Here is a 72089-nt window from a genome sequence, read left to right on the forward strand (position 1 = left end):
ACTGAGTAAGCCAAATGCCATCTCAGGCCTCTTCAATCCATTTAAAGCCACCCCGTCCCCCTACAACTCACTCTTGCAGCTTTCTGCTTTCTCCCATTGTGACGCTTTTTCATTTTTCTCTTTCTCATCTTTCCTATATGTCTTTTGCTTGCAGTAAATGTTTGAGGTAGTAGAATAAGTGCAGACCCTCAAAAAAAAAAATATATATATATATATTTTTAAAATAGGTGCAAATGCTCAGCACCAAAACCAGCAAGTACAAATTAAGCGTGGCCTCCACCCTCCAAAATAAGTGCAGACCCTCAAAAATATATGCAAATGCTCAGCACCAGAACCAACAAGTACAAATTAAGCATTGCCTCCACTCTGCAAAATAAGTGCAAATCCTCAGCACCAGAACCAACAAGTACAAATTAAGCATTGTCTCCACCTTCCAAAATAAGTGCAAATATTCAGCAGCAGAACCAACAAATACAAATTAAGCATTGCCTCCACCCTCCAGAATAAGTGCAGACTCTCAAAAATAAGTGCAAATGTTCAGCATCAGAACCAACAAGTACAATTTAAGCAATGCCTCCCAATGCAGACCAAAAAATAGGTGTAAATGCTGAGCACATGAACCAACAAGCACAAATTGAACATTGTACCCCCCACATCTCGCCGCAGGCCTCCTCCAACATACATTAATATCATTTTAACAAGTGTTTGTAAAGGTAGGCTTTACCTAGCCGCTCAACTATCCACATATAGTTCTGTTCTTTGCAGTCTGCATCTTAACCCTCAGAGCTACTTTACAAGTCATCAGCACAACCTCTAAACAAAACTCAGGCTTGAACGTTAATTACAGGCTGTACCTTAACATTATAAATGCATCCTAAAGACAATTTATAGTATGTGTTTTTACACTGTTAGCTTCATAAGTTTTTGCTAAACACAGCGATCCCTGAGACCTGCACCACCCTGTCCACAATACCACCAACCCTAAAGTAGACACTGCTAATAAACTTTTTAAAACATACAGAGTTTGATAATCCTATTTTATAAAAACAACAGAGTAATACAATTTTGTTGGCCTAAACTACATAACTAAGGATTACAACATTATTTTTTTTTAATCATCATGTATATTGGTCTATAAATTTAGACACTTCTATTTTTACCGCAACCATTGTTTTTACGCCTTTAAACATACTGTACACCTCTACATATTAAACAACTATTTTCAACACATTATAAATGTATGTCTCAAAATAACCTGTACAAACACATATGCATTTTACTCTGCTAGGTATAGTTAAAAAGGTTGGGGCTAACATCTACGTTAAACCACAATAGAACATACACAGGCACCACATAGTTACAGACCTTAAGTAGAAGAGGTTTAGCATCACCAGTCTGTGCTGTGCCCTTCATATTTTTCTCCTTGAGGTGTTTTGGAAGCCCAAGCTCTCTGTAAACTTCCAGTATACAGTTCAGAAAAAGAGCCCTGTGAATGCTGGTGGTGTTTTTATATGGCCCACACTGTGTTGATTATGCATAGGTTTTTGCGGGGGCTGGGCTTAGAAATAGACATCTGTTGTAGGGGCGGATATTGCTTGTCTTAGGTCTCTTTCAGAACTTTTTTCAATTGCCTGGTCACTTTATACACTGCCATCTGTTGAACACCTTTGAACCATCGCCAAGGAAAACTTAGGGCTACATCTGTTTTAGGTTTACACTGTCTGTCTTCTGTAAACAAACAAGCTATTCATATCCGGTGGTTGATGTTCAAGGCGTCGCACATCCGATATAAGTAAAAAATACAAAGAAAAATAGTCATGTGGAGGGTGCCGGCCTGGTACGTGAACCCAACCACCACGGGTTTCAGGGTGCACAAAAACAAAAAGTGGTCCTAAGAGGGCCACCTATGTCCTGCGCTGTACTAGACAAAGTGAATAGGTAGAAAGCGACCAGGGCACTCCAAAATTCATAGAACCGGGATATGTAGAATGACAAAAAGATTTATTAGTAAACCTTCATGGTAAAGCCTTCCATGAACTTAAGGTCAATACATGAAATATTCAGGTAACAGCCTGTTCATATAATACAATTAATGTCCATAGAAAGTGACCAATACATGTATATTCGGTAACAGCCAACACGTGTTTCGTCCTCAATGGACTTCTTCAAGGCTGGAAACAAAGAACAAATTGGAGCTCTTAAACAAAATAAAATCTACTGCCAATCGGTAGTTAGCATTTATGGGTGAAGCCCTTTGTTTTAATTAGAACAAAGTAAAAGATGAGCGTTAGGTATAGGTCAAGTGTAGAGACCCATTGTAAGTAATGCGCAATAGAATAGAGAAAACCCATTGATTTATGATGTGTTAAGTCTAAAGAAGTAATCTATTAGATAATATAGGTGGTGCGTAACAGTGAGGAAGCCCAGACTTGACAATTTGTGAATACTAGAGATATTAACACCCATTAATAGAACCAAGAGGTGTGTTGTGGGGGGTGTAGGTTTTTTATCCCCTCTCTTTCCAGAAGGAAAGGGGATTGTGATAAGATTAATATTACATGCACACGCATGATATAACATGGCGCCAGACGGCATATACAGCATATAATGTTACCTCATGGACTAAGATGTATACGGGAATCACGATGTTAATGTTAGGGTTCCAAGTGGACATTCTGGAATGGTAGAAAAAGCCCAGAACAAAGATACATTACTAATGTGCAGGGCTCATGTATGTCCATTGAAAAAAGAGGAATGTTGGAGACAAAGATAAGACCTACCAGGGAGATCGAAGGGTTCTCCATCTCAGTAAACAAAGTCCATTTATAGTCCCGAGACGGATGTTGTTAATATGCGAATAGTGCGTATGCAGAAAGAGTGTATCTCCGATAAGAGGAACACTCTAATTGTGTTTTTTTTTTTTTGGTGAGAGCAGTCTGTAAAAATATAAAGCAAGGGACAAAAGGGGGAAATCATATCAACTGGAAACGTTGCCAAAAACCGTGAGTACCAGCTTTAAAATCTAGTACATAAGAAACTAGTTAACTAAAAAGTGAGCAGGGGCGTAGAACAGATGATATACACAAAATTTTATCAGTGATACTCGCTTTCAATTAATACAGCGGTAACACGCCACTCCCTGGACATAAAAGAAGGTTCTCCCCCTGCTGACCGACCAAAGTATAAACTAATTCCAGTATGTTGTGCCAGGGCATGTAGTAAGGGGGGAGTGGATCCCATATTTCTAGAGCAGTCAAAAAATATATATAGTCAATATCCACTCGAGAAAAAGAATGTAAACGCGCTTACCAGTGTTTCCCCAAATCCGGGAAGAAAAGCACAACCGGTAAGTGTGCGCGTAGCAGGCAGCGCGTGTTAACGCTGCCGTGTCCTGTCCGACAGCAAAGCATTAGAGGAGTGCCGGCGTATGTATGCGCGTGCTCCAAAAGGTAAAAACAGAAAAAGGGACTAACGTCTAGTCCGCTTCGGCAGATGGGGATGACGGCTCCATGGTTGGAGCACTTTATCGACGCCATGTTAGAGGGAAAGTGAAGCGGAAAACAAAGTAAAAATTGCCGCAGTAGTAAAGTAAAGCGACCATGGAACACAGATAAGTTAGAAAGCATGCGAGTGCGTAACAAATTAGTAACATACGCGGAAAATAAAGTGGTGCTGAAATGGAGACCAAAATCCCCCGATTAAATGTACCCTTACTCCTTACTTATGTCCCTTGCTTTATATTTTTACAGACTGCTCTCACCAAAAAAAAAAACACAATTAGAGTGTTCCTCTTATCGGAGATACACTCTTTCTGCATACGCACTATTCGCATATTAACAACATCCGTCTCGGGACTATAAATGGACTTTGTTTACTGAGATGGAGAACCCTTCGATCTCCCTGGTAGGTCTTATCTTTGTCTCCAACATTCCTCTTTTTTCAATGGACATACATGAGCCCTGCACATTAGCAATGTATCTTTGTTCTGGGCTTTTTCTACCATTCCAGAATGTCCACTTGGAACCCTAACATTAACATCGTGATTCCCGTATACATCTTAGTCCATGAGGTAACATTATATGCTGTATATGCCGTCTGGCGCCATGTTATATCACGCGTGTGCATGTAATATTAATCTTATCACAATCCCCTTTCCTTCTGGAAAGAGAGGGTATAAAAAACCTACACCCCCCACAACACACCTCTTGGTTCTATTAATGGGTGTTAATATCTCTAGTATTCACAAATTGTCAAGTCTGGGCTTCCTCACTGTTACGCACCACCTATATTATCTAATAGATTACTTCTTTAGACTTAACACATCATAAATCAATGGGTTTTCTCTATTCTATTGCGCATTACTTACAATGGGTCTCTACACTTGACCTATACCTAACGCTCATCTTTTACTTTGTTCTAATTAAAACAAAGGGCTTCACCCATAAATGCTAACTACCGATTGGCAGTAGATTTTATTTTGTTTAAGAGCTCCAATTTGTTCTTTGTTTCCAGCCTTGAAGAAGTCCATTGAGGACGAAACACGTGTTGGCTGTTACCGAATATACATGTATTGGTCACTTTCTATGGACATTAATTGTATTATATGAACAGGCTGTTACCTGAATATTTCATGTATTGACCTTAAGTTCATGGAAGGCTTTACCATGAAGGTTTACTAATAAATCTTTTTGTCATTCTACATATCCCGGTTCTATGAATTTTGGAGTGCCCTGGTCGCTTTCTACCTATTCACTGTCTGTCTTCTGTTTATTTCAAAACGTTTTTAAATTGCCTGGTCACTTTATACTATACCGTCTGCTAAACACCTTTGAACCATGGCCTGGGAACTCTTAGGGCTACATCTGTTTTAGGTTTGCAGTGTCTGCCTTCTGTCTATTTCAAAACATTTTTAAATTGCCTAGTCACTTTACACTATGACATCTGCTAAACACCTTTGAACCGATGTCTGGGAACTCTTAGGGCTACATCTGTTTTAGGCTTGCAGTGCATGTGTTCTGTTCATTTCAAAACTTTTTATTTGCCTAGTCACCTTATACTCTGACATATGCTGAGCACCTTTGAATCCACGTCTGGGAGCTCTTAGGGCTACATCTGTTTTAGGCTTGCATTTCTAAATTGATTGGCTGGCTCTTATAGAATCAATATTTGCTCAGCCCCTCTTTTTGGATTAGCCAGCAGTGTGGAGGTTTGGCCTGCACTCCCAATGCTCTGCCCTGTGAGGAGGCTCCCAAGCAGCCACTTGGTCCTGAATGTCTGACATGTCCAGACCTGTCCTCTCAGGCTCTGAAACAGGTTGCACACCAGCAAGGCCCTCATCTTACACAGCCCATGGACCTAGACACAGGGGCTAGGACCATGGCACATGGCTAACATGTGACCCCCTGATATCACAACCCACGTGACACACCTAAACCTATGTCAGGGCCTACGTCACCACGGGGCGTGTTACCTGTCAAAAGCTTGATGGAAGGTATCCCCTTATACTACTGCTGACCCTTATTGTGGCAACACTTTTGATGCTTAAGGGTTAGGCATGCAGGTATTCTTAAAAATGCTCTGAATACAATACGTTGCCAAGTTTCCTAATATCTACGTTATCTGCTTACGCCATTGCTACAATTTTACTGAGTTATGCATTTATTTTGCACTTAACTTGGCTACAAATTCGTCCTTTTAAAAATAACTGTGGATTTTTATGCCTGTCTGCATTTGTGGCAAAACACTGGCCAGCATTTACAACAACATTAAATAAATGTGACTTACAGCCTCTGAGTTGTTACATGCTTGACATGCATTAGCTCTAGGTAAGTTGAGAGCGATACTATGTCATAATTTGTGATAAGTTGTTTCATACCTGTGAAGGCTACCCAGCCATGAAGGATCTGCCGCCGGATCATGTTTACATAATGCTTGTAAAAATCTAACACTACTTTCAGAGGTTCACTGGCATTTTTGTCTTCAAGGAGAAAAATATACAGAGAGATTTGAATTTGATGATAAGGGTTGGGATGATGATGGTTAGAGGAGTATAATGTTTTTGCGGACTGTTGAGGCAGAGGTTTGAGGTTCTGTGATCAAGGGGTGGGTATTTCCTTTTGGTAATGGGGTGTTGTATGTTGGGTTTTGGGGAGTGAGGGTATCAATGGTCATACTTATGGCCTCATTACGAGTTTGGCAGTCCCACCATGGGACCGCCAAACTCACGGGGAGGACGCCACCGCCATGGCGATGACATCCCCACTGTGCGTATTACAATGTTCCCACCAGGCTGACCAACGGGAACATTGTAATAGGAGTTCCCATTGTAATATGAGTTTCCATTGTAATACGAGTTGTAATCAGCCATGGCTGATTACAAGCCTGACCACCATCATGCAGTCGGAAACTGTGACCCTGACGGGGACGGCGGTCTTTAGGCGGGTCCGCCCGCCTGAGTCAGTATTCGGCGGTCGGACTGCCTAGAGTGCGGCGGTCCGACTGTCAACGCAAGTGTGGCGGTCCTTTGACTGCCACACTCGTGATGAGGCCCTTAGTTTTGCATTGTTCAATATGGAGGGGTTAATGCTGGGAGATGGGTGAGAGTCTGGGGGCTGAGAATGAGACGAGTAGTTTATAATGAGATCAGGTTTACGATTAGAGAAGGTGAAGCAAGTGAATGTTTGCAGAGAAAAGAGGGTTGTGTGAGTTGGATTGTTGATATCAAGGTTGAAGTCACCTACATTGATGATGCTGGTTTTTGGTGGTAGGCTACTTAAGATGTTGTCAGATGGTGTGAAGTTTGTCGAAGAAAGATTCATTGATGGCAGTAGAGTGGTAGATAATCACAATGTGGGCATTAAAGGGGATAATGGCCGTGAAGTATTATAATTCCCGAGTAGATGTTGAAGGATTAATGAGGGGAAAGCCATAGTCATTATAGACTTAGGCCCATATTTATACTTTTTTAGCGCTGCGTTTGCGTAATTTTTTTACGCAAAAGCGGCTCAAACTTACAAAATACAATTGTATTTTGTAAGTTTGTGCCGCTTCTGCGTCAAAACGTGGCGCAAATGCGGCACTCTAAAAGTATAAATACGGGCCTTAGTGAGGAGCATGTCGACCCTTCTATCGTGGCTTGTGATGTGTGAGAGAAAGTGGCAGCTTGTGTGACTGAGATATGAGCAGAGGGTGAGATGGATTCTATGATTTCATATGCAGTGGGAAGGGGTGAGTAGAATGGTGATCTAACAGATGTGTGTGAATGAGGGGAATTGGATGCAACATAAAGTTAGGAGCTCTATGAAATAAATGTCACTTCTTCTGTGCTGCATGGAGAATAGTTTTGATGGGTGCTTGGTGGATTTTGGGAGATAGCCTACAAGCCAGATACTAGAAAAAATTGTTAACATCCAACTACTGCACAACCTAGAGGAGCATCGGCTCTAGTGTGCAGCTAGGTAAAGCTTTGACCTGGATAATGGGGTACAGGTGGCTCTCCTGGACATACTTGACTCTATTCGCAAAATAGTGGATGAGAGACTGCATTAAGGATACCACAGACTCTCCCACTGTGTGCCACGGAGCACACTAATATCCGTGCGGTGGCACACATTGGGACAGTGTGTCATATCAGAAAAAAATGTGCCGTTCTTTGGTCTGGTATGGAGACGTTCCCATTAGACAATTAAAAGCAACTGCAGCCAATCTACTTGGCCAGTCTCTTGACCACACTTATAAAATTAGTAAACTGGGTTAAAATCAGATAGCGAGCTTGAAATGAAGGTTCCAGTCAGCAGTTATTCATGTTATTTTCATCCAGTTGTCTTCACTCTGGAAGATAATTCACTTCATCACCCACATTACCAGAAGGATGTAGTTGGACAAGGTTGTGCTTTGTCAACAGACTGTTTTGCTGGGATGTCCTTATATCTCATGGAGAAGTTGCAGCTGGGTAACAATGTAGCTTTGGGTCTCTGTAGATTTGACCATACCTTACATGAACGTAAATCCATACACTTGCTCAAAGTGGAAAATTACATCAAGTCTAAAATTTAGGGCCTGATTACAACCTTTGCGGAGGGGATTACTCCATCACAAACGTGACAGATATCCCGTCCCCCCACATTACAAGTTCGATAGGATATAATGGAAATTGTAAAACGCTGGGGGGGATATCCGGCCTGTTTGTGATGGAGAAATCCCCTCCGCAAAGGTCATAATCAGGCCCATAGTGTCTGCTACACAACAGCTTATATTGCAATGGGACAGACCACATGGCTCCCAGAATGTGTCCTCTGATCATTACCAGACTATTATCTTCAGAGGGAACAAACTTACCGTCCACTATGAGATGTTAGAGGCAGATAATGGGGGCAGGAGATTTTCCTGTGGCAATAAATAAGAATATACACTCTTATGCAACTATCAGTTCTATCACCAAGAAACACAACATTTGGTGTGCACTATAAAAATTTAGAACTTCTTTAGAAGGATGGCGGTCTTGAGACTGCCAGCCTGGCGGTGGTGGTCGGACAGCTGCACTCCGGCGGGCCTACCACCAAATTATGACCCTGGCAGTCAGTCAGGGGACCGCCGCCACCACCAGGAACATGATTCCTGGTGGGGTGGTGGCAGTCGAAGTCATGGTAAGCCACATGATCACGAGTTCACTTTCCACCAGCCTTTTCATGGCGGGGACCTTGCCATGAAAAAGCTGGTGGTAAGCCAGTGCTGGGGCCACAGCCCCACGCTCACGGCCATATCATGAGCAGTGCAGGGGCCCTCTTGCCCAGCACCCTCAGAATGCTCAATGTCTGCTACTGCAGACAGAATGCTCCTGGCACCCTCTGTGCGATGACATTGGCCTCTGCTCCATTAGGAGCTGAGGCCAATGCCACTGCACAGTTTCCACTGATTTCAGAAGTTTCAGCCGGTCAGCCCAGTGGAAACCTCGTGATCGGCCCGGGGGGGGGGAGGAGGAAGACCGCCAGCTTTGCAGTGGTCTCCTCTCCACAAGGCTGGCCAGCTGACGGTCGGCCTGCCAACTTCATAATGATGTCCTTAGTCCACCATCTCGGGTTTACAAATTGCCCTTATTGAAATCCCCGTTCCTCAAAGAGACATGTTCTCCAATACAAAAATAAAATGGCACAAAGTGAAATGGGTATGGGATTACAGTCGCCTTCTGAAGCTAGCAGCTGCTACATTCACCCTGGAAATCTTCTCTCAGGGCAGCTTTCAGTTTGAAAAATAAACTTTCAACATAATTAAGGATCTGGTATTTTTTAACCACAGCAGTGGCTTCCAAATGACAGCTTCATCTGTTTTGCAAATCTCTCACCACTTACAGAAAGAGGCAGATTAACGAGGCCTGTCTGCAATCAATTGCAAATTGCCAGGCCCTGCATAAACGTGACTATGCAAGCTTCAGATGTCTTCACATTTAAGGAAAATGCCTGTCTCCTTAGTAATTAACCTCTTGAATGGTTTGCGATAGCAGGAACAGTCGTAAACTATTGATATATTTCCTTGCTATTTGTAAGGAGGAAAGTCCCTTTCTGCATTTGCCTTACAATTTGCCATGAGTCACTTTTTTGGCATTGAGAGGCATAGACAATTGCAACTTGGAATCTCATTTTTGTACAAAGCCTTACAATTTCTCCTAGTTAGTTAATACATGAATTTCAGGCAGCACACAATCAGTGATTGCCTCTTTCTGTTTCCGAGCTGTGCTATTTTCAGTTCATATTTTAACTCAGGTGATTTCAGTGCTGTGTGTAGGCCTCAGGAGTCGGAGGTTGAGGGGGGGTAGGGGTCACATCTTAAAAGTTACATGAATAGGTTGGATAAGACATATCTGCTCTGGAAGACTTGTAAAATAAAACACACCAGCAACAGACCAGGTAAATCTAAGACCGCTGCACTCTATATATGCACAGGCCAGCTCCCTACAGTGGGACCTCCAAGGTGTAGCAAGACTCGCCCCACCTTAACGCTCTCTGTGTGATTGACGGCATTAGGCAGGCACACGAAAAGCCAGTGCTGCCAATCACAGAGAGATTTTGAATACATTCTGCTCACCCCTAAATTTAGAGGGGCATTGGAGGAACTGAGCAATGTGAGGCACAGCACACTATGTTCTCCAGGATTGGGAATTTAGACAAAATATTGATTTAAAAATATCATGAGACAGAAATAATGGAAATTAAATATCGGGACACACCAATATCGTGATGCAGAAATATGGTTGACAAGAATTTGTTTTTTTGAGGTTAGTAATATCATTGAAATAATACTGATTCTCTAAAATATAGTTTTTACAAATATAGGCCCTCATTCTGACCTTGGCGGGCGGCGGAGGCCGCCCGCCAAAGTCCCGCCGTCAGGTTACCGTTCCGCGGTCGAAAGACCGCGGCGGTAATTCTGACTTTCCCGCTGGGCTGGCGGGCGGTCGCCTTCAGACCGCCAGCCAGCCCAGCGGGAAAGAGGCTTCCACGATGAAGCCGGCTCGGAATCGAGCCGGCGGAGTGGAAGCCGTGCGACGGGTGCAGTTGCACCCGTCGCGTATTTCACTGTCTGCGCAGCAGACAGTGAAATACATGTAGGGGCCCTCTTACGGGGGCCCCTGCAATGCCCATGCCAGTGGCCTGGGCACTGCAGGGGCCCCCAGGGGCCCCGCGACCCCCCCTACCGCCATCCGGATCTCGGCGGTCCGACCGCCGGGATCTGGATGGCGGTAGGGGGGGTCGGAATCCCCGCGGCGGTGCAGCAAGCTGCGCCGCCGCGGAGGATTCAATGGGGCCGCGGTACACTGGCGGGACCCCGCCAGTGGTGCCGGTCCGACCGCGGCTTTACCGCCGCGGTCGGAATCCCCATTGGAGCACCGCCGGCCTGTCGGCGGTGCTCCCGCGGTCCTCCGCCCTGGCGGTCAAAGACCGCCAGGGTCAGAATGACCCCCATAGTGGTTAAAACATTGTTTTTAAATATTTGAATGTGTTTTAGTTGATACATTAATTTTATGCATTACTATTGTTAAGACAAATGTTATTAATTGTTTTTAAAATGCAGTTTGTAATTTTAGGTGATTTTGAAATTTTCTTTTCATTTTTTTAAAGTAATTTGTAGCGTCATACCTGGTTATTGGGTTTGTAGGAGGATAGGGTGGGAAGGTAATTAGGTAGTAAATAATTAAGAACTGTTTAATATATTTTATTTAATGATATGGTTGATGTTTATTATGTGATTTATGTAATATTTATTTTCATTATATGTTGTTTGCAGGCTTTGCAGGACAGTAGGGTGGGAAATTAATTAAGTAACATTTAATGAACAATTGATTTTCTTTTGTTTAAAAATATCTTTATTAAAAAACATTGGTTTAGATATAGTAACAAAGCGTGAACGTCTTGGACGCAGCGAAGCCACAATAATCCAATACCTTTAATACACAACAGTCCCCCAATTTCCAAGCACAATAGGCAAGTATATGCAAAGTGACCAGGGGGCCGAGAAGCCTAGAAGTAGCAGAGGCGTATTAGAGTATTAATAATAAAGTGTCCCACCCTCCTACCCCGGAACTGTGTGTGGAAGGGGGTGAGGAGAACACAACAACAAACGAAAATGCGCACAGTGTGAAAATCATGACATATTAAGCATTAAGCAATTTTCTACTAGCACGCACTGTTCCTGGAGAGGGCAAAAAGAGGAGTCAGAGTGGGGAGGGGTGGGTGGTGATGTCTGTGGTCCCAGACAAGAAGGTGAGTGACAATCAAAGAGTTGTAAGGGTTTGAGTCTGGGTGGTGTGAAGCAGGTGTATTCCAACCAGGATAGGTAGTGTATAAATTATTGCCAGATGTGGGTGAATTCCCCCTCGGTGTGGGTTAATTTGTGTGACAGCGGTTCCATAGTGAAGATCTGCCATAGACGCATAAACCATAGGGTCGTGGGCAGGGTAGCAGGTTGTTTCCAGTGTAACACAATAAGCTGTTTGGCCGCTCCTAACATTTGGGCAATAAAATGTTGTTCCATATGTGTCATCGCCTACAGTGTATGAGGTTGGATGCCAAGTAGAAAAGTGATTAATTAATCTGGAATCAGGTAACCTAGTGTTCCCTTAATATGGCTAAGGATTTATTTCCAGAAAGTGGTGATGCCAGGGCATGATCAAAAGATTTGGATGAAATCCCTGTAAGCTAAAGAGCAGCACCAACATATGGGAGAGGTTGAGGGAAAGATTGTGTGTAGTTGGGTCGGGGTAAGGTACCAGCATGTCATGACCTTATAGGCCATTTCTCTTTCTGGTATGCTCTTCAAGAGTTTGGGGATAGGCACTCCCAGTGTTTTAAGGGCAGCTTGTTCCCTAGGTCTGAATGCCATTGGGATTGGTAGGTGTGAGGTTGTGTGGGGGTGGAGGGTTGGAGGACCTGATATGTGCGTGAGATAAGTCCACGTGATCCATAGAAGGTTCAGACGAGTGCCTTGAAAGCTATCAAACTCACCAATACAGTTACTCATGCCTCCATTCACTCACCCATACAACCTCTCCCACACTCTCACTCACCCATACACCCTCTCATGCACCCACTCATTCACCCATACAGCTACTTATGCACTCTATTACTCACCCAGTCACTCAGTCGTACAGCTACTCATGCACTCACTCACCTATACGCCCTCTCATGCACTCACTCACTCAACCATAAATCACTTATGCACCCTCTCACTTACCCATGCAGCCACTCATGCACTCACTCACCCACACAGCCACTCACACACTCACCCTTACACCTACTCACGCACCTACTGACTCACCTATACGACCACTCATGCACCCTCTCACTCACCCCTAGACCCACTCATGCACCCACTCACTCACCCATACAAGGACTCATGCACCCTCCCACTCACTGATACAATCTCTCATGCACCCCCTCACTCACCAATACAATCACTCATGCACCCTATCACTCACCCATACAGTCACTCATGCACACACTCAGCCATACAACCGCTCATGCACTCACTCACCCATGCAGCCACTCATCCATGCAACCATACACCCACTCACACACTCACTCACCCATACACCCACTCATGTACCCTCTGACTCACCCATACAACCACTCATGTACCCACTCACCCATACAGCCATTCACATACCCTATCATTCACCCATACGTCCACTCATACACCCACTCACTCACCCATACAGCTATTCACACACCCTGTCACTCACCCATACAGCCAGTAATGCACCTAGTCGCCCACCCATATAGACACTCATGCACTCAATCACACATTCACCTTCTCATGCACTCACTGACCTACCCATACAGTCACACACACACCCTCTCACTCACCCATACAGACACGTATGCACCCACTCACTCACCCATACAACCACTCATGCGCCCTCTTACCCATACAGCCATTCATGCACCCATTCACTCACCCATACAGTTACTCATGGAGGGAAGTTAAGTAATAATTACCAATTTATTGATTTTTTATTTAATTGATGTTTAATTATGTAAAGTATGGAATACAGATTTATTTTACTTATATTTTATTTACCGAATGCCTGGTTTTTAGGGGTATAAGGTAGCCATTAAAAGGCTGATGGAAAGTGAAGTCATGATCAGCACTGCAGTGCGGAACTCGGCACCGCTGTGGCTGAGCATGACTTCAACTACCGCCAATCCATCGATATCCGCGATCCTGGTGTTGGTGGCGGTCTACTGGCGGTCTGACCACTAGGATCATAATCTCTTACCCTACAACTACAACCCGCGCACCCGCCATGCACAGTTTTTTCCTAAACATTTTTACTGCAAATATTACGTTGATATTATCAAGCACGTTATCAAAGATGTCATGGGTGCTTTAATTTGTGGGGTAATTAGCAGTACATGGCGAGGGTGCAAGTTATAGTTACCTTAGGGCACGAGTTATAGTTACTTGAGGTAACTTTAACTATAACTGCTGAATTTCTATGGTTTTGTACGCTTGAAATGTAAGCCCAGTTATAATGTACTTCTAACCTTTTTCAGTGAATTTCTATGTTTTATGTTTTTTTAAAATCTATTTCCTAACTATAACGTCCCTGTAACCTTTGTGTTTTTTCCGTGAATTTCTATGTTTTTTTTTTTACGTATAGTAATTCTCATTACTATACGTTAATCCAACCACCGCCATGCACGGCGTTCGGCTGTTCATGGTGCTGGTTGGCCACAGGGGAGGCTAACCCCATAAGCACCCAAATTTGCACTGTGCACAGCCTTCACCCGTGCGCAAGGGATGTTGCCCGCAAGACCTGGCCTGGAGCCAGACCCTGCAGCCAACTCCCCCTAACCACTCAATTCCATGCTGTACACAGGCCTTTGGCCGTGCGCGATGCGAGTTTCCCGCAGTCTCTCTGGGTGTGAGAATAGATGTGAGAAGGTGTACCTAGGGTGAGAGTGGCTGTCTGTTTGGGTGTGAGAGTGCGTACATCAATGTTTTAGTGGGTGCATCAGTGTGTGTGCGGGTCTGTGAGTGGGTGCATGAAGGTGTGAGTGGGTCTGTGAGTGGGTACATGAGTGTCTGAGTGAGTGTGAGTGGGTGCATAAGTGTTTGACTGGGAGAAAATGATTGCTGGAGAAAAAGAGAGAAAGTGAGAGGGTTTTTTAGGCTTTAATATCTTATAGAGTTAGAAAGAGATATTTGTGTTCAATTTAAAATAAAAAATGAGTCAAGGTGGGCTCGAACCCCCAAAGCTAAGTGTGAAGATCTGGGGCTTCCACACTGAGCTATGGGGATTGGGTTTTTTTCTTAAGGCATTTATGGGCTTTCTGGGACCCGGGGAGCCCTCAAGGGCTCTCCAGCAGTCCCTATTTATTTCTTTACATTTTTTTAATACATTTTTTTTTTTTAAATCCCCTTATGGGCTACCTTAAACTGCAGGGAAAGTCTTAGGACCCCGGGGAGGTGGTGATCGCCAGGGCAGTGCAGGTGGCCGGGCGGCCCCCGCATATCATAACAGCCCTGAGGAGGTGGCAGTCCTCAGGGTAGTGGGGTTGGCACGTAGAAAGGGGGGCATGCGGCCCCCCGCATAAACAATATAAGCCCCGGGGAGGTGGCAGTCCCTGGGGCAGTGGGAGGGGGCCAGGAGGACCCCACCCAATATTAGTAAAAAAAATGCCCCCTGGATTTGGCTCACCCAAGGGCTTTATAATAAGAAAAAATGCCAGAGACCACACTTCGTTTTTTTATTTTTCATTTGAGGGCAGATCCGCCATGAATCCGAATGTAAAATAAATTAAAAAATACTTTTGAGCCCTGGAGTGGTCCCCACCAGAGCTAAGGGGTCAGGGTGTTCGTACCCTGGCCCCTTTTGCATTTTTAATAATTTTTTCTGAGCCTCAGCTTTTGCCTAGTCCAAGATGGCTAACACAACTTCTGTTGTTGAAGTGTTGTCAGCCAATCAGATTTCTGCACGAGATCAGGAGTGGTCGCAAATCCTTCACATCTCTATATATACAAATTGAGATTTTCCTAAATTTCTCAAAAACTGCTGAACGGATTTACACCAAATAACAAAAAGGGCTCTTTCTGGACCAAGAGCTACCTTTCTGACAAATTTGGTGTGCACTATCGCTGTTCAATTTTTCCAATGGGAATTAACATTGGAAAAGCTCTAAATGTCTCCCCCCCTTTTATCTCAGCCCCCGCTTGAGTGATCACCCCGAAATATTCCAGACAGCAGCTCACGTGACTGTCAATTTTTTTGGGTACAGATATAGGCAAGCAAAACAGCTTTTTCTATAGAAACTAGGTCCTAACTATAACTACCTAGTGACAACTGCCACTATATATATATTTTATATATATTTATACTAGATATATCCTAGATAATATATATATTTTTTATATATATACATACATATAAACCATAGAAATTCAACAGTTATAGTTATATTTATCTTCTGAATATATAACTTGTGCCCTAATGTAACTTTAGCTCATACCCTAGCCGTGTACAGTTTTGTTATCACTAATATTATTGGAAATGTTGTAGTTATATTATAAATAAATGATGTCATACAAGATGTTATTACTGATATAATGTGTGGAGTAAGTAGCAGTGCACCGCAGGGGTGCGAGTTATACTTACATTAGAGTACGTGTTATATTTTCCTAAGATAAGTATAACTATAACTGTTGAATTTCTATGGTTTTGTGCATTTAATATTTGAACCTAACTATAGAGTCCTGTAATCTTTGTTTTTTTCAGTGAATTTCTACGTTTTTAAAAAAATTCTATTTCCTAACAATAACGTCTGTGTCACCTTTGTTTTTTTCGTGAATTTCTATGTTTTTTTAATGCTAAGTAATATTAACGTACTTTATGTCAATCCAAACGCCGACACGGATGAGCGAAAGCTGTGAGCGGCGAGTGTTGGCTACACGGCCTGCAGCCAGCCCCCGTAGGCAGCCAACCCTGCACCATGCACAGCATTCGGCGGTGCAGGGGGAGTTGATTGCAGGGTCTGGGCTGTTGCCAGGGCCTGCAGCCACCCCCCCATATGCACCCAACCCCGCATTATTAAAAGGGGAAAGGGTCAGTGTAGACATGCTCCCCGGGCTGATTTTGGGCGCGGGGGGCCTATCCCCCAGAGCCAGCCAATTTGTGAATGGGAAGGGAGCCATGGTCTCCCTCAACAGAATGATTTTGGCCCCCTGAGACCCCATCCCCGGGGCAATTTGTGAAAGGGGAGTGGGGCTGCATAAGCCCCCTTGCTAGGCCGATTTTGGATCTGGTGACCCCATCCCGGCCAATTCATGAATGGGGAGGGGGCGGTGTGGTCCCTCTTCCTGGGTTGAATTTGGCTCAAGGGACCCCATCTCCAGGGGCGCAGCCAATCCAAAATAGAAAAAGAGGAGGGGGCCATGTGCCCCCACCCCGGGCCGATTTTGGCTCCAAGGACCTCATCCCCTGGAGCCCAGCCAATTATTGGAAGGGGAGGGGGCTGCATGGCCCACCTTCCATGGGCTGATTTTGGCCCCGGGGATCCCATCCTCCAGGGCCTGGCCACTTCTTGATGGGTATCCCAGCCCCACTCAAGGCACCTAGCATTCAAGTTTGTTGTCCCTGGGGTGAGCCTCAATTACCCCGCGTTCCCATCTCAGAAAGCAGCAAGAAATGCTAGTACACTCTGATCAAGTGGGCTTTATCCTCAGCCGAACTACAGAGCTTAATGTCGGTCGACTCCTGACAGATCTGGAAGACACTACCCACGACAGGGCTGAGGCAGCGGTCTTTACTGCTGACCTAGAAAACGGGATTCCTATATGGTGTCATGACTAGAATGTGCTTAGGTGAAGGTTTTCCAGTGTGCGTCCGACTGCTATACATGAATCCCACGGCCAGAGTACATACATGGCAAACCATCTCGGGGAGCTACAGCATGGAGTGAGGGGTGCGGCAAGTCCTGCCTATGGTCACCCCTGTTGTTTGCCCTGGCAATAGAACCAGTGGACAGCAGTGGCAAGGGATGGGACCAGTTATCAAGGACTCCAGATAGGCAATCACCATCACCACGTACCCTTATAGGCAGATGACACTGTGATATTTCTCCAGAAAGGGAGAGGGAGCCAGGGGCATTATACATGCATTCTGCACCTTGTCGGGCCTGCAGGTTAATTGGCAAAAATCTCACATATTCCCCCAAGGGCCAATGGTGACCCGCTGGGGGAACTGGGGGAACTACAATGGGAACTCCACTGCCTATCATTTCTGGGGACAAAATTTACCATGACAGGCAAGACATATTTGATGGAAATGTGGGCCAAGCTATCAGATCATTTAGGTCCTGCACAGAGTTCTGGCGAAAGCTCCCACTTTGAATTGCAGGAAGAGTAGCCATACTTAAGATAATAGTTCTCCCAAGGCTACGATATTTCTTCTCAGCACTGCCAGTATGGGTCTCTAGGACTATGTTCAGAGAACTAGACACCCTGAAAACGACCTTTCTATGTGGATCAAGTGGGAGGAGGATGGCCCTTTCTAAGCTGCAGCGCCTTTTGGCTGACGGTGGCCTAGGTTTACCGAAGTTCGAATCCTACTATCAGCTCCAATAGTACACCCAGTGGCTTGTGGGCAGACAGACCCAGACAGGACTGTAGGGCCCTTTGACCATATGTTAACGATTGATGGGAGTATTCCTGGGGGGTGGGGTGACCCTTAGAGGAAGATACAACATAATTCAGAGTTATGTTATGCTGCTTGGTCCAATGCCTGCAAAAATTGCAAACATGCATCCCATATTACCCCAAACTACCAATGACCATGTTGAAAACATTACCCCATGGTGGCAGTTGGGAGGGGATGACTGAATGGCTGACAGTTGGGGCGACGAAGGTGGGTGACTTGTTCAGGACAGGCAAGCTCCTACCATTTGAGGATTTCCACTCAAAGTTTGGCCTTCCGCATGACCACTTTCTACTTCATAGGGCTGTGGAATTTTGTAAACAATGAACGACCAACCTAACAGAACCATAGTCTGACATCACCTGTCAATACTTGGCACTATTGGCTGGCACAGTCAAAGTGGTAACATGCCTGTATAGGGCAATGTGGGAGATGTGATTTGTCCCCTAAGCTCCCTGAATTCACAGTTGGAGGGGGATTTGGGGACTCCCATACCTGATAAAGACTGGGCCAAAGGTATCCCAAAATGCCCGATTTAAACTGATTAACTACTTTATCCTGCATAGGGTATATCTCACCCAGGGGCTAATCAACAGATACTTCCATGCTGTAGATGTGGCCTGCTTGCGCTGCTGGGAGGTTGGAGTAGAATTAAACACATGCTGTGGGACTGTCCCCAACTAATGGCTTCCTGGGAGGAGGTACAACAGTGGTAGTTGACATCCTCACACCCCTAAAACACCTCTAAAACAAAGGTCACCAGCAGATTCCAGAACCTTGCATTTGTTCTGGTAAAGAGGGAAATTACGCAACACTGGAAGACACCAGGAGGACCCCGCATAGTGGCCTTGTCTATGTAACTTGAAAGATGGACTAGCTATGAAGACAAGGGGCTCGTCAGGGAAGTCAGGAGGGGACTGCGTCTATTGGAAGTGGTGGACTGCTTAAAAGAACCAGAGGCACAGTGCCAGAGATCGTCACCAGGGATATCACCGGTCTCAACCATCTAATAGTACTGAGAAAGTATACAAAAAAGGGCAGATGTATACCCTGCGCCACCTACTCATACTCCACCCTGCACATCCCTACACTCCGACACGTTCAATAATCCACTGCTCTGTTTCATGAATAGACACAGTGACCAGACATTAGAAAGTTTATTTGGATACATTGCGGGAAAGACTCATAGGAAATGGGGTGGGGGTGTTGAATTAAGTTGGAGAATATTGAACTGTTTTTTTGTAATGCATGTTTTTGGCTTGTGTGAAACATCACAAGCGTTTGATTTCAACTATGACATATAGTGTAATGATAACAAAACCTTCAATAAAATCTGTTTAAAAAAAAAAAAACTACTGAAACCCCTCCTTTTTCCAAACCACTTACATTACACTAACTTTTTTAATTCCTCCCCTTGGCATAATAAAAATTTCCAAATAAACAATAGAACTCTATTTTGGAAAACATGGAAAGGTAAAGGTATTACTTTGATTAACCAACAAATGGTTAAGGATACACCTATCCCTTTTTCTATAGCTCAGACTCTTTTCTGCCTGCCACAATCTTTCTTTCATAAACATACACCACTAGTCCAACAGGTTCAACATTCCATGACATTATTGCACAAAGACAGCAATCCAATTACGTATGAAAATAATGTAGTTACCCTACTACAACATAATTCCTAACATTCTCTCATCTATAAACCCCTTGTCTTTTTTCTACTGTTAGAAACTAATCTAACCTAGAGTTACAATGGGAAAATGACTTACAAGCAAATTGGTCTGTTGAGATAAGATTTAGTCTAAATTACATAAAGTTTCTAGAGCTGCAAACGTTACGCAAACAATGGGGGTCATTTTGACCCTGGTGGTACGAGACCGCCAGGGCTAAAATGACGGAAGCACCGCCAACAGGGTGGCGGTGCTTCCTGGGGTATTACGACCGCGGCGGAAGGGCTGCGGTCGCACCACCGGGGCCGGCGGTATTCCGCCACATTTGCCCCGGCGGTGATAATCCGGCTGGGCAGCGCTGCTAGCAGCTAGCAGCGCTGCCCAGGGGATTACGAGTCCCCGACCGCCAGCCTTTTTCTGGCGGTTTGAACTGCCAGGAAAAGGCTGGTGGTACGGGGAGCCGTGGGGCTGCAACACCGCCGGCTCCATTTGGAGCCGGCTCCTATGTTGCAGCCGAGATCCCCGCTGGGCCGGCGGGCGGAAACCAGGTTACCGCCCGCCGGCCCAGCGGGGATCTCCTAATGACCGCGGCGGGGGTGCGCCCGCATTGGCGGCCGCACGGCGGTCAGATCTTGGCGGGCGGCTGTAGCCGCCCGCCAAGGTCATAATGAGAGCCAATGTATTTTATATACAACAGATTATTTATCATCCGTATGTTATTATATAAAATTAAAGCTGTTCCGCAAGGTTATTGTTGATGCTGTAATGCACCTCACTGTAATCTATTGCACATGCTGTTTCTATGTCCTCATGTTCAGACTTTCTGGTTGCAAGTTTGGACTCAAATTACTAGAAATTTTTATTGTTAGCATTCCATATTCTGCACATAATATATTCCTTGGAAGCCTCTCCCTTGTTTAGGGTCACCTCCCGTACTCACCTTGTCTTGTCTGTTGGTTATTTTATTTGCTGTAGCTTTCAAATAAATAACTTCAAATTGGAAAAACAGCACGTATGTTTCTTATAAGACATAGTGGTACGCAGTTTGTTTTAATCATAGATTGCATAGAACCTATGAACATTCTATTACATTAGCCATCAAGAGAGAACCTATTTGGTCACCTTTAACACTGTTCCTTGATACCTCAAGTTACTATAGCAAATCAATAGATAATGTTGCTGAAGAAGTCTCAAAACTTCCCTGAATTGCATATCGGTTTTACTTATAATTAACTTATAACTGTTTAGTTTATATTTCTTATCATTAGTGCTCACAATCTTTAACATTATGAAATGTTCTCTTTGTGTTAACAATATTATTCCATCAATTTCTCTCTCCTTCTTCTTTTCCTTTCCACCACATAATGTTTTATCGAAATACTAGCGTGTGTACTCTTCTTACAGTTTATTTCTTACTGATATTTATACATTTAAATGTGGATATAATCATTTATATTGATGCACTACAGTGTACTTATTAATGTGTATCTTTTTACTTTGTTATTACTTGTGTGATTATTTAAATAAAATATATTTAAAATGCAGGGCTCAGCACTGGACCTGAATTCACTTTAACAAGGTGTATAGACAAAATTATAAAATCTGGAAATAGAAATCCAGCACATAGTATCTGTTCACCCAATTCTTATTGATGTATTTATTTACTTATGATGTTTTCTATAGTGTAGTTAGACTGCTGCAAAAGAACCGAGGTGAAAACAGGAATGTTGAACACAATCACATAATTGAGTCAAATACAAGTGAATATACAAGTTCTATCCAGGGTCAGAACAAAATGAAAGTAGATTGCAATACATGATGAATAAAGGCAAAAGTAAGATCACTCAATGGTAAAAGTCTTCTACAAAAGCAGAAAGTGGTATAAAAGGCTGGGAAACAAGGATCTGAAGAAAATCTAAGTCACCATCCACTTCTCAGACACATACAAAATGTCTGAGGAACCGGAAGGTTTAAAGTTCCTTTTTGAAAGCTGAAAGACTGGGGTGGTCCAGAGATCTGGTAGAAATAAATTCCAGATATAATTGGATAAGTGTTGGCAATTTTAACAACTTGGGTTCTGTTTGACAGCAGGAGAACCAGCTTAACACCTCACTTCAATGCCCATTCAATTCTCAAGAAAGTTGATCAGGGACACACATTTGACCACATCAAAGGCAGCTGCTAGGTCCCAAAGTACAAGTAAGCAAGAGTGACCGGATTGTAAGAAGCAGAATGCATCATCCAAAACTTGTAGGAGTTCACTCGTAATGCTACATAACTCTGTCCAAATCCTGATTGAAAAAAACCTTTGATTCGGTGTGGAAAAAACATTAGGAGACAACAAAACTTTCAATAACTTTACTCAAGAATGGTAAAGTGATACAGGGCATAAGTTACTGAGGTCACTGGGGTCAGCAAAGGGTTTCTTCAAAAGAGGTGAGACCTGACCATTTTTCAAACAGTCCCACACTCACCTGGTTCCACCCACAGAGACAATGCTGGACCTCTTATCCCCCCAGAGGGCAGCCCACGATCAAGGAACCCTAAACGCTTAAATCATTCACTGCCCTCGAAGCGAAGGGGAGTTTGTACAAAATAAGAGAAGATAGGCTTGTGGCACCAGTACAGCTCTGCTGCTTTGCAACACACTATGAGAGATTCTGCACTCCCTAGACCTTTTGTGTTGGTGTGGATGTAGTGCACTGGAAATAACAAGAATAAAAGCTTCTCAACAGTCTCAGCACACAAAGGTCACATAGTTATTCACAATTATGTACACTTACAGGCTTAACCACCAGTCGAGGCTCACGGGGAGGGGAAGGGGCTGGATGGCGCGGCACGTGGTGGGGGGAAAGGACAAAAAATATTATAATAATTTTAAAAACTTACCTTTCGCACCTCCGTCGCGCCACTCCTCAGTCCTCACAGCAGGCACAGGCTCCCAGCCTGCCCTGCGGTTAATCCTTACGCTGCTTTCATGCTATTGGCAGCATAAAAGCAGTGTTAGGATTGTCCTAAGTGCCCTGGCTTGGCGCTCCGAGGCAGAGTGGGAGACTCTGCCTGCTGTCTCCAACCCGGCAACACAGTGCTCGGTTAGAGAAGGCCTAATGCACATGTGTGTTTGGCCAGCGTGAGACAGCCAGGCAAACATTCATGCACATTGAGTGGAGTGCTGTGCACTCCCACTCTGTCCCTGTCACACCCCATGACTCCACCCCCTAGGGCGGCTTGGGCTGAAGAAGACTAGGGCACTGGAGGAATCCAGTTGACTCAAGAGGTGAGTGCAGGGATGACGTTTGCTCAGGACAAGAATGAGACCAAGCAATGGCTCAAGTTTCAGATGCAATTTAAATACAGTATGGGTGTGGCTGACTCCTGAATGGCACATGGCTCCAATGGGAGACAGGAAGGTTACAACAGGCCCTGGGAGAGAACACCTGTCACCCTAATGGTTTTGACCTTTAAAGCAAGCAAGGTGCACTTAGTTAACATTAGCAGGTGAAGTCAATAGATCATGGCAGTAGGAACCAATAAACAGAAGCAGGTGGAGTCAATTAATATTAGCAGGTGGAGTCAATAGGTCATGGCAGTTGGAACCAATAAACAGAAGCAGGTGGAATTAATTAACATTAGTAGGTGGAGTCAATAGGTCATGCCGGTTGGAACCAATAAAAAGAAGCAGATGGAATCAATTAGCAGGTAGAGTCATAGGTCACTGCAGTTGGAACCAATAAACAGGAAACACATGTCTATTCCTCGCAAGTGCACAAACTGAAAAACTAATTGAACAACGGTACCAGAATGTTCTAATTGTCTGGGAAGGGGCCTGTGAAGGGGATAAGTGAAGAGGCACCATGGGCTTGATGGCTGTTAATCCTGGGGTCGCAGGAAGCCATGAAGTGCCACAGTGGAAATACAACATGAGCCCCTGTGCACCAGACCCACTGTACAGAGGATGTAAGAGGTGGTCGTGACATTGCACAAGCAACAAATTCACGAATGAGGACCAGCATGGTAACAAAATATTGACTAGGTCTTGTACCTGGTACAGTGTCAGTGAAGTGCATTGAGGGTTTGACTTTGATAACAATTTCAAGACTTTTTGACTCTGAGGTCACAGTGAAGTGAGACCAAAAGTCTGAGCTTTCAGGGTTAGTTTATCTTTAACAAGAGTATGAGTGACTGAAAGAAGAGAAAGCTCAGTGGATTTTACCTTATCAGCGAATACATTTGCAAAGTCTTAACATTTTCATTCTGGAACATCCATTAAGCTGAGTAGAGGGGCCATTGGCCTGGCTAATTATCTCAAGAAGATTGCAAGCATAAGCAAAGTCTATAAAATATTTTTTATGTGATGATTTAAATTTGAACATGAGTTTTTTAAAGTTTATTTTGTCATTCCTGAACTTAGCAAGATTACTGCAAGAAAGATTGCCTCCATGTGTTCCCCAGTCTTCTAGGGATTTTCTTTCCTTATGGACGTAGTTTGAGAACCAAAGTACAAAGGGTTTCAGTATTTTTCTCTCCCTCTTCTGTGGCGCACAGTCCTCAGTCAGGACTTACATACAATTGTTTTACCTTGTTGTTGCAGCAATGATGTCTTCTAGGTATCCTATAAAGAGAAGATTGCCTTATATGCATGTGTGTAAATATCAATGTGTTGACCTATTGTTTTGCAGTGGGCAAAGGTAAGTGAGAAAGGAATCTGAAGATTGGCGGTTCCTTTGATGCAAGTAGAGTTGTGGACTAACAGAAAATCTTCGGCGACAATCAGGTCTCGTGCATTCTTTTTGGAGTCAGTGAGCTTTTGAATGAGTTTTTGGACATCATTGTGCTGAAAAATGTGGAAAGCAGGTAGGAAGCAGAGTCATTGTCATTTCTCCAGTGCAAGTCACCAAGGAAAATGCCACTCACAGAGCTCATCAGTTGGGATGTAAACAAGTCCCTTCATTCATCATGGCATGTGCCATTCTCACTAGGGGAAGGTAAATGATGTTTAATCTAATTCTTGGTCTTGGATTCGGGATCAAAGGCTCTCCAGAGAACACATTGGATTATTGTTAGATTCCAGTGGCTAAACTACGCTGATGAAATGTGTATGCTATTGAAATTTTGTTTTGAGTCTACAGTAACTTAGATGGGTCTGGGTCCCGAGTACATTAACTTTTCACTAATTTAAAATTGAGTAGATGTATAATTGTGTCATTTTTGCTGCTTGTGTAACAGGAAAAGGAGCTAAAAAAGTTTATTCCAACCCATATTACATAAAGATTATATATCCGTCCCCTGCTCCATATTTCCACTTCCTACTACTTCCTTGCTTCTCCTATTCCCTCATGTCCTCACTGCCATCCAGATATTTGAAGTCTCCTTCCTTCCTTTTCTCTCTCTATAGTCCTTCATTTCCATCTTTATTGCCCACTCCAAGTGCACTGACGTGAACTTACTTACAGTGGCATAAGACTCTGTAATCCAACTGCTTTCTTTTTGGCCTACTTGATGGCTCCTCATACACAGTACTGGGAGCTGCACATACACTCCAACTGTACTATTTTTGAAGAGATATTTGAGTGTGTGTTTGGGGGGATGATAGGTGGGTGTTGTGGAAACTTTCTAAGCCTTCCTTTTCTATACAATATCAAGGGTATCTCTGATAAGAACACAGGGTAAAAACATACAATCTGGGCAATAGAACATACACATTGCACATGATCATACCAAAGAGCCTCCCCACCGATGTGTTATGAGGAATATCACCCTAGTACCAATTTATGGATAACACAATTTTCCGGCATGTGCTTTGTGATCCTGCTAACCAGGACCTCAGTAGTTTTGCTCTCTCCTCTAAATTGTTCCTTTTTCTTCCAACAATTGGAATACTGGTCCCCCAGTATAAGTCCCTAGAATATGGTATCTAGGTACCCAGGGCAATTAGGTCCCAGGGGATCCCTATTGGCTGCAGCAGTTATTCTGACACACATAGGGAGCCCAGGCAAAGGGTACTGCAGGCCTGCCATTGCAGCCCACGTGAAACAGGTGCGTGCAACCATTTTCACTACAGATCACTACACCAGGTCACTACAAGTCACCCCTATGGTAGGCCCTCTCAGCCCAGAGGGCAGGGTGCAGGTACCTGTGTGTGAGAGCACCCCTGCACTAGCAGAGGTGCCCCCACAAACTCCAGATCCATTTTCCTGGACTTTGTGAGTGCGGAGATGCCATTTTACATATGTACTGGACATAGGTCGCTCCTTAGAGGACCCCCAGCATTGCTACCACCAGTCTTACAGGGTTTTCCGGGCAGCCCAGCTGCTGCTACCCCTCAGACATGTTTCTGCCCTCCTGCTGCTTTATCTGATCAAGCCCAGGAAGGCAGAACATATGATTTCCTTTAGGAGAGGGAGGTAATGTCATAGCCCCCTCCTGATAGGTGCATACCTGGTTAGGTGACCAATCCCTCTTTCAGGGCTATTTACGGTCTCTCTCTTTGGTGGGTCCTCAGATTCGACTTGCAAGATTCCAGCAGGACTCCTCTGCAACCTCTACTTCTGGCCACTGCAACCGCAACTGGACCCTCCAGGAACCGACAAATGCAGCTACAACGAAGAAGACTCTTCTGCAACTTTGTTTCCACGTCTCCTGCCAGCTTTGCAACTTTTCCCCAGCCGTGCATCCTCAGAAGACTGCAACTCTTCAGCTTGCACAAGAAGAAGAAGGAATCTCCCTTGGAGTGAAGGAGTCACTCCCCTGCAACCGTAGGCACCTACAGCAAGCGATGACCAGCTGCATGGATCTCCCCTCATCTTGAGCTGTGTGGATTCTGCATCACAGGTGGTGGTCCAGAGTATTCCTCTTGGTCCTCTCTGCCAGCTGTCCAACTTTGGTGGAGATAAGCCTTTGCCTTCCCTATAAAGAGAAGGGTGCCTTATATGCATGTGTGTCAGTATCAATGTGTTGACCTATTGTTTTGCAGCGGGCAAAGGCAGGTGAGAAAGGAATCTGAAGATTGGCGGTTCCTTTGATGCAAGTAGAGTTGTCGACTAACAGAAAATCTTCGGCAACGATCAAGTCTGGTGTATTCCTTTTGGAGTACCCCCGTGCACCAGATCTCTTGCAGCTGCCAATGCTTGTTTGCATCTCCTCCAAGGGATCTTCAGGTGATGTGTAGCTCCAGCCCCCAGCACTCCATCCTGCAAAGCACAGACTCCTGCATGGTTCTCCTGCAGCGTGGGATCCTCTTTAGTAGTGCTGCATGGGCTTCTTCTGCGACTCCTGTGTCCCCATCCTGTCGAAATCCTGTGGGTGCTGCCTCTGCTCCTGTGGACTCTCTGCAATGCCTGAGGGTCCCCTGTGACTCCCCCTCCTGGGTTGAGTCCTCCTGGGCCTTGCTGGTCCATGGCAGCACCACATTTCCACTAACTGCGAGTTTGCCTTTGCCATGGTTTGTTGGTAAAATTCCTGCACCAACACCCATATGGAATCTTCCTTCTAGCATGGGACATCATCTGCATCCATCAGGAACTCTTCTTCGGCTCCAGGCCTGCAGTGCTGACCTGTTCTTCATCACCATCCACCAACTCCTGCAACTACAGCTGGGTGGGCCCTACTCCACTGTGACTCTTGGACTTGGTCCCCCTTCTCTCCACAGGTCTTCTTTCTTCATGAATCCACCGCTGGTTTTCTTGCAGTCTTGTCTGGGTGTCTTCTTTTTCTTGTTTTCCTCCTTTTGTGTAGTTTGGAGAAAATCCAGTGATTTACTCCTGCATTCCTGGTCACTGGGGGGTACTGTGTTACTTACCTCTGTGGTTTTCTAGTACTCCCGGCTCCCCTCTACGCATTTTACTTACCTAGGTGGGGGTACCTTATTTGCATTCCATTGTTTTAGTATATGGTTTGTGCTCCCCCTACGGTTACTATTGGTTATTGCTATTTGCACTGTTTTCTAACCTTTTCTATGCCTATTTCTGATTGCTATTGTATATATTTAGTGTATTACTAACCTCCTATTAGTGGGTTACCCTTCTAGTATTTTGTGATGATTTGTCCCAAAAATAAAGTACCTTTATTTTTGTACAACTGAGTGTTTTCTTTCATGTGTGTAAGTGCTGTGGGACTTCAGTAGTATTGCGTGAGCTTTGCATGTCTCCTAGATAAGCCTTTGCTGCTCACCCACAGCTACCTCTGGAGAGCCTGGCTTCTAGACGCTGCCTACACTTCACTAAGAAAGGGGTACCTGGACCTGGTATAAGGTGTAAGTACCTTGGGTACCCACCACACACCAGCCCCGCTTCCTACAAGATCTAATTCAGAAAAAAATTAAACAAAGATTATTAGCATGCAAAAACCCAACACTTGATGAAGCAATAGATATTGCTAAAAGTATTGAATCTTCTTCTGAAGATTCTAAACAGTTAGAGCACAATACATCTACAAGTTGTGTGGTTACATTCTCTCAGGTTAATCCTCACAATGAACATAGCTGTGCTAATAAGCAAATGGTATCTCAGCAACCGTGTCATACTGCAACCAGGGGCAAATGTTATGTTTGTAGTACGACTAAACAGATTTGTTATCGCTGTGGTTCATCAACACATTTGTCAAATTTCAAGAGCTACTCTGCTACAACCCAGGAATGCTGGAAATGCATGAAAATTGGTCATTTGGGAAAAGTATGTAGAGGAGGTGGCAAACGTGCAGGTATAAGCAGTGTAACTATGGATGATATGTGTACCAAAGTAGATGAGTTAGTACTTTCAATTGACTACGTTGATATTGGAAGTGTAAATAGAAACAAATACAGTGATCCATATATTCCAATAAGGATTGATGGTATATCTATTCCCTTATTGTATGATTCAGGAGCAAGAATTACTATCATTTTCATTGACAAATATAAAGAATGTTGGGCAGGCAAGGGTCTTATCTCCCCTGATGTTATAACTATAGCATTTTGAAGGTAGTAGAATCAATTTGATGGGTTCTTTTTGCGCAGATATTTCTTTTGAAATAAGAACCATCAAGGGTAAAGTATATGTGGCCTACAAAGGTATTATTATTTTGGGTTGGTGGCATCAGACAGATTTTGGACTAATATTTAGACCTGGTCATAAACATCCTGTAACTTTAGTTAATTCTGTCCTGGATGTAAATTAAAAAGACAGATTCAAAGAGGTGCAGCGGATTCAAAGAGGTGTTTCAGGATAAAATGGGAAAAAACAAAGATTTTGTGTATACAATCAAAGTCAAAGAGGGTGTACCACGGATAAAACACAAGTTACGAAATGCACTTCATAGCATGAGGAGTGTACTATCTACCATTTTATAGAAAATGCAAAAAAGATGACATTATTGAGCCTGTTGATACCACTTTGTGGCTCTCTCTAATTGTTCTGGCAAAGAATAAATCAGGAGAGCTTAGGTTTGTATTGATTTGAGATCAATTAATAATGCAATACATGTAGAAAATTTTCTTTTACCATGTTAATGACCTGATCAATGCCGTGGCTCAGTCTAAGTGTTTTTCAAAGCTGGATCTTCGTGTGGCTTTATCATCAGGTTGAACTAGATGAACAAAGTTGTCATTTTACGGCACTTGTTACACCAGATGGTATGTTCTAGTTTTGCCACATTTCATTTGGACTGGCCTCAGCTGCTTCTGTTTTTAGGTTATGACAAGAATGTTTGGAAATGTGTTGAATGATGTTGTTTTCCAGGATGACATTTGAATTTTTGTGAAGTCTAAAGAAAAGTACAATGAGTGTGTGGAGAAAGTATTATCAATTCTGGAATGTAATGTTGTCACTGCATGTGTTGATAAATGCATTTATGGAGTCAATAAAATAGAATATTTAAGTCACCTACTAACATCTGAAAGTGTCAAACCCAAATCAAGCATTATTGAGCAGTTAAGATCTTTTTTAGGTCTCTATGAATTCTATTCAAAATTGATTCAGGATTTTGCAGGAATGACTGAATAATTTAGATTTTTGCTAAAAAAAGAACACAACCTTTGACTGGTCCCCCATGTGCCAACAAAGTTTAGAGAGTATTAAATGCAGCATTGCGGCAGTGCCCTTTTTTCAACGCTATGTTGAAGGAAGAGAAACATTTATACCTATACAATAGATGCAAGTGCTTGTGGAATAGGTGCTGTTGTTTCTCAAATGGATGAAAACAAGGAAGTAACTGTAAGTTTTGCTTCATGGAGAATAAAGGATGTAGAGACCACATAATCAGTAATCGAAAAAAAAAATTAGCATGTGTTTGGAGAGTGGAGAAATGTAAGTCCTATCTTTGGGGCAGGAAATTTTGCAAAAAGACAGATCACAAACCCTTGGTGGATATTCTGTCAGGCAGAAAGATAAAAAAATCTACAGCGAGATTGTCTAGATTAACAACTAAATTGCTGGAATTCAATTTCCATGTTGTTTCTATTGCAGACAGAAGAATGCCAGAGCATATTTTTGTCTCAGATTTGAATTGATGTTAATTCAAGTGATATTGATGATCATGAATAAATCGAAGAAGTTTGGGGATGCAACATTATGTTCAGACACAGAAACGTGGTGGAATGAGTTGAGAATGGATGCTGTTCTAAATCATGTTGTTCAGTTTGTGAAATAGGTAGCCAAAAGAAAAAGGTTTTAAGGTACCTTCACAACACTTTAGCAAAGTAGCCAATAAGTTGTCTTTGGAAGTTGATTTATTGGAGAAAGAAAACACATTGATACCCCCTGATTGTTTTCGACAAAGGATACTTGAAACTGCTCATGTTGGTCATTTGGGGATGACTGCCCCTAAAGGCAGAGTAGGAAATGACTTTTTGTGGCCCAGTATTGATAGAGAAGTTGAGAGATTAGTGAAGGAATATGTACAATGTTGTTAAAGTGATAAACATGTGGTGACTGTTTCACCTGATATGTCTCCGGTGATTTCTCCTGGAAAGGTATGGCAGAGAATTGTGGTTGATTTGTTAGGTCCCTTTCATGTGTTACCTCACACCATGAGCTATTTTGTGGTAATGATTTTTCATCTTTCAAAGTGGATAGAAGTGCTTGGGGCATCAGAACCCAACATCAATGCTGTCATTCTATTTTTTTGATGAAGTATTCATCAGAGAAGGAGTTCCTAAAGAATTAACGACAAACTATAGTGTGCAATTCACGTCCACTGCCATGAAATAATTTTTTAAGAGATGTGGCATGAAACATGTATACATTGCACTCTATTATCCTCAAACCAATGGAAAGGTTGAGAGATGTAATAGTGTACTGGTGGAGTATATTCAAAGTGCTATAAAATCCAGAACAGATTGTGAGACTGCAATCAGAGACCTTGTTTGGGCTTACAGGTCCATACCTCATTCTCTCACAGGGAAAGTTCCTTTGAAACCCATGTAGGGTAGAAAGGTTATTACATGTTTATTTCCCTTTTGGAAAACAGAAGTGAAAGGTCAAGGATGTGATGTCACTGAAGCAAGTGAGGAAGCTAAAAGTTTGAGTAATGAATATAGTACTGCTAGATGTGAGAGAAATATGAAATTAAAAGATTCATCTAACAGGAAAATGAAGTTTGAAATTGGTGACTTAGGGGGTGATTCTAACATTGGCGGGCGGCGGAGGCCGCCCGCCAATGTTCCCCCTCCAAAATACCGCTCCGCGGTCAAAAGACCGCTGAGGGTATTTTGGGATTTGCCCTGGGCTGGCGGGTGGCCGCCAAAAGGCCGCCCGCCAGCCCAGGGCAAATCGACCTTCCCACGAGGACGCCGGCTCCGAATGGAGCCGGCGTAGTGGGAAGGTGCGACGGGTGCAGTTGCACCCGTCGCGTATTTCAGTGTCTGCTTTGCAGACACTGAAATACTTTGCGGGGCCCTCTTACGGGGGCCCCTGCTGTGCCCATGCCATGGGCATGGGCACTGCAGGGGCCCCCAGGGGCCCCGCGGCACCCCCTACCGCCATCCTGTTCCTGGCGTGAGACCCGCCAGGAACAGCATGGCGGAAGGGGGTGTCAGAATCCCCATGGCTGCGGAGCGCGCTCCGCAGCCATGGAGGATTCTGTAGGGCAGTGGTAAACCGGCGGGAGACCGCCGGTTTACCCTTTCTGGCCGCGGCTGAACCGCCGCGGTCAGAATGCCCTTGGGAGCACCGCCAGCCTGTTGGCGGTGCTCCCGTGGTCGGTGACCCTGGCGGTCACCGGCCGCCAGGGTCAGAATGACCCCCTTAGTGTGCATCAAAGAACCTATTTTGCTTAAGAAGGTGTCTGCAAACTTTTGTGATCCTGACAATATTATTGATGTGAGAGGCAATGCTGTAAAAGTGTCAGATGGGCAATGGTGGAATATAGGGAGAATAGCCAAAATGGATAAAAACAATGTTGTAAGTCTTAACTCAAAAGTTACAAAGAACAACAAACTCAGATTTACAAGCAACAATTTGAACAAAAATGTTGATGGTGCATGGAGAGGAAGTACTAGAGTAACCAAATAACCATGAAGATACATAGATTGAATGGTATTTTTTTTTTCTTGCATTCTATGTAATTATTCAAAATGTTGTTAAAGAATGAAACGTTTCCGGATGTTGTTAAAAAAAAAAAAAAAACATTTACTCATAAGACACACTACGGGGGTCATTATGAGTCTGGTAGTCATTTGACCGCCAGTATGACCAATATGACCACGGAGGTCGTGCTGCGGTCACACCGGCAGCACTGCCAGGATCAGGGATCTTGGCGATCTGGAGGTCACGGCGGTCCTAATTCACCAGGGCAGTGCTGCAAGCAGCGCTGCCCTGGGGATTACGACCTTGTTCTCCACCAGCAATTTCATGGCGGTAACGCCACCATGAAAAGGCTGGTGGAAAGGGGGTGCGGGGGACCCTGGGGGGGGCCTTGAACTGCCTATGCACTTGGCATGGGCAGTGCAGGGGTCCTCCTGGCCAGCACCACTGCAATGTTCACTGTCTGCTTTGCTTTGCAGACTGTGAACATTGCGAGGGTGCTGGTGCACCCTGCATTCTACGGCTTGATTACGAGCCAGAGACAATGCTGTAGGGTGTTTCCCTCTAAGCCAGAGGCCAGAAACTCAGGTTTATGCCCGCTGACCTAGCAAGAAACTCTTAATGGGCCCTGCGGGGAGGTAGCCACTATAGCGAAAACCTACTCGTCAGACGTTCGCTGGACGGGCAAAACCATCCGCCGAACTCGTAATGAGGCCCTTAATGTGCATATGTCCTCTTTCATTTTTTTATTTTCTTTCTTCAAAAAAAGGGAAAGAGATGGGTGGTATCTGGACATATATATGTGTACTTTAATGTCATTTATATTTTTATTTGACTAAGCATGTCTTCTGTTTCAATTCTTAGATGAGGTATCTGGCTCACTGTATTATTAATGGACAAGCTATTGTTCTTTTTTAGAATGTTTACATGTTTAGGTTTGAATGTACAATCAGTTGAAGTGATCGCCTGGGCACTTGTGTATGTTGGAAGTTGCTCTCATATTTACTTCCATTAAATCTTCAAACTATCTTCTGGAGGGGAGTTTTTTTCAAATACTACAGGAAGTTCCCTCATTTGATGGGGGCCTGACCCTTACGCAAATGGAGCAAGCCTTTTATCCATGTGCACACTCTATATTATTTTCATGTGTACAGACAAATGGGCTTTTGAGAAAGATAAAGAATGCACCACTTTGGAGGCACACATTAGCAGGTTCCGTTGAACCCCTCTGAGGAAGGTAACCGGAGTCCCAATGATTCTAAGGGAGCCCTAATTAGGGATTGCGCCTCTTCATTGAGAAGCTCTGTTGATCTCTATGAAATGGAGGGCAGGTGAATTTCAGGTGTTGCAAAACAAGTAATCCAAAGGATTATCAGCTCCTCGTTGATACTTGACTAAAGACTTCTACTCTGTCAATTGGAGTACCCATTTCTCAGGAGACGTTGTGGGGCAGTTTTCTGAAACAACAGCACCAGTGTTTTATACTCAGGACCACTTTAAATAAGTGTCTTTAACTGTGATTCGAGGAAGTGCCTGTAAGATCATAGTATTGCAGTGATCCAATTTCCTTGCGCATTTAGCATAGTTTTTTTGGAATAGGGGCCTGAACAGTGTACGTAACTTGGGCCATTCTGCCCTGTTGGTCTGACTGTAATAACACTGCTCCTAGACAACATAGGCTAACATCTACCTCTTGTTCAGTATTTCTCCAAGGGTCAAAGGTAATGACTGTATTCTCCACTAAGGCATCATTGATGGCATGGGAGGGTGAATCTTGATTGGGGTTCTATTCAAAGTCAGTGTGTTCTTTCAGAAGGTCACTCAGGGATTCCATCAGGCTAGCTAGGTTGAGAATGGATGTCCCACTGTAGATTATCATTACAAGGAAATCGCATACCTTTGAATTATGTTTATAAATAGCTGCCAACCTTAAGTTTGTGTCTGTGGGTTCCACCATCAACCTTTCCAAATAAATAATTTGCCAACTGAATTCCATCTGGGTTCTCATGCTTTTGTTCATCTCAGAATGAATAGTGAAGCCAGTGGTATAACAAAACTTGAGTGGCCCCCCTGCAAAGTAAAAGGAGGGGGGTCCCGTCTGAACTCACTCTGGGGCTCTCAAGCCACAGTACTGGGCTTAGGGAGTCCCATAGAGATCAGGGCCCCCTGAACAATGGGGGCTGCGGGGACCTTTGTTACACCAATGGGTGAAGCCATAATACTTAAGTTTCTGGAGCATTGCTTAATTAGGAGAGAAAGAGAGAGAGAGAGAAAGAAAGACCTTTAAGAGGGATTGCATACTGGTGGATCTCAGTGGAGCAAAATGGCTTTCAAATTTCAACCTCAAACAATCTCACTCTGTTCCTTTCTCCATCCATGTGTTGCTGAGGAGGAACACGCAGCTAAGCTGTGGAGAGGTATATTCATAGTTACATCATCTACCTATGAAGACAACTTTGAACAAGAGAACGTATTTATCAACTACACCTAGGTATTCTAACGCAATGCTAGTAGCAGCAAAGATGACTTTAATTTAGGTTGCTTTGGCTGTAGATTGTTCTAATCAACCAATTTGCTCCAGGATGTTCATGTGCGCATTTACCTCAGTACCTTCTCACACAATTGTGAGGACCTGCTTTCCTTCATGATATGCACTCATGATTTGCCTTACCACTGAAATTAGCACTATGCATGTCCTCAATAACCCACTCAAATCATCTATCAATTTGCCTTTTCCTACTCCCATCTGTCTCAGAAAAAATTGTTTGCAGTCAGCATTTATCTATGTGATGAACTGCAAATTGAGTGCTGCAAATATATTTACACGGTCGTCACCAGCACCAATGGTAGGTGAGAAGACTGTTTGTCAGAGTATTGACTGAAATAAATAGTGATCATAAAAATATTGTGCCATTGTGTATAGATTTTTTATTATTAACTCTAATGGGTCACTATTTTTGTAAACAATGTTAAGGATACAGTATTTATCTCAGGGTAGGAGCACATTTAATGCAAATGTCATGTGAACGATCAACAATTTTTCGCTGGCACTATCCACAAACTTATGGCATTCCGGTTTAACCAATTTGGTCTGTTTCTTGTTTCCAGTTGTTGGATTGTGAAATCCAAGGGGTAATACATATAGAAGCAGCAAGGGCACCAGGAACACAGACAAAGGGGCCAGTTACTCAGCATATCAGATTGGAACTAACTCTGAGTGCAGGAAGCATAACCTTGACACCAAATTGGGCATCACGGTTGAGTGCGCCATGTATCAGCTTGGGTGCAAACCCTTCCATGAAGGAATGGATTGACAGGTGTGGCTTCCAGGCAATCACCTCCTGAACCCATTTTCTTGTATCACTTTTTTATGAGGTATCTAACCTCTACCCAAGCATCATGTGAACTAGATGAAACTAATCAGAATGCCTAAAGTAAAAAAGTTTCCTCCGTCCTTCTCCTTAGCTCCTCCCACCACACTGGTGATAATGAGAGCTGGAGTCCTGTTCTATCATCTACTGAAACATCACGCAGATCTCTGGAGCCTGCGAAAACCTTTGTTTAGGTAGGCTCTATTGCGCAGGGGCTCTTGGAAAATAAGGTTCCATGCCTGCCCTTCAAACTCCTGGTGAGTAGGATACTATGTGGGGGCAGTAGCAGGAGTTTAGGTTTGAGGGTTGAGCTTCTTCTATTTGATATGCCCTTCGTGTCAATATCAGGCAATATAAAAGGCAGGCCTTTATTTCCTTATCCTAGCGCTTTGTCTTTTATTGAATTTCGGCTTCAGCACTCTTTGTACTGTACATCCGCTCACCTCTAAAGAGATTATGGATATTCTGCAAAGGGAGTGGAAGAATCCAGAGAAAGATGACCTTCTCAAATTTCTCACTTGGCTGTATTCTTTGGCAAAGGCTGATATGGAGATTCCTGTATCCATAAAGATTGAGCTGATGCTGGCTAATTGGCTGGGTGGTCAACTGTGATAGCTGAAGATGTTCCAGTATCTGGTTTTGTTGACTGAAGAAAAAAGGGTCTACAGGATTAAATTTAGCTATACATGCAGCTATATATTCTGTTTATGCTTCTTAGTCACTGGTCATGGACTTTCAAACTTTTACTTCAGCCATTCAGGATGGGCTGGAGTGTTCGAAATTATTTTCAAATATGGAAATACAAGTTTAGTTTCTTGATGATGTATCTTGTAATATTGTTAAAGCCTCAGCTTCTTCTATAGTGTCTTTTATTGCTATCCAAAGGCAAATATATTTGAGAGATTGGAAAGCTGAAGGTGATTAAAAGGCTGGATTGCTTCAAGGGCCTTTCCTGGGAGCAAGTTGTCTGGTGACCAATTGAAAGATATGCTTTATAGCACTTTTAAGAACCAAAACATACTCAACTCTTTAAGTTAATAGCAAAGCTGATGCTCCTCATAGGATCTCAGGAAGAAGACATTACAGGGGGTTTCACTTTCAGTTTCAGACAGGAAGGAACAAGCCTTGTCAGTCTGTTTCAAGAAGAGGACAAATTTGAAACCTCTTCCTCCCCCTCCTTCAAAACCCAGCGCACCTTTCCATTTTTCTGCAGAAATGGCAGCAAGGTGTTTCAGAACATGGCTTCTGCAGATAACAGAAATGAGTTACACATTGGATTTCAAAAGCATTCCTACAGACTTGGGTTCAGTTCATTTATCATTTCGAGGAGATGTCTCAAAGAGGTTGTCTCTCTCTCTTAAAAGGTTGCAGAACTACTGGGAAAAAATGTGATCACTCGAGTTCTGAGGATCAAAAGTAGGAAGGCTTTTTTCCACTGTGTTTGTGGTCCAGAAATCCTCAGGAAAATGCAGGTTGATGATCAGTCTGAAGAAATTAAAAGCGTTTCTAAAAAGATTCATTTTAAGATGGGCTCTCTTCAGAAGATAAATCTTCTTATACCTCCAGGACAATGGATGGCGTCATTGGAATTAAGAAATGCTTAGCTGCACATCCCAATCCATTCCTCATCAGAAGTATCTCATATTCTGTGTAGTGGCTTCTAACTGGCAATTAAAAGTGCTTCCTTTCAGGCACTCAAAATCAACAAGGGTTTTCACAAACGATCTATCACCAGGGGTGGCCAGTCTCCACAGATTGGGGATTTTAATCCACCCTTAAGTAGATGATTGGCTTCTCCATCCTCTATTACAGACTGTTCTTCAAGCCCAGATCAAAATAGTCTGCCAGGTATTGGAGGATTATGTCCGTTTGATAAATTTAGAGAAGTCTCAATTTGAGCCCACTCCGGATTTGGAGTTTATAGGTGCTTATGTCCAGGCTAATCTTGGAATGCTCAGTCTGCCTCCAATCAGAGCACAGACATTATGAAGTCTATTGATTGCCCCTAGAGAGCAGTCAGAAGCTCCTGCAAGGGAATGGCTGCAACTTCAGGGCCACATGGTATGTTATTCTATTTTCTATCATGAAAGCACCTATTACCTATCTACTGCTTTCTCTTGCTACATTATGGCCCTCATTACAACCCTGGCGGTAAATGCCGCCGACCACCGCGCTGATGGCCGCCAAGATACTGTGACCGTGGAGGTATACCGCTACCAGTATTATGACCCACATAGAGAAATTCGCCACTATACAGACACCCACACAAGTCTGCCAGCCCAAAGGTCAGTGATAAACTGGCGGTACCAAAACCCACACCGTTACACCAACAGAAATACGCCCACAGCATCAGGACCCACGAATCACCACAGCAGTCTTTCAACCGTGGTAAACCATTGGTGGTACACACCGCCGCACTCAAAATACACACACACCAACAAAACTACACCACATAGGACAATTCAAATTATACACACCTGACACACATGCACACACCACACCCACACACCCACAACACTATAAGACACACACCCACATTAACCACAATCCCTTACAACGAAAAAAAATATTGACAACTGAGAGAGAGACAAGCCAGGAGCACCCACTCAATCTGAGCCACATAACACCATCACCCATACACCATCTACGCACCTCACACCACACACCCCAACACATCACCCCACACACCCTCACACACCACTCACACTACACCCATGGCACCACAAACACACCCCAGGTTCTCAGAGGAGGAGCTAAGGGTCATGGTGGAGGAAATCATCCGGGTAGAGCCACAGCTATTTGGATCACAGGTGCAGCAGACGTCCATTGCAAGAAAGATGGCGCTATGGTGGAGAGTCGTGGACAGGGTCAATGCCATAGGACAGCACCCCAGAGCAAGAGCTGACATCAGGAAGAGGTGGAACGACCTACGGGGGAAGGTGCGATCACTGGTAGCAAGACACCAGGTAGCGGTACAGAGGACTGGCGGTGGACTCCCACCTCCTCCCCCACAACTAGGTGATCATGAATTTGAGGGCCTCGCAGGAGTAGCAGGAGGATTGGACTCTGGTAAGTCAAATCTTTACTACTTTATCCCCCCCAACCTACCTGCATGCCATCACTAACGCCCACCCCTACCCTCACCCCCATCACTCCACCACCTCACATATACCCCACCATCACAACTCAAACATCCCAATACCAAGCCATGCATGGACACCCATCACAGACCTGCATGGACACCCATCACCACAGCATGCACACTAGTGACCATCACTTAGCCAACCGAATCACAACTCACACAAGCCAAAGCTGCCTTGCCAATAACAACCATAGAGGGAAACATACCCAGGCACAAGATGGCACACGCAGATACAATAACACTGCATTTGATCCCCACAGGACCCCCACTCAACGTCACTGGAGAGGAGGTGCCACCAACATCCAGTCCCCCCCAGAAGAGGCCCAGAGTGATGACAGCAGCTCTGCACGCCTGGATCACGATGACCAACCTGGCCCATCAGGGACCTCTGGACAGTCGGTTACCCTGCAACAGTCCCATACCACCACAGAGCCTCACCCCTCAGGAAACACCAGCACAGCATCCACCCAGTGGGCCCATACCTCTGTCTCCAGGACACCTCAATCAGCAGTGTGTCCACCACTACAGGGACCCCAGGCAAACCCAAGACAATCTGAGACCTGGGGTCAGTGGCAGTAGGCAGACAGTTCAGGGGACAGAGGCACAGGACAACATTCCCATGAGACCTTGGGCCAGATACTGTACAAGTTGCAGGAGACCCAGCAGATGCAGGAGGGACAGTACTTGGGGATCAGGGAGTACCTCAAACACATCCACACCATCCTGGTCACCATTGCAGGGGTGCTGGCTGACATGGCCAACACCATGAGGGAGGCACACCAACGGGCCCCTGACACTAGCCACACCAATGAACAGCCCTCCACCTCTGCCGGCGCTAGTGGACAGGAGACCCCGCCACAGGACCAACAGGCCACCAGCACCCCACCCCCTGCAGAAGGAGAACCACCCCACAAACAGTCCCTGTGATCCAGGCAGAAGCCAGAGAACATTGCCAAGACGCCAGCGAGGAAATAAGACTCTCCCAATTGTCACTCTTCTGTCCCACTCTGTTACCCTGTCCACCTTTAACTGCTATTGCTTCCCTTCCTATGCCCCATTGGACAATGCACCTGTGATACCAATAGCCTGGACTCTACCCTGGACTTTCCTCCATCATCAACCCAGCCCATTGCAATACCCCCTCCACTTATTTGCACATAAATAAACACCCTTGGAACTAATACAAGTATGGAGTCTGTCAATTGATTCAAATATGTATTTGTTTAACGAGCTGTAAACATTGCAATTTAACTGTACAGTCATGTATACATAAGTATGACCTGTAGTGGGCAGCAGGGAACACACTAGGAGCCAGAGTGGAGCACAGAGATCTGAAAATAGAGATGCCAAAGGGTACAATAAGTGGCCTTACAACATGGAAAATCAGGCTGCCATGTACAATGTCCAACACAAAACTGCAATGGAAAGTGAAGTTACAGTGTATTACCGGTGTGTCACTGGAAGCACTGTTTTATGAGTGATCTTCTGTTGTCCACATCTTCTTCCTCTGCCTCCTATTCCTCACTGTCCACAGGCTCCACCGTTGCCACAAGACCATCTCCAGGCTCATCTTCCTGCAGAAAAGGCACATGGCGTCTCAAGGCCAGGTTGTGCAACATGCAACGATGATCTGGCACACCTTCTTGGGTGAGTAGTACAGGGATCCACCTGTCAGATGGAGGCACCGGAACCTGGCCTTCAGGAGGCCAAAGGTTCTTTCAATGATACTTCTTGTTCGCCCATGTGCCTCATTGTAACGTTTGTCTGCCCTTGTCCTGGAATTCCTCACTGGGGTCACTGCAAATATTCTAGGGATACTTGTTAGACATACACTCACCCTTAGGGACAACCCCACACCCATATACCTACATCAACTGGGTGGGGACCATGGGCTCACCTATTAGCCACACCCGGTGCCTCTGGAGTTGAGACATCACATATGGAATGCTGCTATTCCTCAATATGAAGGTATCATGCACAGAGCCAGGATACTTGGCATTCACATGGGAGATGTACTGGTCCACCAAACACACCATCTGCACATTCAGAGAGTGATAGCTTTTTCTATTCCTGAACACTTGTTCATTTTTCCGGGGCGGGGGACAAATGCTACATGTATACCATCAATGGTACTAATGAGGTTCAGGATATGTCCCAGGACATAGTAGTCAGCTGTCACTGTGGCGAAATCCTCCACCTCCGGGAATACGATGTAGCTGTGCATGTGTTTCAGCAGGGCAGACAACACTCTGGTCAACACGTTTGATAACATAGGCTGTGACATCCCTGATACCATGGCCACTGTCGCTTGGAATGAACCACCTGCCAGGAAATGGAGCACTGACAGGACCTGCACAAGAGGGAGGATGCCTGTTGGCTGGCGGATAGCTGAAATCAGGTCTGGCTCCAATTTGCCACACAGTTCCTGGATTGTGGCCCTATCAAGTCTGTAGGTTAGGATAATGTGTCTGTCCTCCATTGTCGCCAGGTCCACCAGGGGTCTGTACACAGGAGGATGTCTCCATCTCACGTTCATCCTCAGCGGTTGAAGTCTAGGGAGAAAAACAGTGAGCAGAGGGTCATTTTCACACATCTATTGAAATAATGATGCAGCTCTTCCTTTACAGAAACAGTATGTGAATTTGAGAGTCAGTTGATGTGCCAATGTCTGCTGTGACGCAGTTAGGTGCCATGGCCTGTGCCTCCCTGAAATGGCAGCTGCCTGACCTCTGAGGAGAGACAAGTGGAAATCAGGTAATTCCGCTGGCGTTGTGCACCATAGCGGTCGGTGGTCGATGACCACCGCGCAACTTCGCATTGGTTAACATTAGGCCCAATTGGTTCCAGGAGCCAAAGGCGATGTACGCCGGCGGTGACGGTACGCACCGCCACGGACGTGACCGCCATTTTCTATCTGTTCACTCACTTGCTACCTGACCTTCAACAGGAGAGGACCTGCACTGCAAGCGTTGCTGTGACCTGTGTCTGGAAGAGACAATGGCTCAAGTGTCTGGGGAAAGGGCCCCTGCCTTCACTTCAGAGGAGTTGGAGAGACTGGTGGATGGGGTCCTACCGCAGTACACTTTACTCTATGGTCCTCCAGACAAACAGGTGAGTACACTTTAAGCATGATGCGTGGGCCATGAATGTATGTAGTGCTGTGTGTATCAGCCTCATGTAGAGGGGGCTGAGGGGTCCTGGGCAGAGTGCTGCATGTATGGTGGTCAATGTATGTGCATATGGGGATGGGAGGGATATGGTGGGCCATGAGTATGACAGTCCGGATGGTATGACTAATCCTTTTTCTGCTGTCTTTTCCCTGCAGGTCAGCGCCCATCAGAAAAAGGGTATTTGGCGTGCCACCGCCAAGGAGATGCGGACCCTGGGGGTCTTTGACTGCTGGAGGACCTGCGCCGCTGGACAAGGAAGACGGCGGAGGCCCAGCTGGGGCTGGCCTCCCAACGAGAAAGAGGCGCCTGTCCTACCCTGACCCCCCTGATGTTCCGCATCCTGGCGGTGGCCTATCCGGAGCTGGATGGGCGCATGAAGGCATCACAGCAGCCACAAGGGGTTGAGTACAGATTCAGATTCATGACTTTGCGAGCGTTAAGGTTTTACCTGGGTGGGGGATGTGGGCTGTGGGTGCCCCTAGGCCAGGGTGAACATGGGCACAAAGCCCCCTCCAGAACGAGTGGAAGAAGGCATCCACTCACCCTATCCTTGGCAGGATGAAGCACACTGGGCACAAAGCCCCCTCCAGAACCAGAGGAAGAAGGCATCCACTCACCCTATCCTTGGCAGGATGAAGCACACTGGGCACAAGGCCCCCTCCAGAACCAGTGGGCAAACCACCCACTTGAGAGACTGTGGCCTTGCACTCCCCAGGACCAAGCAGTGGGCTAACCACCCATTTGAGAGACTGTGGCTTTGCACTCCCCAGGACCAGGCAGTGGGCAAACCACCCGCTTGAGAGACTGTGGCTTTGCACTCCCCAGGACCAAGCAGTGGGCAAACCACCCACTTGAGAGACTGTGGCTTTGCACTCCCCAGGACCAAGCAGTGGGCATGGAGCCCCCTCCAGGAGCAGTGGTGTGGTACCATCTTCTGGCTGAGGTGCTCCCCCTTCCCCGTCCCCCTGGGGTGCCTGTGTGTTTTCGACCTGATGCCCCTGCAGTGTTCTCTCCATTTTGAGGCAGGAGTCAAGTGTGGGCTTGGCCTATGTGTTGTTGCCCAGTGGGCCACGGACTATTTTTGTGTGGACATTGTCCCTCATTTTGTATATATTGTACATACTGTTCATTTATTTATGTATGTATGTCTAAGTATTTCTAATATTACACTCATTTGACTCCATTCCTTTAGTCCTTGCATTATTCCTCAGTGTTAGGGGGTGTATATGTAATGTTGTTGCATGTGTTTGTGTGTATGGTGTTGGGGGTGTGGGTAGGGGTGGGGGTGTTGTGTGTTGCGTGTGTGTGTCACTCTCTTTTTCCTCCCCCCCTCCCTTGTGTGCTAGGTGCAGTACTCACCGTGGTCGTCGTCGCCGGCGTTGGTGCTCCTGGTATATGAGCAGATACATCAGCCTGGGGAAGACCTGCAGCTCGGGCTCCATGGCGTCCTGGTTCTTCCTTGAGTGTCGAGAGGTGAGTGGTTTCCCTTCAAAGTACTATTTACACCGTGCTTTTGATGGCGTTGGTATCGCCCCGGAAATGCTGGCGAATGGGCAGGTTGTAATTCTGTGGGCGGTACATTGTCTTCCGTCTGGCTGTTGGCGGTTACCGCTGAGGTGTTTGTTGTTACCACCGAGTGTTAAAGTGGCTGTCTCTGTTGGCGGTTTCCGCCGTGGTCATGGTTCCATTTTTGTTACTGCCGGCCTGTTGGTGGTATTACCGCCGCTTTAAAACCGAACGCCAAGGTTGTAATGAGGGCCTATACCTTTATATATCTTTTTGCAGGCATCCTATGTGTTCTTGATGCCCTGGGTGTGGCTTCATCTAGGCCCCCTGGTTTGTCACCTCCTGTCTCATTGGAACCCATCTATTCAGTCCTTGGAGCAAATGATCCCCATAACAACTGACATCTGTCAGAACATGCAGTGATGTTTGAATCCTGTAATTTTGACCCGGGGTTCCATTTGTCACTTCCCTCTCCCCAGATCCTAATTATAGATGTGAGCAAATTGGGATGGGGAGCAACTCTGGGCAGTCAGTAAGTTCAGGAGCAATGGCTTCCAAGGGAGCGGTGTTGCTTCTCAAATTGGAGGGAGCTGAAAGCAGTGTATTAGGCACTCCTCCACTTCCCTCATCAATTGCTCATCCAAGTCGCCATAATAAGAAAATGCAATTCAATCTAGAAACAAACAGTCAGGGACAGGGTCCTGGTCTCTTGTCGACCTAGCCTTCCAAATAGTTAGTTGGGCAGAGACTCATTTAATATCTCTAGCAGTAACATACATTTGGGGGAAGGACAATATTCTGGCAGACAGACTAAGCAGGGTCTTTCCTTCTTCCCACAACTTCTGTCTGTACCCTTCTATTTTCACCTAGGTATACCAAAGGTTTGGTACTCCTCAGATAGATCTTGTTGCCAACTCAGAGAACACTCTTCTTCCAGTGTTTCTGTCCAGTTATCAAGAGCCAGGTTGATGGGGAGTAAATGATCTGAAACAACAATGGCCTCCTCTTCTCATCTATGCTTTCCGTTCCTTTCCCCAGATACCCAGGCTGCTAGCCAGACTCAGAAAAGAGAGGGCAGATCTCATTCCAATAGCTCCCTTCTGGCTGAGGAGGGAGTGGTTTCCTCTGTTGAGAATGATGGCGTGCACACTGAAATGGATCATACTGTTGAACCAATGTCTCCTTGAGTCTCTTCTCCTCCCTCTGGAGACATGCAGGAGGATTTGTCTGATGGTGTGCCTATTGAAAGGAGGGGTTTGAGGTAGCTGGGGTTTTCTATTCTAGTAGAATGTTCATTACATCAATAAAGGAAGTTATCCACTAGGAAATCGTTTGACAATCATTGGCCATCTTTTTCTAAATGGTTTATGGATAGAACTTTGGACCTCACTAACTGTGAATCTACTTGAGGGCTACAATTTCTGCAGGAAGGGTTTCAAAGGAGTTTTGCCCCTGCCACTCTGCAAAGTGCAATGGGCCGCAATTAGTGCAATTATAGCTCCTTGGTGTATTCCTGAGATGGATTCTCTGAGTTCCAATCCTTGGAAGGGATTTACGTTAATGAGGCCTAAAAAAACCGACCACCCCTTCCTGGGACCTTTCTTTGATTCTTAAAGCCCTGCAATACCACCGCTTTGAAACTTTAAATTGTGTCGACTTGAAACACTTGTCCTTGAAAGAGGTCTGGTTGGTAGACTTAGTAAATTGAAGGCATTATTTATCAGGCCTCCTTAATTAAGACTTTTTCCAGTTACAGTGGTTCCTAAAGTGAGTCATAGTTTTCTTCTCCTTCTATCAGAAGAAAGAAATAACATTACCCTCTTTCTTTCCAGCACCCTCCGCTCCTGAGGGAGAGGCTTTACACACATTGCATGTGTTGAGAGCGGTAGGTATCTATTTGTTCAGGTCACAGGACTTCAGAACGAGAATTTATTTGCCAATTTCGTGGTTTTTCGTCATATACAAATAGCTTCTGCTCCAACTCCGAGTTGCTGTATTAAGTCACTGATTTCCACCGCATATTCTCCTCAGAATGTACAGTTATGGAATGGCAGTTTCCTGGGCTGAGGCTGGTGAAGCTTCTATTTTGGACATTTGTAAGGCAGCCACTTGGGCCACAACATCTCCCTTTGTTTCTAATTATAGGCTGGATGTGGAAAGTTCAGAACCAGATTTCAATTGCACGTTTTCGGCTGCTGCTATTTCTGGAATGCTGTAGCTCTTGGGTGTGTGCAACACACTTTTTTTTGTTTGCAACAATCAAGAGTTTTGTTGGTTCTCATTGAGAATTCAGGTTGTTATTCTTACCTCTGTTATATACTCTTAGAGTAAGCAGTGGTATGCGAAAAAGGGTTGAGGAGGTAATCATTCAAATACTTACTGGTAATCTTCATTACTTCGAAACCCCTTTTCTCGTAATCCCTTTTCAGGATGCGGATGTTGAAGAAGGGTTATGGGCTACGGTCCTCTTAATCACCAGTATGGTGGGAGGAACTTATGAGAGGATTGGAGGGAATTTTTTATTTTAGACCTTCTGATTGGCTACAGCTAGGTCACATCGTGCCTGGGTAGCGGTCAGACACCTCAGAGAAGAATTATTGGTATGAGATGAAGGGTTTGTGGAATAAAGAAGAAAATAAGAAATTAAATCAATTATAAATGGGTGAGTGTCTTCAGCATTTGCGGCCTCTGGGGCGACCACTTTGATGGAGAACCACTGATTCTGACATAAGTAAAAGCAGCACCAGTCTCTCAAGCACACAGCAGCATACCAATAACACAATGATGCGTGGCAATCACATTAATTTTTTAGCACGTCTTAGCAAGAAATGCTGGGGAGACTGGTGGTGACCCCTTCACATACAGGTTGCTACTGGCTTTGCTCTCTCAGGTGTCTATTTCTTGTGATTGTGTCTCACACTGGGCGCACACTGAGCTTCTCCTCCTGTTCTTCTTTAGGCCAAGCACACTACTTCCCTTTCCCAGCAGGCAGGTTTCTGTGCTCCAAGAAGAACCCTCAACACTTCCAATAAAAAGGGCAGACTTCGGGTGATGCCACTTTACCTATGGCAGACTGCCTGTCAGGCAGACACCAGCCATGTTCCTCAAACACAGCCTTTGTGCAAAATGATGACTCTCGTACCAAGTAATAGTGGCACTTGCTCGATGCAGTACTATTCAAAACAAGGGCATAATGAAGTGTGAGATTTCTGTACCTGGCCGGTATCAGCCTTCCTGGAGCAGCAATTAGGAATAGACAAAAGGGCATGCTGTGCCTAGAAACATCCTCACATTCAATAGAAACTGCAGTTACACGTCTCACCTCCTCACCTGGAACAACAGACCTGTAGCACCATCCCCCATCCCTACCACCTACCAACTGGCTGCGCTCAGGAGGAACTAATCAGCAGACCTTTACTAACAAGGCCCTCGTTGAATTGCTGAGGGTAGCCTTGTCTCCATCTTTCCTCACTTCAATGTCTGGGTCTTCACCCTTCAGTCACAGGAATACAGTCAGTGCACTTCCACTCCATCTTGTGTCATACCACACCAGAGGCCATACAAAATAAATCCCACTGGCCATAATTCTCAGACTGTTACCACACACAGATTCCTACTACCATATGTGTACTACACACTCACTGCACAGGAACACACTAGGTACGTACATGAAATGTCAGCGCAAGGTCTAGGTATCACAGAACAGCAGAACATTATGTGGGACGGGTCAGTAATCTATCCTCTCCGTGACAAAGAGAAAAAGGTCTGGTCACACTAATGATTAACAAAATTCACTATGCTACCACTACCACTTTATTTGACTTACCCAGGGCGTTGACAGCAGCCCTCTGCTCCTTATGAAGGCATACTTTGTGCACCCATGCGTGTCACAGAACAGGATCTACCTCTCATTACCAGGGACAGGCTTAAGCTCCAGCACACATGCAAGATTACCATTATGCTAGGGTCAAACAAAAAGTCAGTGTACCCGTTTCACGTGCAGTTGGGCATTCATGGCATGGGTACATGTCCACTTACCATGCAGGGGACATTGCCATCTCTAAACAACCTCTCCTACCTTGAACTCAGCCACCCGACTGAAATCTCCTCACAGAAAGTTAGCCTCAACCATTATGGCTTCACTTGCTTTCAGTCCGATTTAAAATATCTTCATAAATAAATCGCATATACTATTCATTACCAGGAGCCACTCCATCAAATCAGTAGTCACGCTGGCTCATGCACAGGGTCAGTCATTTCTCAGGACACAAGCAACATTCTTGAGCCAGATACAGACTAATTCACCTTTGGGCATTATTTTTAAAAAGTACTCGCTTTCCCGATTTTGTATGCGAATATCAGCAGTCACACCCACACCCTGGAAGAAGTATTTTTTCTTCATAGGTTCTTACTTCACATTCGCCCCTCAGTCTGTCCATCCGAAAGCAGGGTGGCCCCCTCCAGACTGATGCTGCAACCTCGCTGTGGACATTGTCTTTTCATCCAAGTCAAGATGTAAACAGTTTATTACTAGGCCGACAACGTAGTGACTCACATAGATATGTATGTCACAAACAACATTATAGCAAATTATCCGGCAGCAGAATACCCCAAATATTGGCACTCTCCTGCCACCATGTTAAGAAAGATAGAACGTCCTCTTACCGGGCTGGGTAACTTCTGATGATGAGCAGAGATCCCTGATATGTGCATGTCCACATCTGGCACATGGTAGCATGGGCCAGGCACTAGCACAATGTGCATGCCTGCACTCTCATAAAATCACAGGATATTAACACTTGAAATTGGAATTCTACCCTTATTTTCATGGTGGCAGTTGACCATGATCAAGGTTTTTAAAACTGTAAGTAGCTCCTCCTTGGGTTACGAAAAAAACTGGGGAAGTTGAAGGAGCAGGGTTATTACACCAGCTTAGAATAAATGGCTGGAAAAATATTATATTTGTTTTTCTATTGTAGTGCATTTATACAATGATTAGTACCCCTGCAGAAATGCTGAATTGCTTTTTGGATGAGTAGCATGATACTTATGGGTATCCACTGTTAGTTATTAGTTATTAGTCATATATTATTATTTGTGTTATTACAATTTAGAGCAGAGTTTACCAAACTGTGGGTCGAGAAAGTCCAAGAAAAAAAAACAAAGCTGCCTTTAAATTCTGCATTTATCATGTCACTTTTTTTGTGCTTCAAAGACAGAGGTCAAATGCGAGCCTATGTCTTCTGACAAATTGTTGCTTATTTTTTTAACGTGGCGATTGGTGTTTACTTTTCTTTCTCTGACTGTAAAGTGAAAGGAGTTTTTAAAGTGAATTGTGTGACAATCTTGTAACACAAGGAGTGTGGGGGGAAAGGTTGTAGGATGTGGTCTGTTTGCAACACATGACAAAATGTAAGTACCTATAAATGATCTACATGCACTCAGCAGTTAGGAAAACAAACAAGAAGTACATTTGTTAATTCAGAAGTGTGCTGGAAAGATTTGAATAGGCTCAAAGCAAATCAAGACACTTTACTTGGGGATGAACAAATGATAAATATTCACAGAAACCCGATTTCCAAACATTATCATTTGTATGCTACATAGTTTTATCAGTAAAACTGTATGTCTGGCACATTTAGTGGCATTTTCAATGGAAAATATGTTGTATATAAATGACAGTGTGCTACCACACAATGCTTCAGTCACATTAAAAAATCGCCTATCCTCAGGTCTGTTAAAAATAGGTGGGTCGCAAAAGTTTGTTCTTCTAAAAATTCAGTTGCGGTTCTAAATTTCTAAAAAGTTTGGAAAGTAATGGTTTAGAGGCATGCAATTTAAGTAGGTTTCTCATACTGGTTTGTCTAATTAGTGTCTCTTATACATGACCATTGGTTGTGTGTCCAGACATGTAGGTTAATCCTAATAATAGAAATGCTGTCATGAATGCTCTTTCCAGACTAGTGGAGAACTACCAATGGGTACCTAGTGTTGTAATTTAGCAGTGATTAGATTAAGCATTAGCAGAAGACATCTTGTATTTAGTAACTATTGTAAACATTTTGCGGAATCCATTTTGTATTCATGGCAGCCATTTTCTTTGCTACATGCTGCCATGTGCTCACCATGTGCTCTGTCCTACCTATCTGTTAACTGCTCTTGAAATCTGCCTAGTGACGAGTTATATTTAGCATCTCTTACTTTCGCACATGCTCAGTAAGGTCTGCAGCTGTTAGTCCTTGGAAACTGTTAGCTCCTCCTACCTGTCGACTGTGCATTTTCCATATGACCTTACATGTCTTGTTTCCATAATTGTGCCATCTCCTTTTGGCCCCTGCGTGGGTATAAAAGGACCATGCTCTCTCAGTTCAGGGTGCTACTTCAGACATTACCAAAGGGTGCTGTCTGAATTGTAGTACCACCTCATGAGGTTAATAAACTTATGTCTTTTATTTCCAGTTTCCGTGCCAACTTCTTCCTACATGGTCTGAGGACTTTGTGCAGAGAAAGGTGAACCCCTTGCACTAGTAGGCCTTGCTGAGGCTTACTTCAACAAATTGGTGCCCGAACAGGGACTCATCGGCGACTCGGATGCCCAATGGATTGGTCGCGACGAAGGATTGGAATCTCGCTGCGGACGATCAATGCCTGAGGAGACCCGAGTCTTGGCAACCACAGCGTTTTTCCCTTCTTTCTGATTTGACCATCCAGGTGGCGCCGGTCCTCGACTGAGATCCTTTTTTGTTCATTCGTCATGCAGTGACCATTTGTTCGATTTTAGAACTTGGCAGTTGGAACCTGGACACCCTGTGATTGGTAAGAGCCGTTTTTCGGCACTTGCTGTGGGTTTTGATGCCTGTGTTTGGTAATGTAGTTAGTACTACTTACTGTGGCTTTTGTGATTTGGGTGACTAGTCAATTTGTATTCTTTGGATTTGATATATAAATTGCAATTTATATAGGCAGGTAATGAGGAGAATTCTCTCCAATTTGATTTTGATTTGAACAGCACCTTAAGTGCTACTTTGATTATAATATTGCATATTCTGCACTATTTTTGGCATGCCTGTTTTTAGCGCACTTCGTAGGATGTGTTGCTTTTGTAAAGGTACCAATTTGAAACTGGAAGAATCGCAACCGGCACCCCCAGAGGGGACGCCAAATAGAGATATGTATGTTAAACATGGTCTTTCTTCTATAATGTACAGCACATTATGGAATAAATACACCCGCGCGGATCCTGAGTTACGTTGGCCTATGCATGGGTCATATGATTTGCGAAAGATTGAGTATGTGGAACAATGTATGCGTAAGCGAAAGTCTAGGCAAGATATGTTTGACTGTGTACGAGTGTGGGAGAAACATGCGCGTGGACGAATGAAGCGTGAGCAAGTCTTGCTTGAGAAAGAGCAGCGGAAAAATGTATATGTAAAAGCATTGGAAATGAGAAAGAAAGAAATAAAAGACTTAAAGGAGCTAGAGGAGAAAGAACGTAAGCTACAGGTAACTGGCCAATACCCTGTTAGGCAACCCCTCTATCCTATCCTTAATAAACCACATGATGATTTATTGTTACTGGATCGCCCTCCACCTCCGTATGTCGTCCCTTCTGCCCCTCATGAGTTACCTGAAGTCTCCAGTTCGGAGCAACAGAAGATACGGGACAGTCGCTCTATGCTGCCTGCTGACCGTGCGGCTGAGCTTAGATCTATTGCTCGTAAAACAATTCGTAGCGCTGTTTCTGCTTCTGAACTTTTAGACAACATGAAAGGGTGGACGGAAAAAGAGCAGCTATATTTTACTGAGGCATTTGGCTCAGAAGTTATTGAACTATACCGGAAATATTCTGATGAGTTAGAGCCCGATGACGTAGCAGCTGATTATAAGCAAATGCGTGATGGTCTTTTTGTTTTCTCCCAGGTGGCTGATGCAATCAGGCGTTTAACGAAATTACGTATTGAGGCAGTCCGTTTGCAAGAAGAGAAAAGGGCTGCGGACGCAGTTGCACGAGCATCTCAGACCGAAGGGGCGCAAGCTTCCATCTTTGAAACAGATAAGACTATGATAGTTCACGCGAAACCAATGCGGGAGGCCGCGCCTTTGTATGTTCCTCCTAAAGGATTGGGTACAAATGATGATAAAACTTCTGTTGATGCTAAGGGTTATTTTATTTATAATTGGGTGTATACTCCTTGGAATAGGGCAGATGTAATGGTACTTAAAACAGCATTACCTGACCCGCGGAAAAATCCAGCCGCTTTTTATGAGGAAGTTGAAGGAGCAATTAGTTCTTGTACTATGACTTTGGCTGACATTGATTTATTTTTCGGATTGATATCACCGCCAGATATGTGGAGAACTGTTCGTAAAATTGATGATCGTACAGTTTTCGGGGCATCATGGAAAGAAATAGAACAGATGGACAGGGATAGGGTACCTGCGAAAAAGCCATATCAGTTGATTCTAGATCTTCCTGCAGCCATATTAGTTAAGTTGAAAACGATTATTCCCCCTAAAAAGATAGATTGGACGGTTTTAGCGTCTTGTAAACAAAAGGCAGATGAATCGGTCTCTGATTTCTTTACACGCTTTGAAGAAGCATTTCATGATTTTAGCGGTCAGTCATTGTCAGATGATACGGGCAGACATTTGTTCGTCGATAAATATGTTGCAAATCTGTTACCAGGAATAGCTAGTTGTTTAAAAGCTAGTGAAAGTTCATGGACTACCTCTACTCCGGTTTCTCTTTTGACTATGGCTCAGTATTATGAACGACAGGAATTAGAAGCAAAAGGTAGCGAGGAGAAAACGATTAAAGAATTAAAGACGAAGGTTATGTTGGCTCAAGCTTATGGTCCGCCTTTTAGAGGCAGTGATAGAGGTGGACGTGGATCTTATGGTTCTTCTTACACTCGTTCGAATTTGTCTGATGATCAGTGTGCGTATTGTAAGAAATTTGGGCATTGGGCTGCCGATTGTCCAGCACTACGTGTTCAGCAGTGTCCACGTGGTCGGGGACAAATGAGAAGTCGCTCAGGATATTCAGGACCTAGAAGAAGTACGAATGATCATGCTAGGGTTGATGCTAATACACGAGGGCAGGATGGGTTTAACACTTTTGATAGACGGAACCAATACCAGATGTCTGATCATGTGCAGCCTGATTTCCAAGATTCTGCTTATGCATAGGATTGCCTAGGATGGGGTAAGGAATCAGTTGAAGTTCCAGTAGATCAGAGGGGTCCCTATGTTACAGCACATATTTTGGGTCTTACTGATCAGTTTCTGGTTGACACAGGAGCTACTCGTAGCGCCTTGTCTAAACAATTGATTCCAAGGGCTCCCCTGTCTGGCTTAACCATTACATCGATAGGTTTCGATGGAACACCTTCCCCTAGCCCATTGTCACAACCACTTGCATTCCATGTTGATAAATTTACTGCTCCATGTCCATTTTTGCTTTCTCCAAATACACCAGACAATATTGTGGGTCTTGATATGCTCAAGTATTTCAGGGCTACAATACGATGTTCTCCTGAAGGGGTGCGTGCTATTTTAAATGATAATCATCCTGTGATGGAAAGAGTTTGTCTTGTTAAAGAGGATATTGCATTAGCCTCACTCCCTAGTACTTTGTGGGCTACTTCAGATACTGATGTGGGACAAATGATTATTCCACCGGTACATATTAGTGTCAAGGAGGGAGCTGTATTGCCACGTTTGCCTCAATACAAAATTTCACAGGAGGGCGAAGAAGCACTCACACGAATTGTGCATGATCTTATTGCAGTCGGAGTTGTCGAGGAAGTTCTGTATAATGTTTGTAACAGCCCGATTCTTCCTATTCTGAAAAAGGATACTGATACTAGGATTTACCGATTCATTATTGATTTACGAGAAGTCAATAAGATTGTGATACCTCAATATCCTGTGGTATCTGACATCACGACACTCCTTACTATGGTTCCCCCGACAGCAACTACGTTCTCTGTGATAGACTTGAAGAATGCTTTCTTTTCGATCCCTATTCATCCTGACAGCCGATATTTGTTTGGTTTTACTTTGAATAAACGATCATATAGATTTTGCAGAGTTCCTCAAGGCTACACGGAGAGCCCAAGCATTTATAGTCAGGCGTTAAAACGACAACTTGATTCTTTTGTTTTGCCTGAAGGTGTGGCCCTCATACAATATGTCGATGATATTTTGTTGGCAGCTGATACCCCGGAGCAATGTGAAAAGTGCACTTTGTCCTTACTTTCTTTTCTTGCTTCACACCATCATAAAGTGTCACGAAAGAAATTGCAATATTGTAGACCAAAGGTAACCTATTTAGGTCACCTTTTGTCTAAGGAGGGCCGTGCACTTACATCAGATCGTATTCAAGCAATTTTAGACACACCAGTACCCTCTACTCAGAAAGATGTTCGTGCATTCCTTGGCCTTACTTCTTTTTGTAGGCAATGGATATTAGGGTTTTCACACATTGCTAAACCTTTGCTAGCACTTCTGACTAAAAATACTCCAACGCCCCTCCCATGGACAGATGAATGTGAGACTGCTTTCCGACAGCTGCGACAAGCCCTTTGTTCTGCACCAGTGTTAGGTACTCCAGATTACATGAAGCCTTTTGTACTTTATGTACATGAGAAAGATGGATGTGCATTATCAGTTTTAGTACAGACACATGGCGATAAGCAGCGTCCTTGTGCATATTTTTCAGCAGTACTTGATCCTGTCGCTCGAGCGTTGCCCGGGTGTTTTCGTTCAGTTGCCGCAACAGCTGTCTCAATACGTCAGAGTGAAGGGATAGTTTTGTCACATAAGCTGTTGGTGCTAGTACCCCATGCGGTTGATGCTCTTTTAAATCAAATAAAGACACAACATTTAACTAGTGCCCGCATGACAGGTTATGAGTTGACATTATTGGCTCCTCACATTACACTGAAGAGATGGGCAACACTAAATCCAGCTACTTTGTTGCCATATCCAGCGACTCAGCCTCAGTCACAAGAAACACATGATTGTATATTCCTTACCGAAGAACAGACAAAGGGTCGTGTTGATTTACAAGATACGCCCCTTTTAAATGTAGACGAGGAACTGTGGGTTGATGGGTCTTGTTTGAAGTTGCCAGATGGTATGACCTCAGCTGCATATGCAATCACCACAATACACACGGTAGTGGAGAAAGCTCGTATACCACAGAAGTCAGCTCAAGCAGCTGAACTAATAGCTTTGACATGAGCATGTGAGCTTAGTACTGATTTAAGTGTGAACATTTACACAGACAGCCGCTATGCTTGTGGAGTGGCTCATGATTTTGGTTTGCTTTGGAAGGAGAGAGGTTTTCTTACATCCCACGGGATGCAGATAATGCACGGAGAATTAGTGCATAACCTCTTGACTGCATTGACATATCCAAAGAAACTAGCTATTGTGAAATGTAGTGCACATAAGAAAGTGACCGATAAGATAGGGCAAGGTAATGCTCTTGCAGACCGTGTAGCACGTGAGCCTGCGATGCAGCGAAGTACTACTTCTATGTATGTAGTGAAGTCACAAGCTGAACAATGGCATAATGCAAGACAAGACGTATTAGATATACAGAAATCTGCTTCTGTGAAAGAACGTGAGCAATGGTCTAAAGATGGAGAATTGGATGATGAGGGCTGTTGGCGGAATAAGCAGATGGATAAATGGAAATTGCCTATAGCTTTTGTACAACCTATGGTTCAGATGGCACATGGACTGGCACATGTTGGAGCTTCAACAATAACGAAGTTGCTTACGCAAGTCTGGGAGCATCCAGAAATTTCAGGTATAGCTAAGAGAGTAGTACAGTCTTGTTTGATCTGCTTACAATACAATCCTGGAAAAGGGACACGTACTCCTGCGGGAGGGTTTGCTACACCAACTGCACCTTTTGAAGTTTTACAAATGGATTATATTCAGCTTGAACACTGTAATAATTTAAAGTATGTCTTGGTGGTGGTTTGTGCCTTCAGTAAATGGATAGAGGCGTACCCCACAAAGGATAATACTGCCATTACCACAGCGAAGGTGCTTTTGAAAGAATTTTTCCCTAGGTTTGGTGTTTGCAGACTTTTATGGAGTGATAATGGACCTCATTTTGTTGGGGAAGTTATTAAGTATGTCCTGAAAGGATTAGGGATCAAACAGAAGTTCCATGCGGTTTTCCACCCACAATCAGCAGGGTTGGTGGAAAGGTATAATGCTACGTTGAAACTGAAATTAGCGAAGATACAGGCTTCCACATCCTTAACTTGGCCGGATGCATTACCATTGGCATTATTGTCTATTAGGTCAGTACCACACTCCCGACTTGGCCTTAGCCCCTATGAAGTAGTGTTCGGGAGGCCAATGAATATTTGGGGAGTTCCTAAACCAAAATCTGTATATGATGTACCTTGTGTCCTGATGAATGATTATTTGGCACAGTTAACCGACAATTTGGTTTCTATTCATCAACAGGTTCGAGAAGCACTTCCTGACAGATCCACAGGTGAAGGCCATGAACTCCGACCTGGTGACCAGGTGATGATTAAGTCTTTTGAAAGATCAAGCAGCTTGGAACCAAGGTGGCGAGGCCCAGAACAGGTGCTCCTTGCGACAAGGACAGCAGTTCGAGTGACGAATCGAAAGAATTGGGTCCATAGTACTCACTGCAAGAGAGTGCTACCTACCTTGGTGGAACCTGCTGTGCTGACCGATCATCGAGAGATTTTGACTACGGAGAAAGGCCGTGCTATATCACCTGACGAATCTGCAGAGGTCTTCTTGGACCATACGACTTCTGGAGTGTCGCGATATAATTTGAGACCAAGGAAAGAATCAGAAAATTGTTTTGAAAAGACTGGTTGAGCTACCAACCTGGGTTAGTGAAACGGAGAGCCAATGTGGCAAGGGGGTGGATCAGCAGTGCATTAGGGTAGTGACACCCGTCTTGGCCCGTGGTGAAGAAATCAGCGGCTGCCCAGGGATAAGAGCTCCAACGATTATTTTGAATTCATTTCTGAAAGGGTCGATTATCACTGTTATTAAAATGAGTAACAAATTGATCATTAGTATTATGGGGTTTGTTGTTGTTTTGGTGGTAACAGCAACGATCACCTGGTTTATTGAAAAGAAGTCTCCTGCTCGTGAGTTCTTTGTTGCCACTACTCCAGTACCAGAGGATCACTATTACTTTACGCTTCCCTATCAGGAGCAGAAGCACCGTCAATCGTACTTCAATAATACTTTTATTCAGATGTTGCATCATACTCATAATGCTACAAATACTACTAACTGTTGGGTATGTGGAATGATACCTGCGCATCAAAAGAAAGGAGGAACACCTTTCATTCCTCTTCCTTTTTCACACAATGGTTCTTGTCAAGCCTGGTACATGCTTTTGTTTGCATCTAGAAAACGTACGGAGGGCGGACTTCTTTTTCGCCTTAATAAAGTGTGCTACCAAGACAAAGATGGGTATCCCCAAGCTAAAGGAACTAAATGGGAATCGGAAGAGTATCAGCCGGACAATGTTTCAATACCATATGTCTTCACAAATATACGAGACTCTGACAAGAAAGAACAATTTGTGATTTCTATTACAAAAACTAAAGCAGATTTATGTATACGAAGCATTGGACGAATTCCAGTAGGGATAAGCGATTGTACCTTGATTTTAACTATTGAGGGTCTAAATAATAGTAGTTTTACAGCTTCACATAATACATATTTTGTTTGTAGTAACTATGGATATTACCAACTACCTGTTGGGTGGTCAGGTGTGTGTTATGTATCTTTTCTATTGCCCCCTGTGTTTTTGGCTCCTGCATCATATCACCGAGATTTAAAACTGTTCAATGACATTATTAACAATAGATATAAAAGGGAAATAAGTACAAATGAGGTAGACCAAAATGATACTACCCTGCAACAATATGTTGATTTTAATTTAGGATTGTTCCCCTTTGTAGGTGATGTATTAAACAGTAGGAAAGTGAGACAATTGACTAGGGTTGTGGAAACTGTTACCAATCAGGCAGCTCTGGCACTTGGGAATATTACTGAGGAGCTACAAATTGCAAGAATTGTAGCGCTCCAAAATCGTATGGTATTAGATGTGATATTAGCTGATTGAGGTGGTGCATGTCGAATCATCGGTAGTAGTTGTTGTGTTTTTATCCCAGATCACTCACCTTCGGTCTATGATGCAATATCTAAATTGCATAAAATTGCTGCAGAAATCCATACAGAGACTGGTACTTGGACTTTTTCTGGATGGTTTTGGGCTCTTGTTTCCGTCTGGGGCTGGAAACTATTGACTATCCTGTGTGTAATAATTGCAATATTTTTTACATGCTGTATCTGTATTCAGTGTGGTCCAATGTTCTGCTCCATGTGTATTACTGCTTGTATGCCTACCAAAATAAATATTACAGAAATGAAAGCACAACATATGTTAGATAAGGAAATGGCTGAAATGATGAGCATAAATATACAGGATGAATATTTAGATTATCCCAGAAAGACGAATGTCTTCAGCTAATGCTGAAAGGGTCGTCTGTTGTAATTTAGCAGTGATTAGATTAAGCATTAGCAGAAGACATCTTGTATTTAGTAACTATTGTAAACATTTTGCGGAATCCATTTTGTATTCATGGCAACCATTTTCTTTGCTACATGCTGCCGTGTGCTCACCATGTGCTCTGTCCTACCTTTCTGTTAACTGCTCTTGAAATCTGCCTAGTGACAAGTTATATTTAGCATCTCTTACTTTCGCACATGCTCAGTAAGGTCTGCAGCTGTTAGTCCTTGGAAACTGTTAGCTCCTCCTACCTGTCGACTGTGCATTTTCCATATGACCTTACATGTATACAAGTCTTGTTTCCATAATTGTACCATCTCCTTTTGGCCCCTGCGTGGGTATAAAAGGACCATGCTCGCTCAGTTCAGGGTGCTACTTCAGACATTACCAAAGGGTGCTGTCTGAATTGTAGTACCACCTCATGAGGTTAATAAACTTATGTCTTTTATTTCCAGTTTCCGTGCCAACTTCTTCCTACATGGTCTGAGGACTTTGTGCAGAGAAAGGTGAACCCCTTGCACTAGTAGGCCTTGCTGAGGCTTACTTCAACACTAGTGTTAGCTATTAGACAAAGAAGTAGAGAGTGCCCATGTTGTCAAAGTTTAGGAGCATGTTTCTCATGCCAGTTTGAGCAGGTTGTGTTATTAATACATGGAATTTGGCTATGTGTGCAGGGATGTTAATCCATAGTCAAGAACATTGTCATGGATGTTACTAGTCAGAACCATTATACAAGCTTCTAACAGTGCCTGCAGGTGATTCAGAAAGGTGTTCAGAATACATGGTCATCCAATTCTTAGCCACTCCACAGAATGCACAGAACAATGGTCTTGTGTTCCTGTCACAATTATTATTCTGTGCAAATATGTGTGAAGGAGGTATATGGTAGTTAAAATATTGGCAAGGTAAAACTAAAAGAAAATGCAGCGCTAACAGGTATTTGTGTTGCGTGCATGGGGGTTGTGAAGTGAAGGAGATGCAAGAAAGTGCATTCAGGAAACAGTGAAAGAGGGTGCTGAAGAGGAAAGAGATAAAGTGTAAGAAATGCAGATAGACAAGATACATAGAGAATAAATGTGTAGGTATCTAACATAGAGTAGAAATAACATCAGTGATTGAGGCACTTTGGGACCACTATGCCTTCCATGGGCCTCAGTAAATTGTCTAATTCCCAGTCCCACAATTTCGGAATTGAAACATTTTCAATATTATCTACAACAAAGTTATTGCTGTTACTCATTTATCTTAAACAGCTAATGCCCACTGAAAACGCCAATCATCCTGAGTGGTTTTAGGTGTATGTGTCAGTTTTAGTGTTATATATCTGGATACAAAAACAAAGTTCAGAGGAACCAAAATACTGGTCAGGAGGAAATCTGATTTATGTTTTTAAGCCAAGCCCTTAATTATATAGGCCATGCCCATTTTAAAAATCTCCCTCCCCACCCCCTTTTTTCATCCCACTTAAAGCCCTGCATTTGTCCCAGGTATGGAAAAAGTGAATGCAGGAAGAGTGCTCTCTATCACAAGATTTCCTCATTCTGCAATCTAAGGAATGCATCAAACAAAGAATAATTGTGCCAAGCAGTACTGTTAGGGACCAGACAGTATAATTACCTCCTTGGTAATAATTTTAAATTAAATATATTGTCCAAACCCTGACAGTGCATGAACACAAGTTTCCCAGATTGTAAGCCTGCGTGCTCCACCTGCCTGCTCGAGCACCACATGGACTCCGCAGGCAGGTGATGCATACAGTCTTCCAAGTTGGGGAAATTGCTTTAAAGCAGATGTCTCCAACCAGTCGATCGTGAGCTACCCATAGCTCCCAGACCACTTCAGAGTAGCTCACAGCATGGAGTTCATTTTTAAATAAGCAGAGGGGCACAATTTTCCTTTTAAAGTTAAGTGAAGGCTGTGTTTATTTTACATTGTTATTATCAGGCTACAGATAGCAGGGCCTGATAAAGGAACAGTTCTAGAGTCAGATTTATGACCCCAGGGGCACAGAAGTGAAGAATTGAAACAATAAGATATTTAACTTTTAAATTAAAGTCCTTGCCAACTCAGTATTGAAATTATGTTTCTCAATGTTTTTAAATTGGAGAAAATAAAAATAAAAAGTTACCCTATTCTCAAGTTAACTTCTCATCCTAATTGTTACATTACAAACAGTAGGCCTCATCCTGCTAGTGGCCAGCAGAACACTGTGCCATATTCATAAATGGAAAACGCAGTCATTGTGCAGAAAAATGTTCCACATTATGAAAATTTTTGCACTTTAAATTTGTCCCCTTTAAAAAACGGTTGTATGTTTGTGTTATACATGTAACGGTGCCACATGTGGCAAAAAGTATGTCCTGTGCCACAATTATATAAGACTCATGCTCTCAGTTACCCATACACATGCATCCCATTCTTATGCACACATGTTCATATATCCCCAAAGACCACGCTCCCACTGAAACACATGGCAGCCCTGTCATACTGCCTCTAGCCACAAGTATTTTGTTCAAACCATAGTATCTGGCTCTATGGACATTAGGCTTAAAGTCAAGGAAGCTGGGCATGGGGGGTGTCTGTTAATAATGTTCTTGTTTAGCCTTCAGTAGCTCATGATGATTTTCACTGATCAGAAGTAGCTTTCACTCCAGAAAAGGTTGGAGACCCCTCCTTTAGAGTATTGTCAAGGGTATGGGCAATGTATTTACCTTAATGCAGTTATCAGTAGGGCAAATACATTGCCCACTGCCCCATAGTGCTCCTAAAATCAACTGTGATGTGGGACTGTGGGCTGTTTTTCGTGCCCGCAAAACAGTGAAGCAACCCTATTTCCTTTCCACATGCAGAAAAAGAGGATGCATTTCACTCAAATATTTCAGTGTTATAAAGCCCATCCATGCAAACTCTTTCCATGTTATTTGATTAGATTGCTCTGCGATAGCCACGGAAGTTGACTATTTATCAAGAGTAATATTCTGATGACTCGAATATTATGTAAAGTATGTGTTAGAAGGTTATCATTTCTATCCGTTTTGCATTGGCAACTCCACCATATATTACCCAATAATATTCAAATACATTTGGGCCCATATTTATACTTTTTTTGTGCCGCATTTGCGTTATTTATTTACGCAAAAGCGGCACAAACTTATAAAATATAATTGTATTTTATTTGCGCCGCTTTTGTGTCAAAAAATTACACAAATGTGGCGCAAAAAGTAGAAATATGGGCCTTAGTTATAAGGTTTTATTTGGCATTTAAACAGGAGCCCAATCTAGTAATCTAGTTAATTAAGCATAACATTGACTGTTCTTGTCATGCTGGACTGTTTGAGAGATTTAGCAGACATATCAGTTATCAAGCACTTATATCTTTGCCAGACAGGAATTCTACACTTTTGTTGCTTGGACAGAGAAGGGTGGATTTCCAATGTGTTTTTTTGTTTCATGGTATGATAAATTGTGGTTCTAATCTGGAACACTGGGTCCTTTTTTGAAGCTATCACTTTAGTTTTATTGTGAAGGGAATCAGTTCAATATTCTGTGTATTTAATGCAAAGGATTTTGAAAGTAGATCTTCTGGCGACTTGGAGGCAGTGGAGGGACTACAGTGCAAAAGGACAGTGAGAATCTACATGTAGGGTTTTTCTTACCACTGTACTCTGAATTTCTGTTGGCATCTTATAACGACTCTCTTGTAAAAAACAATGGTACAGTCCAGTTGTGACATGACCAGGAAGTAGTTGTCAGGACTTTCTGAGGGAATCCCAGATGTCGAAGAGTACATCTTGTGGAACTCTCATAATATGAAATGTCAATTTTGTTACCTGGAGGAATCATAAATAGGCTGGGTCCATTGTTGTTCTTTGTAGTTGTTGTTCCTCAGCCAGGTCTTCGGGTGTTGAGATGTTGAGTTTGAAGTGGTTTGTTAACATTCACCAGTCAAGGGCTTTCAGGCAGTCACCTAGTTTTGTAGTTCCAAGCTTGTTTGATTTGTATAGTTTAAAGATTATCTGGGTATCTTCCGCATAGTTATAACGTGAGTTGAAAGGATATAACGAATACTCGGAGAGGCCTGATGTAAACATTAAAAATTAGTGACTAGATTATTGAGCTTTGAATGTTTCTTGCTGTGTTGCGGTAAGGTGTGTCAGTCAGTGGTGCTGCTGAGGTGATGCTTCACTTGTCCATAAGATTTGATGAGGTTCAGTGTAGAATTGTCACTCAAAACAATTCATTTTAATCTGATGATCAGTGTACCATTGCCCTTAGATTCGAATGCTGGAAATAAGTCCAGAAGAAGAAGAGTCAGTTTCTGTCAACCTTTGTTGGGACGGAAAAGTCCCTCATCTGATGATGAACGTGTACCGCTGCCCTAAGCCCCTAACTGTGTTGATATGTAGATTCTTGGTAATAATTTTTGGTTATGAGCAAACATGGATCATGCATGTGTGCTGTGACCCAGGCCTGTCTTATCGACTGTGATCCACTTAGCCCAGGAAGGGCACCCAAAGTGTTACCCTCCAGAGTTGTAAGGCTACTGCCTTCTTCAAACAATGGTATGGGAGGCCCTGTGACAGGGACCTGACTACCATGAGAGATAGGAGAACTTTTTTAAATAAAGGAAGGAAGAGATTCGTTCTCCCAGAATGTGACTACAAAACAAAACAAATGAGGGTATCCCTCTGCCTCAACAAAACTAAAGTGCAATGATGAAGCATGCCACTACTAGAGTGGCTGAGGGTTACATATTAAAAGAAGAAAGCCTCCTTTTTCTTTCTGCATAAATGTGGTGTGTATCTGTGAGATGTACTTTAGTTTTGTTTAGGCAGCAGGATAACCTCATTTGTTTTTTTGTAGGCTACTGCCTTCACCTGGAGTCAAGTAGCACAAGTGTGGTGGTGGCAGCATATTGTATGTTTAGTGATCACTAGATTGAACAGGTCGATTTTACCTGTGTCATTAGAGTGGTACCACCTAGCCTGCCCTATTAAGGTTCCTTTGCTGTATGCTTAACTCAGTTCTTGACCTGCATTGGGTTGTGTGCAGAGAGATGGTACAGTGCAAGAGAAATAGCACAAGCAGTTGCGTGTGTATGCCAGGATATATGTGTGCCTGGGAAATTATACAGTGTGGGAGAAATAACGTGAGCAGCTGTGTGTGTGCACTAGGATGTATGTGTGCCTGCATGACAGCACAGCACATAGGAGATAGCATATGATGTTTTATGAGCTCCCTAGGATGTATGTGTGAAAGGGAAGATGTTAAATATATTGGAGACTGTGCCCATGTGAATATGAGTGTGCTTGTGTAAAGCAAAATACACTGGAAACATCGGGTTCCGTTTTGAGAGACCCAGTGCTTGGTGGAGGAGGAGGGAGAGGTGGGGGTTTCCCTCAGACAGATGGGTGGATTGGTGCATTCCTGAGAGCTGGATGGGACACAGAGCCAGGTTCTACGGTTCTCTTCAATAGGAGGTCTTTGAGTCTGAAAGGAGACCGCTGGTCAAAGGGGCATGGGCACATTTGAGGAAGAAGATGAGGCTCATAAGAGAATAAGAAATATTTGCGCTAGGGCCGTCAGGTAATCTTTTGAAGCATCTCCCTGGCGTCAAGGTGTGTACCTCTAGTCAGTCCTGTGTTTGAAGATATCAAGATTGGAGCCTGCGCACCTGTGTTTGACTGTAGTCTGGAGGAAAAGCAATACAAAGGAGTGAGCACTTCAAAGTGAGCAACCCCCAAACAAGCTTCAAATACACAGACACTAAATCACAAGCATGCCTGAAAATAGATTGCAAAATGGGGCGCTTGAGACTCCCAAATTAGCAAACCGAATCTGTACCTCTGCTTGAAGAAGCTCAGATTGAGTTCTGCTTGTTGTGACCAGGACTGGAGACCAAGGGTCTGCCAGTCTCCAATGCTGGGTGAGGGTGCCTCCGCTAGAAGGATCAAGCACACTCACATGAAGTCTGCACCAGCTTCTGCTTGAGCCAAGCCCAGTGGGCTCTGTGAGGTGAAGAAGATCGCTTGGAGGGAACAAGGTGTAGTAGGTATCCCACTGTGTGGATCCTAGAAGCAGGGTATGAGTTGCTGGTCCATCACATCAATTGAGCTGCTGGCCATGGGCCAAAGCCCACAACCCTCTTGCCAACTGAGGACCACAGTGAAGAATAGAGGTAACCACACTAGGCGCGTCCCTGTGAAATTCGGAGCACCACTGCCCGATATAGGGCGGTGACCCAAAGACGATCGTCACCTTGTTTGTGCCATCTGTGGTGCCCGTATGCCAGGTGGGTGCCCATGGTGAAGAATGATGGTTACCCCTTTTGGAGCTGCAATGTAAGAGAATGAAGGATGTTACCTGAAACAGCGCTGTGACCAAAAAAGGGCCATCATTGTGTTCATGGTTCCCGCAACCCCTGTATGCCAGGTGAGGGCTGTGGTAAAGACAGAGGGCCATCACCCTGTATTTGCTGCAATGACCCTATCTGTGTGTCAGGAGGAAGGGGCCTTGAAGGAGGAAGAGCTCAGTTACCCGCAGCCCACGTACAGCTGAGAAGACAACGCAGGCCGTGAACCATGGAGAATGAGAGCTACAACGTCAACTCCCCTATCAAAGCATCGGAGACCTGCCCCCTGATCAGATGGACAGACTTTCAGCATTGGAGGAGCGCTGAGTACAGCGGCTGCCACGACTGCAACTTGTTACTGTCTGGACACAGCCGGGCTGCCAAGGGGTACCCAGGGACTCTGAATCGCCACTCTGTGAGAGCAGATAACATTGATAAATGGGCCGATGGGCTAAATGCTGAAGGGGTACTTGGCCCAGTTGGTCAGAGTCCATAGTAGGCCAGGCCCCAGGACAGCAGGACTGAAAGGCAATAGCCACCATGGTTGGGCCCAGTAATTTCTTCTTGCACCGTGTACCTCTGAAAGAGGTTTTGACAACCATGATTTTCAGACCACCCCAGATCAAGGTTAGTGAATTGCCTTTGGATGAAAACCCATTTCCAGAACTTCCATTGGAAGTGTTAGTAAAGTTGTGGTAATTCTATAAGCTATTGTGTAAGAATTGATTAATTTGTGCAGTACATCTCCAGAGTGCAGTTGATGAGGAAGAAAGCGGAAGGCTTTTCTTACCTTTAGAACTGGGCTAGTGCTAATGATTAAAACAATTATGTTGTTTCTGATTTGCCAAAGTGACCCTAACCATGATCGTAGCATGCTGAATATGCAAAATCTATTAGTAGGTTGTGTGATTTGTCTATAAAAGCTTTGCGTTTCTATTTTGCAGGGGGGGTTTTCTCATCATTTTATGGGTGACTTGCTATGCTACTCTTTCTCCTTTAAACTTGCTATTAAGATGCTGCCAGTGCTCTTTATGCATTTGACACTTTGAATTTTTGCTTAGGTTCTGCCTAACCAGGGATTAATACATTTTATGATTTTTCATTTATCTGTACTTCTGTGATTAGCCCTTAATAATCTTCCATACATATTTCTCTCTACTGCATTTTGACAATTCTGTAATAAAATCATTTAATTTTTTGGATCTAGAGCGCAGTTCGTTATGCTTAAAATATTTTATACTGTTTAACTCTGCTAAATTGTGTTTACCCAATGAGGAGTATAGTCTCTAACACCTAGATCAACTGGAGACTCTTGAATCAAATTATTTTGGTAAAATATTGGGATGATTAAATATTAGGGTTCAGATGATTATTGGGTTTCAGCTCCAACACTACCTTGTGTCTAGTGATTAGTAAGTACTGAAGGAGCCCCCTTTTTGTACAATGGCTGCCCTCCCCACTGCTCCTTGTTAGGAAGGCCTAGTGTACCTAACCCAGAGTGCCCTTCCAATCATTCACTCACACAGGGCTTCCTTGTGCCCCAAACGGTGGATGCACTGGTGCTGAATGTCTGTGCTTCTCCAGCCCCATGACACTTCCTGCTGATCTACACACAATTCTGACATTCAGCTCTGTTGTCAAGGGAAAAAAAGCCCAGATGTCCTTCTGCCAGAATTCTATCAAGCACTCCCTGAGACACTAACTCCAAGATTCTTAACACTTCTGAAATACTTTAAAAGATACTGCCAGACTGCTGCATTTTTACAGAGGACACAATCATCCAAATCCACACAGAAAACAAAGATCCACATGATACAAAAGAGTATCATCTCATCTCAGTGATAACATGACCTGCAAAATCATGGCCAGAATCTTAGCCATGTAATTAAAAGCTATAGGGGGTCATTTTGACCTTGGCTGTACGGGACTGCCAGGGCTAAAACGACAGAAGCACCGCCAACAGGCTGGCGGTGCTTCCAAGCGTATTACGACCGTGGCGGAAGCGCCGCGGTCGCACCGCCGGGGCCGGCGGTATTCCACCACGTTTGCCCCGGCGGTGTTAATCCGCCTGGCCAGCGCTGCCCAGGGGATTACGAGTCCCCGACCGCCAGCCTTTTTCTGACGGTTTGCACCGCCAGGAAAAGGCTGGCGGAACGGGGAGTCGTGGGGCCCCTGGGGGCCCCTGCACTGCCCATGCCACTGGCATGGGCAGTGCAGGGACCCCCTGACAGGGCCCCATGCAGCTTTTCACTGTCTGCTATGCAGACAGTGAAATGCGTCACAGGTGCAACTGCACCCGTCGCACGGCCGCAACACCGCCGGCTCCATTTGGAGCCCGCTCCTATGTTGCAGCCGTGATCCCCGCTGGGCCGGCGGGCGGAAACCAGGTTTCTGCCTGCCGGCCCAGCGGGGATCTCCAAATGGCCGCGGCGGGGGTGCGGCCGCATTGGTGGCCGCATGGCGGTCAGCCGCCCGCCAAGGTCGTAATGACCCTCCCTCGGTTTATCCCAATCAATCAAGATTTGTGAAAGGCAGGTCTTTGACTCCCAATACTAGATTACTTATGAACTTCATACCCCAAGCAGAATTGGATGATCACAACTCTTGGCATTGGATGCTGAAAAAGTATTTTATAGAGTAGAATGATCCTACCTCGTTAAAGTTCTCAAGTGGCACAGCCTTCCCCAAACATTCATAAACTACATTAGGTTCCTTTGTGCTAAAATTCAAGCATCAATTCTTACCAATAGAGCACTTTCCGGCAGGTTCAACATTTTCCAAATGCTGCAGACAAGAATGCCCCTTCTTCCCACTCTTATGTTATCACCTGAACTGTTACTAGAAAGAAATAGAAACAAGTAATTCAGAGAAGGCACTCAAACAAGGTCCAATGAGTACAATGTCTCAGCCGACAACATACTCCTGCTCATTAAAAACCTACAATATTTGATTACCAACCCCTTGAATGAGCTGAAACTATGTGCCTCTATCTTACGATGCAAGCTGAACAAATACAAAAGTAAAATCATTGCCCTTTCAAAGCTATGTCCTATAATCCTATTCCATAATTGCAATTTTTAAATGATGTCCCTCTCAAATGATATACCTAGGAATGTCAATCACAAACTATATCAATGGTTGTTCTAATCTTAATCAACAGAAAGTGTAAGAAAACACCATAATCATGTGGTCTCCTCTTAGCATCTCAGTGAGGCTGGCTAGACATCATCAAGATGATGCTAACCATGGTCATCCATTCACCCTGAGCATGTTCCTCCATAACTTAACTCCCTCCTTTTTAACCCGTTCTGTGCCGCAGACGTAATGGTTACGTCCTGCGGCACAGTGCTGCTGTGCCGAGGACGTAACCATTACGTCCTCGGCACACAGCCCAGAGGGAGCGCTCTCGCTCCCTCTGTGTGCTTCACCCCACCCCCCCAAAGTCAGGGATCGAAGGGGAAGCCCTTCCCCTTCCACCCGACCCCCTCACCCCCCATAATGACGTCAGCGCGCAATCGTGCGCTGACTTCATTATGGGGTTCTCGCCGCACAGGAAGCCATTTGCTTCCTGTGCGGCGAGAGGAGAAGAGGTGAGTTCCTCTTCCCGGTGGGTGGGGGGTTTGGGCCAAAGAGGCACCGGGGGAAAGGAAAGGCTTTTCCTTTCCCCCGGTGTCTCTTTGAGCATTCCTGCTGCCCGATCGCATTGCGATCGGGCAGCAGGAATGCCCACTAGACACCAGGGATTTATTTTTTTTGTATTGCTTTTGTGTTTTGGACTTGCGGGGAGCGGCCCCTTGGGCAAGGGTCGCTCCCCTTTAGGGGGCAATTATTTACTGCCATTTCTGCCCCCCTTGGGGGTTGATTGGCCTACTTTTTAGGCAGATGAAACACTAGATCACCAGGGATGTTTATTTATTTGTGTATTTATGTGGGGAGGGTGCCCCCTTGGGCAAGGGGCGCCCCCCCCAAGGGGGCATAGAACTGTTGGCCTTTTCTGCCCCCTTTGGGGGCAGATCAGCCTATTTTTTTTAGGTCGAAGCCACTTAGGCACCAGGGATTGTGTGTGTAGTGGATGGGGGGGCGGCCCCTTGGGCAAGGGTCGCTCCCCTTTGGGGGGCATGTCTTTTAGGGCCATTTCTGCCCCCCTTGGGGGCAGATCAGCCTATTATTTTTAGGCTGATCTGCCCCAAGGGGGGCAGAAACCACTAGAACGCCAGGGATTTTTTTTTATGTGTTTATTTTTGTGGGGGGGGCGTACCCTTGGGCACGGGGCCTATTTTTTTTAGTTTAGGCCCACCTGCCCCCAAGGGGGGCAGAAGCCACTTAGACACCAGGGATAGTGTGTGTGTGTGTTAGTGGATGGGGGGGCCTTGGGCAAGGGTCACCCCCCACTTTGGGGAGACATGTACCCAGGCCATTTCTGCACCCCTTGGAGACAGATCAGCATATTATTTTTAGGCTGATCTGCCCCCAAGGGGGGCAGAAACCACTAGAACGCCAGGGATTTTTTTTTTTTTGTGGGGGGGGCGTCCCCTTGGTCACGGGGCACCCCCCCCAAGGTGGGCATTGACCTGTTGGCCATTTCTGACCCCCCCGGGGGGCAGATGGGCCTATTCTTTTAGGCCCACCTGCCCCCAAGGGGGGCAGAAGCCACTTAGACACCAGGGATAGTGTGTGTGTGTGTGTGTTAGTGGATGGGGGGGCCTTGAGCAAGGGTCGCCCCCCACTTTGGGGGCACATGTACCCAGGCCATTTCTGCACCCCTTGGAGACAGATCAGCCTATTATTTTTAGGCTGATCTGCCCCCAAGGGGGGCAGAAACCACTAGAACGCCAGGGATTTTTTTTATTTGTTTATTTTTGTGGGGGGGCATCCCCTTGGAGGCATTGACCTGTTGGCCATTTCTGGCCCCCCTGGGGGCAGATGGGCCTATTATTTTAGGTCCACCTGCCCCCAAGGGGAGCAGAAGCCACTTAGACACCAGGGATAGTGTGTGTGTGTTAGTGGATGGGGGGGGCCTTAGGCAAGGGTCGCCCCCACTTTGGGGGCACATGTACCCAGGCCATTTCTGCACCCCTTGGAGACAGATCAGCCTATTATTTTTAGGCTGATCTGCCCCCAAGGGTGGCAGAAACCACTAGAACGCCAGGGGATTTTTTTTATTTGTTTATTTTTGTGGGGGGGGGGCGTCCCTTGGTCACGGGGCGCCCCCCCAAGGGGGGCATTGACCTGTTGGCCATTTCTGCGCCCCCTGGGGGCAGGTGGGCCTATTTTGTTAAGGCCCACCTGCCCCCATGGGGGGCAGAAGCCACTTAGACACCAGGGATAGTGTGTGTGTGTGTGTTAGTGGATGGGGGGGCCTTGGGCAAGGGTCGCCCCCCACTTTGGGGGCACATGTACCCAGGCCATTTCTGCACCCCTTGGAGACAGATCAGCCTATTATTTTCAGGCTGATCTGCCCCAAGGGGGGCAGAAGCCACTTAGGCACCAGGGATAGTGTTGTGTGTGTTTTTTTGTTTTTTTTGTTTGAGGGCATGGGGACACACTACTAAAGGTATTTTCTGGCCACCTTGGGGCAGACAGGCCTATTTTTTTAGTAGGCCCATCTGCCCCTATGGCAGAATCCACTTAGGCACCAATTCCTAAATGTTTGATGGTGGGGTGTTTGTCAACTGATGAAGTATTTGTGATAAAAAATGTTTTCCTCCTTTTTGTTCTAGTTCAAAGCTTTTGCTTTATTTGCTGTGGCTCCTTGCGGTTTTGGCGGTGGTTGACCAGCAGTTTGCACAGTTGCATGTTTTAGGTAAGTAAAAACAATTTACTCCAAAGGAGTATTGTTGTCATGCATGAATGACATGTTTGTAGGGGGTGTACTCAATGCAGGATTGTGTGTGAAATTGTCCTTAGGTTTGTGCACAGTGATATTTGTTTTGTCTTATTTCTAATTTGCCTTTCTTTCTTTCTTTCTTTTTAGTGGGATATCATTGGTGATTGCTGTGTCTGTGCAGAGTAGTTGCTGGTAAATCAAGCTTTTTCAGGCAAGTGAGCGGTATAGTTTTTGAGTTTATAACTCTTACTAACAAAGCTACACTTTGTTACTTGTCTTACACAGTGCTGGTTGTTGGTGGTGAATTTGTCCAGTTCATTTTAGCAGGAGAGATCATGGCTAGCCGCAGGATGACCGCTCAGCAGGTGGTTGGTATGCTTTTTGAGTAACAGTCTGATAATGATTATGAGACGGACTCTGCATCTGAGGCAGAGGAGGAAGTCAGAGATTCTGGCAGTGATGTTTCTGTTGGAGGGGAATCTTCTGATGATGAAGCCACACTCAGTACAGATGAAGGGCCTGTTTTAGAGGAGGACACTGATGTGCCAATAGTGCAGCAACCTGGGGCTGAAAGGTTTCCCGTTATAAGACCTGATGTCTGGGTTGCCCCAAACATGGAGCAGCCAGAGTTGCCTGCCTTTACTGGTCTCCCGGGGTGTATTGCCAGTACAGAGAACTTTTTGCCTATCAATTTCTTTGAGTTATTCATGGATGATATGTTTTTGGAAGAGATTGTTGAGCAGACTAATTTGTATGCGGAGCAGCATTTGAGGGACAACGCTGTTAGACTTAGGCCACACTCTAGAGCTGCCCAGTGGATTCCCACAAATTTGGAGGAGATAAAAAAGTTTTTGGGTTTGACTTTTTTGATGGGGTTGATAAGGAAGCCGTCACTGGCTTCTTATTGGTCTACTAGTCCCTTGATGGCAACAGCTATATTTCCTGCGACCATGAGTTGTAATCGGTATTTGCTTCTTCTTAGGATGCTGCATTTTGTTGACAATGCATTAGCCTTGCCACGAGATCACCCAGATTCTGACCGTCTTTTTAAAATTAGGCCTGTCCTTGACCATTTTGTAGATCGGTTTTCGGAGGTCTATGTTCCAGGCAAAGAGATAAGTGTGGACGAGTCTTTGGTCCTCTTCAAGGGTCGTTTGGTTTTTAGGCAGTACATTCCTAGCAAAAGTGCACGATATGGAATTAAATTGTATATGCTGTCTGAAAGTAGGACAGGATATGTGTATAGTTTCCGTGTGTACACTGGTAGGGATTCCAATATTAACCCCCCTGGTTGTCCTCCCAATTTTGGAGTTACTGAGAAAATTGTGTGGGATCTTGGTAGACGACTGTTCAACAAAGGTCACCATTTGTATGTAGATAACTTCTACACTGGTGTGCAGTTGTTCAAGGAATTGTTTAGAGTGGACACAGTTGCTTGTGGCACAATCCGTTCTAACCGGAAAGGCTATCCAAGGGAGCTTGTCTGTAAAAAACTTGAGAGGGTACAGTGCTGTGCCTTGCGGAATGAGGAGCTGCTATCTTTGAAATTTTCAGACAAGAGGGATGTCTACATGCTAAGTACCATCCATGATGAGAGTACTTCCCCCGTGACTGTTTGGGGCCAGGTTGCTGAAGTGCGCAAACCTGTGGGCATTTTAGATTATAATAAGCACATGGGAGGTGTAGATAGAGTTGACCAGAGGTTGGAACCTTATACTGCTATTCGTAAGTCTTACGTTTGGTATAAGAAGTTAGCACTTCACCT

The sequence above is a fragment of the Pleurodeles waltl genome, chromosome 3_1 (genome assembly GCF_031143425.1).
Source record: "Pleurodeles waltl isolate 20211129_DDA chromosome 3_1, aPleWal1.hap1.20221129, whole genome shotgun sequence".
In the NCBI taxonomy this organism is placed as follows: domain Eukaryota; kingdom Metazoa; phylum Chordata; class Amphibia; order Caudata; family Salamandridae; genus Pleurodeles; species Pleurodeles waltl.